Source organism: Zea mays, chromosome 5 (genome assembly GCF_902167145.1).
Source record: "Zea mays cultivar B73 chromosome 5, Zm-B73-REFERENCE-NAM-5.0, whole genome shotgun sequence".
In the NCBI taxonomy this organism is placed as follows: Eukaryota; Viridiplantae; Streptophyta; class Magnoliopsida; order Poales; family Poaceae; genus Zea; species Zea mays.
In genome coordinates this window covers 40,333,214-40,400,788 of record NC_050100.1, presented here as the reverse complement: position 1 = coordinate 40,400,788, position 67,575 = coordinate 40,333,214, and the positions used below count along the sequence as shown (strand labels likewise).

The following is a 67,575-nucleotide window of genomic DNA, read 5'->3' as shown; positions in this document are numbered from 1 at the left end:
GATAGGAAGATTGGCATCTCTCAATAGATTCATATCCAGATCAGCAGAGAGAAATTTACCATTCTTCGAAGTGCTGAAGTCAGCCGAAGTCTTTCAATGGGGATCAATCCAACAGAAGGCTTTTGAAGAATTAAAACAGTATTTAATAGATCTAACAACATTGACCCCACCAATGCCAGGGGCTCCTTTGTTATTATATGTGGCAGCTTCGCACTCAGCGGTAAGTGCAGCGCTTGTCCAGGAGAAGCTTGATGGTCAAGTCAAGAGGCAGGCCCCAATATATTTTGTATCCGAAGTTCTTAGTTTGTCAAAGAAAAATTATACAGAGCTGGAGAAGATACTGTATGCTGTCTTGATGGCCTCCAGGAAGCTTCGGCACTATTTCCAAGCTTACAACATAATTGTTCCTTCTTCGCAACCTCTGAAGGATATTATGAGGAACCGAGAAGCTACTGGAAGGATTGGAAAATGGGCTGCTGAGCTCAATGAATTTTGTATTGAATATGTTCATAGATCTTCGATTCAGTCACAGGCACTGGCAGACTTTATTGCTGATTGGACGCCAGGGGCTCAGGAGGAGGAAACAAATAAAGACAACGAAGCCTGGACAGTGTTTTGTGATGGATCTTGGGGAACCTTCGGAGCAGGAGCGGCTGCTGTGTTGGTTTCACCTTCCAAAGTCAAAACTTGTTATGCAGCAAAGCTTGATTTTAATTGCACAAACAACATTGCTGAGTACGAAGCATTGATTCTAGGTCTTCGAAAGTTAAAAGCAATGGGAATCAGAAGAGCCATACTTAAAACTGATTCCCAGGTTGTTTCGGGTCATATTGACAAAAGTTGCAAGGTTAAGGATCCGAAGCTTGAAAAATATCTGGATATGGTTCGAAGAGTTGAAGCTTCCTTCGAAGGGTTTTCTGTCAAAAATATCCCTAGAGGACAAAATGAGCATGCTGATTTGCTAGCTAAGTCAGCAGCACAGGGGCTGCCTTTACCTTCGGATGTATTTTTCGAAACAATAAAAGCACCTTCGGTGGAACTTCTTGAAAGAGCAGTTCTTAATATATCTCCTGTTTTTAGCGAAGATTGGAGAACCGAGATCATCTCTTACCTCCAGGGTAAGTTTCTTTCAGATGACGAAGCTTATAACAAGAGGATAGAAGCAAGAGCTCGCCCATATGTCATGATAGAAGGGGAGTTGTATAAACATGGAGTTTGTGCTCCGCTGCTTAAATGCTTATCTAGAACCGAAGGTATAGAGTTAATGAAAGAAATACATGCAGGCCTGTGTGGATCTCACATTGGATCTAGGCCGTTACTCGGAAAAATTTTCCGTCAAGGGTTTTATTGGCCGAAGGCAGCTTCGGATGCAGCAGAATTGGTTCAAAAGTGCGAAGGTTGTCAGAAATGTGCAAGAGATCAAAAACAACCTTCGTCCTTGACACAGCTCATACAACCCACTTGGCCATTGCAAAGGTGGGGCCTTGACTTGTTAGGTCCGTTACCACCAGCCCAAGGGAACCTGAGATATGTTGTGGTAGCTGTGGAATATTTTTCTAAATGGATTGAGGCGAAGCCTTTAGCCACAATAACTTCGGCTACCATCCAAAAATTTTTCTGGCAGAATATTGTTTGTCGTTTTGGGGTGCCAAAGGCTATCACTGTGGACAATGGAACACAGTTTGACTCCGAAGCTTTCAGGGATTTCTGTGACCAAATTGGTACGAAGATCCATTTCGCATCAGTCAGGCACCCGGAGTCAAATGGACTCGTTGAAAGAGCCAACGGCATTATAATGACAGGAATAATGAAGCTAATCTTCAATCAACCTAGAGGAAAATGGCCAGATCAGCTAACCAAAGTGGTGTGGAGCCACAACACGACAACATCAAGATCTACAGGCTTCACTCCATTCAAGTTGTTATTCGGTGACGAAGCAATAACTCCAGAAGAAGCTAAAGCCGGATCAATAAGGATAGTAGCTTCGGCAGAATCAGATTCCGAAGCTGCTTATTCTATAGAAAAAGATGCTTTAGAAGGGATCAGACTGCAAGCCGTGGAGAATATTAATAAATATCAAGCTGAAACAGTCAAATGGCGGGATAGAAAGGTTCGGCTAAAAAATATTGAGCCAGGGCACTTAGTGCTTCGGAGGGTGGCCAACCCGGAAACAGTGGGCAAATTGCAGCTGAAATGGGACGGGCCTTTCTTAGTAGCATCTTCGTCAAGGCCCGGTTCATACAGATTGAAAGACATGGACGGCAACGACATTCCTAGATCTTGGAATGCGGATGAGCTTCGGCGATATTATGTATAATTCGATGTAATTTTTCACATTTTTATTTTTCCTTTCATGACACCCTTTTCCTTTCCAAAGGGGGAGAAAGGTTTTTAATGGGGCCAGCATATGTAATTTCCTTTTTTAGTCTTATAAGAGCAAAATCCCCCAAAGAATGTAAATGTAAAAGCTGAGAGCGCACCATCGAGTGCCGAAAAGTAAAAGCGAAGAAGCTCCAAAGACGTTCCTAAGGGAATGCAGAGCTTATACCGCCTAAGTAAAAGGCGAAGAAGCTCCAAAGACGTTCCTAAGGGAATGCAGAGCTTATACCGCCTAAGTAAAAGGCGAAGAAGCTCCAAAGACGTTCCTAAGGGAATGCAGAGCTTACAGCGAAAAGTCAACGCTGATTCCGCCAAAAGTAAAGGCGAAGAAGCTCCAAAGTCGTTCCTAAGGGAATGCAGAGCTGAGGTGTGAATGTTTTTAAGAAAATAATGGCTATGAATATGGCTTCGGATACGTGTTTGGCCATTCATTTGCACAACACATTACATCATAGCATTTGCATTCATAAACATTCATCTAGGCATATGTAGGATAATCATCTTCATCACATAAAATGGTTGCTTCGGCAAGAAAAGGAAAAAGAAAGGGAAAAAAGAGCTTCGTACACAAAAAAGAAGGGAAACTGTTGTTTTTATGAAGGAGAGCTTCGGCAAAAAGGAAAATGTTGTTTTCTATGCTTCGTTGCGTACGAAAAGAAGGGAAGGTGTTTTTTTCGCCTTCGGCTCAAAAAAGGAGATTTCGTCCACATCAAAGCATTTCTCATACATCAGTCAAAAGGTTAAGGATATATTACAAGGTATGGATAGTATACATGGAAGTTTTGTTTACATTTACAAAAGTTCTCAAAAGTTTTTCAAGTACTGTCTGCAGTCTACTATCTAAACCACCAAGGAGCTTCGGTTTCGACGTTATTTTTGATCATCAGCTTCGGCTTCGTCATCCTACATGAATAGGGTCATTGGAAGTCAGAATCAAGTTCATAGGAAAAGGTAAGCACAAGGTATGATTTCTTACTGGATCAAGGTGGCTACGAGCTTCGTCTCCAGCTTTCTCTCGACCACCTTTTGTCCATATCATCTTTACAAATCGATTCGAGATGCTTCGGGCGAGATCAGGGATGTCATCCAGGATTGATGGTGACAAAGTAAAATTTGGCCTATTGACAATTTTCCCATGATCACAGCCAGCTTTCATGAAGGCTGCAGCGGTCCCTCGAGAAGCCACCCAGGCACAGAAGTCACCATGCCCAGCTATGACTTCGTCGAGCTCGTCAATTTCCCCCTCAATGTGTTCGAAGGTTTTTGGTAGGTCTTCAGCTGAGGGGGTAAACTTTTCGCTACTAGCTCCAACTGAATGAAAAATCTTTCTTAGTCGCTGAATGCACTTGTTGCTAAATTCTAGGCATTTTTCTTGAAGATTTGTCAGTAGTTTCCTCAAATCCGAATTTTGCTGAGCTTCGGCTTCAAGTTTTGCATTGAGATCTTGTTTTTCTTGTTCGAACTGCTCAGACTGGCGGAGAAGCTTCGTGTTCAGTTCTGATATTTTTGCTTCAGCTTCCGCCAGTAAACCTTCGGTTGCCTGGAGTTCAAAGTTCTTTTTCTCAAAAGCATCTGATTGCTCCTTTATTTTGTTTTCCAAATTTCCAATTATAACTTCATGCTTTTTATCTTCAAGATCTTGCTGCATTTGCAAGGCTTTGCTCAATAGCATACTCTACACAAACACAACCTTCGTCAGACATGTTTTTATTAGAAGCAATAAAAGTTAGGGGACAAGTCATTTACCTTGAAGTTGGAGTAAAACAAACTACCAACGACATGCTGTCGTCGGTAGCGGCTGATATCTGCTTCTAGCTTCGGAAATCCAATACTCTTGGACAGAGTACTAATAACTCTGGCCCCTGTTTGGTCCCGAATACACTCTAATTTCTCATCATCAACACCTCCGAAGAGGAGTGCCCCAGGTTTGTATCCGCAGGATTGGGCATACTCTTTAAGCTCTTCTATTTCAGCTTTTGTTAGATGTTCTCCAACTAAGTTTTGGAACGCGAAGGTTTCGTTTTTTGAAGCTTCGTCAGCAATTTCTTTTCCTTTCTTTGACGCTACGGTCACAGTTTCTCCGGCAGCAGTAGCAGCTTCTTCTGCAGCCATGTCTAGTAGCATTTGGTCAATATGTTCAATTGTGCTCTCTAAATTAAAATCTTCAGCTGAAGTAACTTCGGCGGCTGCGGCCTCCGAAGGTGCAATATCAATATCTGCTCCCTCTGCAGCCGCTCGTGTTTTTTGGGCCGAAGCTCTTGACGGCGTTTTGTCAATTACCTCTGTCACGGTAATGATTCTTTGTTTCTTTGCTTTGATTGTTTTCCTTGATTTCTCGGGCTCCTTGTCCTTCTGAAAAAACTTTGTCAGTTGAGGATCCAGTGGACTTAGCTTCGCAGGTAAGGATTCAGTCATTACCTTCAGAATTTCCTCAACAACAGCAGCAGAAGGCGATGCGGGAGTTTCTTCTGCTTCGGATATTTGTTGCTTCGGAGAAGAAGTTTTCTTTTTCTTTTGAATTTTCTTCTTTATTGGTTCTTTTTCACCTTCATCTAAGGCTTCAGTTGCCCTTTTCCTTTTTTGGCCCCTGGCACCTTTGTTCAGATCTTCGTAGTCTGGGTATTCGAAGCCCAGGGCGTCCAATACTCGATTCAGTCTTCGTTTTGGACGGCTGCCGAAGGCTGCAGTCATCAATTGATCTTCTTTCTTGGAATAATTACCAAGTATTTCGTTGCACATCACTTCAATCGTATCTAGCCACTCTTGGCAAGGAGTTTTAAAGAATTTCTTAAATTTGAAGTAGTAAGGCAAGCGTACAAGTTCACCCTTTTTCTTTTCCCCCTCCAGCTTCGGCATTTCCCACTCTTTTACACTAGGGAAAACTTTGAAAGCCAAGAATTCCTGGACCAGGTCTCTTGTACTGATATTTTCTGCAATTATTTTGAATTCATACATTGCTTTTTGAGTTGGACCCTCTGGCAACATGTGGCACTGGGGGCGGGTTTCTCCGAAGGTCAGTTCCAGTGGGCTTTGCACAAGTTTTTCTTTATCATCATCAACCTTAACATAGAACCATTCCGATTTCCACCCAGCTGCCCATTTGCTTCGGTAGCTGATCACAGGATACTTCGTAGTTTTCCGATAAGCAAAATTATAACAACCAAAGTTCTCATGTAAACCATCCTTTCTAGCCTTTGTCTGATAGTGCAGTTCGTGAACTCGGCAGAAGCTGTCAGCAAATGGTTCCATCGCCTGGCTTCGGAGTGCCCAAATGTAAACACTAAGCCTAACGATAGCGTTAGGGGTTAGCTGGTGAAAGTAGATTCCAAAATTCTTCAATATCTCTGCAATAATCCCATGAAGGGGGAATCTCAACCCAGCCTTTAAGAAGCTTTTAAAAATAACAATTTCATCTTTCTCCGGCTTTGGGGTAGTCTCTTCTCCTCCGAAGCGTAGTAGCTTCTTTTGATTTTCAGTAAAATAGCCTGACTTTACCATCTTGGACAAATCAGCCTTCGAAACAGTAGATTTCCCGAAGTCCAAATGGCTGGGTTTGCTTGGTGTGGCAAGGTGATAATCATCTTCGGAGTCTGTTTCCTCTGCTTCTTCTCCTTCTGCTTCAGCGATTGCTTGTTCTGCATCATCAATAGGAATCTTTTCCGAAATCACTAGCCCGGACCGTTGCATGGCTTCGGAGATAGGGACGGTCTCCGAAGCTTCAGTTTCCTCCCCCTCGCGTTCAACCCTAGCGGTAGAACGGACTCTTGCCATTTAGCTAAGAACTTGTGAAACTTTAATACTTTTTTCTCCGAAGCAGGTTTCAAGATGGAGCTTCGTTCAATTCTGACAAACAAGCTTCGGCGATGGTTACAAATTTTGGCAGCAAAACAGTGCAAATAGCAGTAAATGCTGTGGTAACTTCACACCTACTCGTCTGTTTATATAGTGCCGCAGGTAAGAAGGCGAAGCGCCAGAAGTTTTACACCAGGCGGACACCCGCTCGCACTCGCTGTACGGTGGGCCGCAAAGACTGAACAGTAATTCTGCACGGTGGGGCCGCCATGCGCAGGGAAATTGAATCGTTTCTCGACAACGAGCTCAGGGAAGGTGTTTTTTGAGACCTTCGGCGCTCCGAAGCTTAAGAAACTTTTTTCACGGATCAAGCTCGTTACGAAAAACGATCTAGCACCGCGAAAGGGGCTACTGTTGGGACCATGCTTCGTCGCCGAAGGTCTTATAGAGAGAAGCGATCCTCGGATGAAGCTGTTTGTATAAAATAGCCGAAGGTCCCTCTTCGTAAAGCTTCGGCATTGCGAACCGACTTAAAGATAGAATGACCTTTTAGTCCATAAAGGTCTGAGTCAATATTGTAAGTTTTTATAAGGGGCATACTTGTAATTCCTCACAGGCTGTGTCCTGTGCCTATAAATAGGTGAACAGTACCCCCGTACTGTTCACGTTGACTTGGCATTTGCTTTTGCGTCACACTTGTATTTTCATCTCCTTCCAAGCCGAAGGTACATTTATAATTCAATATTGTCTCTATTTCTCTATGATGAGTTAATAAAGTTAAATGAATAATGTTATATGATTATTTATGCTATCTTTTATGTTTCATATGCTTCGTCTTTTACTAATGTATGCTGTAATGATGAAGGTTAGTCCTTCATGACCTTCGTCCGGAGATCGTTATATCCTAAGGGAAATAATGCTTCAAAGGACGAAGGACCTTAATGTTTAACATTTTCTGTGTTGCCTTGTTCTTAACTCATAGCATTTGAGAACAAGTCTCCAACATGTACCCTACCGGTTATCCCGAGCACAAAATTAGGAGAATTCACTCTAGGAAGTCTCACTCTGGCTCTAATCATGCTTTTATGTATAAGAGTGAGGCATCTAGTTCTAGGCAATCAACCCGTGCTAAATTGCCTAAGAAGAAAACTCCTATTGCATCAAATGATCATAACATTTCATTTAAGACTTTTGATGCTTCCTATGTGCTAACTAACAAATCAGGCAAAATAGTTGCCAAATATGTTGGGGGCAAACACAAGGGATCAAAGACTTGTGTTTGGGTACCCAAGGTACTTGTTTCTAATGTGAAAGGACCCAAGACCGTTTGGGTACTAAGAACAAGGCCTAAACTTGTTTTGTAGGTTTATGCATCCGGGGGCTCAAGTTGGATCATCGATAGCGGGTGCACAAACACATGACAGGGGAGAAGAAGATGTTCTCCTCCTATGAGAAAAACCAAGATCCCCAACGAGCTATCACATTCGGGGATGGAAATCAAGGTTTGGTCAAAGGATTGGGTAAAATTGCTATATCTCCTGACCACTCTATTTCCAATGTTTTTCTTGTAGATTCTTTAGATTACAATTTGCTTTCTGTTTCTCAATTATGCAAAATGGGCTACAACTGTCTTTTTACGGATATAGGTGTTACTGTTTTTAGAAGAAGTGATGATTCAGTAGCATTTAAGGGAGTGTTAGAGGGTTAGCTATACTTAGTAGGTTTTGATAGAGCTGAACTCGACACTTGCTTAATTGCTAAGACTAACATGGGTTGGCTCTGGCACCGCCGACTAGCCCATGTTGGGATGAAGAATCTTCATAAACTTCTAAAGGGAGAGCACATTTTGGGACTAACCAATGTTCATTTTGAGAAAGACAGGGTTTGTAGCGTGTGTCAAGCAGGGAAGCAAATTGGAGCCCATCATCCACACAAGAACATCATGACGACTGACAGGCCACTGGAGCTACTCCACATGGATCTATTCGGCCCGATAGATTACATAAGCATCGGTGGGAGTAAGTACTGCCTAGTTATTGTGGATGATTATTCTCGCTTCACTTGAGTGTTCTTTTTGCAGGAAAAATCACAAACCCAAGAGACATTGAAGGGATTCTTGAGACGGGCTCAAAATGAGTTCGGCTTGAGGATCAAAAAGATTAGAAGCGACAACGGGACGGAGTTCAAGAACTCTCAAATTGAAGGCTTTCTTGAGGAGGAGGGCATCAAGCATGAGTTCTCTTCTCCCTACACGCCACAACAAAATGGTGTAGTGGAGAGGAAGAATAGAACTCTATTGGACATGGCAAGGACCATGCTTGATGAGTACAAGACTTCGGATCGGTTTTGGGCCGAGACAGTCAACACCGCTTGCTACGCCATCAATCGGTTATATCTTCACCGAATCCTCAAGAAGACATCGTAAGAACTCCTAACCGGTAAAAAGCCCAATGTTTCATATTTTAGAGTCTTTGGTAGCAAATGCTTTATTCTTGTTAAAAGAGGTAGAAAATCTAAATTTGCTCCTAAGGCTGTAGAAGGCTTTTTACTAGGATATGATTCAAACACAAGGGCATATAGAGTCTTTAACAAGTCCTCTGGACTAGTTGAAGTTTCTTGTGACATTGTGTTTGATGAGACTAACGGCTCTCAAGTAGAGCAAGTTGATCTTGATGAGCTAGATGATGAAGTGGCTCCATGCGTCGCACTAAGGAACATGTCCATTGGGGATGTGTGTCCTAAGGAATCCGAAGAGCCTCCACAAGCACAAGATCAACCATCTTCCACCAACTCAAGATGAGGATCAAGCTCAAGATGATGATAATGAAGATCAAGAGGAGCCACCTCAAGAGGAGGACAATGATCAAGGGGGAGATGCTAATGTTCAAGACAAGGAAGATGACGATGGTCCAAGACCGCCACACCCAAGAGTCCATCAAGCAATCTAACAAGATCACCCTGTGAACACCATCCTCGACGATATTCATAAGGGGGTAATCACTCGATCTCGTGTTGCTCATTTTTGTGAACATTACTCTTTTGTTTCCTCTATTGAGCCACACAGGGTAGAGGAAGCACTTCAAGATTCGGATTGGGTGCTGGCGATGCAAGAGGAGCTCAACAACTTCACGAGAAATGAGGTATGACATTTAGTTCCACGTCCTAACCAAAATGTTGTAGGAACCAAGTGGGTCTTCCACAATAAACAAGATGAGCATGGTGTGGTGACAAGGAACAAAACCCGACTTGTGGCCAAGAGTTTAGTAGGATCATGACTCAAAAATTCGAGATGTCTATGATGGGGAAGTTGAAGTATTTCTTAGGATTTCAAGTCAAGCAACTCCAAGAGGGCACCTTCATTTACCAAACGAAGTACATTCAAGACATTCTTGCAAAGTTTGGGATGAAGGATGCCAAGCCCATCAAGACACCCATGGGAACCAATGGGCATCTCGACCTCGACACGGGAGGTAAATCCGTAAATCAAAAGGAATACCGGTCGATGATAGGTTCTTTACTCTATTTATGTGCTTCACGACCGGATATTATGCTTTCCGTATGCATGTGTGCAAGATTCCAAGCCGATCCTAAGGAAGTTCACCTTAGGGCCGTAAAACGAATCTTGAGATATTTAGTTTATACTCCTAAGTTTGGCCTTTGGTACCCCAGGGGATCCACATTTGATTTAATTGGTTATTCTGATGCTGATTGGGCAGGGTGTAAAATTAATATAAAGAGCACATCAGGGACTTGCCAGTTCTTAGGAAGATCTCTGGAGTCTTGGGCTTCAAAGAAGCAAAATTCTGTGGCTCTTTCTACCGCCGAAGCCGAGTATATTGCCGCAGGCCATTGTTGCGCGCAATTGCTTTGGATGAGGCAAAACCTCAGGGACTATGGTTACAAATTAACCAAAGTTCCTCTTCTATGTGATAATGAGAGTGCCATCCGCATGGTGGATAATCCTGTTGAACATAGCCGCACTAAACACATAGCCATTCGGTATCACTTTTTAAGGGATCACCAACAAAAGGGGGTTATCGAGATTGCTTATGTTAACACCAAAGAACAATTAGCCGATATCTTTACCAAGCCATTAGATGAGCAAACTTTTACCAAACTTAGGCATGAGCTAAATATTCTTGATTCTAGGAATTTTGATTGATACTTTGCACACATTGCTCATCTATACCTTTGATCATCTCTTTCTTTGCTATGTGTCGGGGACCATAATTAGGGGTACCCTCAAGGCTCCTAATTCTCAGCTGGTAACCCCCATCAGCATAAAGCTGCAAAGGCCTGATGGGTGCGATTAAGTCAGGGATCAGTCCATTCGAGGGACTCGATCACGCCTCGCCCGAGCCTAGCCTCGGACAAGGGCAGCCGACCCCAGAGGATTTCCGTCTCGCCCGAGGCCCCCCTCCAAGTGGCGAATATATTTCCGGCTCGCCCGAGGCCCTGTCTTCGCTAAGAAGCAACCCTGACCAAATCGCCGCACCGACCGACCAAATCGCAGGAGCATTTAATGCAAAGGTGGCCTGACACCTTTATCCTGACGCTCGCCCCCCAGCCGGCAGAGCCGAAGTGACCGTCGTCACTTCGCCGCTCCACTGACCGGCCTGACAGAAGGACAGCGCCGCCTGCGCCACTCCGACTGCGGTGCCACTTGACAGAGTGAGACTGACAGACAGTCAGGCCCGGTCGAAGGCACCATAGGAAGCTCCGCTTCGCCCGACCCAGGACTCGGACTCGGGCAAAGTCCCGGAAGACGGCGAACTCCGCTCCGCCCGACCCAGGGCTCGGACTTGGGCTCAGCCCCAGAAGACGACGAACTCCGCTCCGCCCGACCCAGGGCTCGGACTCGGGCTAAGTCCCGGAAGACGGCGAACTCCGCTCCGCCCGACCCAGGGATCGGACTCGGGCTAAGTCCCGGAAGACGACGAACTCCGCTCTGCCCGACCCAGGGCTCGGACTTGGGCTCAGCCCCAGAAGACGACGAACTCCGCTCCGCCCGACCCCAGGGCTCGGACTCCGCCCTGGCCTCAGCCGACGGCCTCCGCCTCGCCCGACCCAGGGGCTCGGACTCGACCTCGGCCACGGAAGACAGACTCGACCTCGGCTTCGGAGGAGCTTCCACATCGCCCAACCTAGGGCGCAGACCAGCCACGTCAACAGGAGGCGCCATAATCACCCTACCTTGAGCTGACTCGGGCCGCAGGGAACAAGACCGGTGTCCCATCTGGCTTGCTCCGCCAGATAGGCAATGATGGCGCCCCGCATGCTCTATGACGACGGCGGCTCTCAGCCCCCTTACGGAAGCAAGAGGACGTCAGCAAGGACTCAACCGCTCCGACAGTTGTCACTCCGCCAGGCTCCATCGCTCCTTCGACGGCCACGACATCACACCGGCTGGGTGCCAAAATCTCTCCGGCTGCCACAACGGCATGTACTTAGGGCGCTAGCTCTCCTCCGCTAGACACGTAGCACTCTGCTACACCCCCCATTGTACACCTGGATCCTCTCCTTACGCCTATAAAAGGAAGGACCAGAGCCCTCTTAGAGAAGGTTGGCCGCGCGGGGACGAGGACGAGACAGGCGCTCGCTTGAAGCCGCTCACTCCCTCTCCCGCGTGGACGCTTGTAACCCCCTACTGCAAGCAGGGGCGGACCCACAGGGGGGTCCGGGTGGGCCCTGGCACACCCTAAGCCAGGCCCACCAGGGACCCCGCCCGGCCATCCTGTTCGCCCGAACATCCTGTTCGCCCGACGCTGGACGACCGTTCAACTTCTTGATCGTTCGGCATCCCAGACTCCCAGTTCCTGGTTCTTCAATTCCTGGCGGCTGGTGACTAGCGTCTGGCGACCTGGCCGGCAGCGGCGACACGCGACAGGGACACGCCAGTACACCACGCGCTGAGTCGCTGTCCGCTGACGCTCCCACGCCGGACCGGCGTCCCGCAAGGCCGCAAGGCTACAGTGCTGCTGCTGCAACGACATCTTGGCGACTTGCATCTTGCTCGGTCCGTCGGTCACTCGGTCCGCTCCGGAGGTCCTGCAAGCCTGCAAGGAGCAAGGCTGCAACGACATCTTGCTCTGCTCGGTCTACAACGGTTAACGACATCTTGCAAGTTGCAACTACATCCTGCAGGTTGCAATGCCTACGGCCTACCGCGTACAGGTGCGCACTGCGCAGGAACATCGCGCCCTTTCGCCCCTGCTGTTGATTTTTGTTTTATTGACTATTGATTTACTACCATTATTTTCGTAGTGATTAAAATATGAAGAACCAGAAAGATATTACTTTTATGGCGTTGAGTAAGCGCAGGCCAGATAAGTAGTATTATTGCAATCTTTATGTTTAATATATGCAATTTTCATGCTTATTTGTTGAGTGCCAAACTTTATATCTATATATCAAATTGTTTATCAAATTTACTATAAAAATTATGTATATTAGATAGAATTATACGTGAAAATTTTGTTGCGGCACACCCTATATAAAAATTCTAGGTCCGCCACTGACTGCAAGCGCACCCGACCTGGGCGCGGGACGAACACGAAGGTCGCAGGATTTCCACCTCTCTCACGCCGGTCTCCGGCCGCCTCGCTTCCCCCCTTCGCGCTCGCCCTCGCGCTCGACCCATCTGGGCTGGGGCACGCGGCGACATTCACTCGTCGGCTTAGGGACCCCCCCGTCTCGAAACGCTGACAGTTGGCGCGCCAGGTAGGGGCCTGCTGCGTGTTGACGAACAACTTCCCGTCAAGCTCCAGATGGGCAGTCTCCAGCGACCTCTCCAACCCAGGACGGTGCTCCGTTTCGGGAGCCTTGAGTTCGTGTCCCTCGACGGTAGCTACGACATGATACTCCTTCCACCGCCGTGCGACAACGACAATGGCGGCCGACAGCCCGCCTGCCGGCGGTGGAATCAACGACGTCTTCCCCGCGTGGTGGAAGAACGACATTCGAGCTCACCCCGTGCTCTCCCCCGTCGACGGAGGAGGAGGCGGAGCAACCAAGGCCAAGCAGGAGGCAGCGCCTCGTCGGCTGTCGAGCGAGTCGACGATGCCGGCACCCCAACGGGGGGGCGCACCGGACATCGACCTCGCGTTTGAGACGAGGACGAGCGCCGTCTCCCCGCAACGCGCTGATTCCGGGCAAACGGACGATGCCAGCGTGCTCGCGAAAGGCTTGCTGGGCGTCACCCTTGTACCTGAGACGACGGTGCAGTCAGTCCCCGACGTGACCTCATCGCCGCCCGTCGACCAAGAGGTACCGACCGATTCCCATCCCACGTCTTTCGGATTCAGCCTTGACCCGCCTAGCGGCTTCGCTTTGGTGGGTGCTCTCGTAGAGGCAAGTCCAAACCCTCTGGGGTTTCGTATGCGGTCACCTTGGGACCGGCTGACGGACGTCTCGACCTACGGGCCCTCTGGGTCTGAGGAAGACGACGAGCCCAGCATCTGTTGGGATTTCTCTGGACTTGGCAACCCCAGTGCCATGCGGGACTTCATGACCGCATGTGACTACTGCCTCTCCGACTGTTCCGACGATAGCCATAGCCTCGACGACGAGGACTGCGGCCCAAGTCGCGAATGCTTCCACGTCGATCTAGGGGGTCCCTCCGAAGGCAACCATCTCGGCATGCCAGAGGACGGTGATCTCCCTAGGCCGGTGCCTCGCGTTGACATCCCACGGGAGCTAGCTGTGGTCCTCGTTCAGGCGGGGGGCCATGACCCACAGCTCGAGCAAATCCGCGGGGTGCAGGCCAGGCTCGACGAGGGAGCAGGAGCGCTTGAGCCGATCCGCCGGGACGTCGGGCAGGCATGGGCGGGCCAGCCTCCGGCCGGAGAAATACGTCATCTACCCCAGGGCTTCCAGCACCGCATCGCCGACGACGTCAGGGTCAGGCCACCACCCGCATCTAGTGGGGTCGGCCAGAACCTGGCTGCAGCAGCAATGCTCCTCCACGCGATGCCAGAGCCATCAACCACCGAGGGGCGGCGAATCCAGGGAGAGCTCAAGAATCTCCTGGAAGGCGCCGCGGTCCGACGGGCCGAGAGCTCTGCCTCCCGAAGGCAGGGGTACCCCTCGGAACCTCATGCCGCGACTTCCCGATTCATGCTTGAAGCCTCGGTCTACACCGGGCGCACGCGCAACACCGCGCCTGCGGCCCCGGGTCGCCTCGGCAACGAGCACCATCACCGCGACCGTCGGGCCCACCTCGACGAGAGGGTGCGCCGAGGCTACCACCCCAGGCGTGGGGGACGCTACGACAACGGGGAGGATCGGAGTCCCTCGCCCGAACCACCCGGTCCGCAGGCCTTCAGCCGGGCCATCCGACGGGCGCCGTTCCCGACCCGGTTCCGACCCCCGACTACTATCACAAAGTACTCGGGGGAGATGAGACCGGAACTATGGCTCGCGGACTACCGTCTGGCCTGCCAACTGGGTGGAACGGACGATGACAACCTCATCATCCGCAACCTCCCCCTGTTCCTCTCCGACACCGCTCGCGCCTGGTTGGAGCACCTGCCTCCGGGGCAGATCTCCAACTGGGACGACCTAGTCCAAGCTTTCGCCGACAATTTCCAGGGCACGTACGTGCGCCCCGGGAATTCCTAGGACCTCCGAAGCTGCCGACAGCAGCCGGGAGAGTCCCTCCGGGACTACATCCGACGATTCTCGAAGCAGCACACCGAGCTGCCCAACATCACCGACTCGGATGTCATCGGCGCGTTCCTCGCTGGCACCACCTGCCGCGACCTGGTGAGCAAGCTGGGTCGCAAGACCCCCACCAGGGCGAGCGAGCTGATGGACATCGCCACCAAGTTCGCCTCCGGCCAGGAGGCGGTCGAGGCCATCTTCCGAAAGGACAAGCAGCCCCAGGGCCGCCCATCGGAAGATGCCCCCGAGGCGTCAACTCAGCACGGCGCCAAGAAGAAGGGCAAGAAGAAGTCGCAAGCGAAACGCGACGCCGCCGATGCGGACCTTGTCGCCGCTGCCTGAGAGCACCTAGAGGGGGGTGAATAGGTGATCCTGTGAAACTTAAACTTATAGCCACAAAAACTTGTTAAGTGTTAGCACAATAACCGCCAAGTGGCTAGAGAGGAGTCTCAACAAAACACAATACCACAAGAGATCAAACACAGAGATGACACAGTGGTTTATCCCGTGGTTCGGTCAAGACCAACGCTTGCCTACTCCACGTTGTGGCGTCCCAACGGACGAGGGTTGCAATCAACCCCTCTCAAGTGGTCCAAAGACCAACTTGAATACCACGGTGTTTTGCTTTGCCTTTCAATATCGCGTTTGCGAGGAATCTCCACAACTTGGAGCCTCTCGCCCTTACACTTGAGATTCACAAAGAAATACGGAGTAAGGGAGGAACTAGCAACGCACACAAATCCACAGCAAAATGCGCACTCAAAAGACTATCTCAAAGTTCTCACTAGAACGGAGCTCGAATCACTGAGAATGACAAACGAATGCGCAAAGACTGAGTGTGGATGATCAAGAATGCTCTAAGGTTGCTTGGTGTTCTCCTCCATGCGCCTAGGGGTCCCTTTTATAGCCCCAAGGCAGCTAGGAGCCGTTGAGAGCAAATCTGGAAGGCTGATCTTGCCTTCTGTCGACTGGTGCACTGGACAGTCCGGTGCACACCGGACACTGTCCGGTGCCCGATTTCTTTCCTTAAACGGCGCAGCCGACCGTTGGCCGCCAGAGAGCCGTTGGCGCACCGGACATGTCCGGTGCACACCGGACAGTCCGGTGCCCCTTCTAGCCGTTGGCTCGGCCACGTGTCCCGCGCAGATCGCGCGGCCGACCGTTGGCTCGGCCGACCGTTGGCTCACCGGACAGTCCGGTGCACACCGGACAGTCCGGTGAATTATAGTCGTACGTCGCCGGTAAATTCCCGAGAGCGGCTAGTTCGCCCGAGTCAGTCTGGCGCACCGGACACTGTCCGGTGCACCACCGGACAGTCCGGTGCTCCAGACCGAACAACCTTTTGGCTGTACACAGCCAACTTTTCTCTGACTCGATTTCTCCTGTTTCAAGCACTTAGACACAATACATTAGTCTTCAAAACAATGTACTAAGGCTTAGAAACATACCTTTACTCTTGATTTGCACTTTGTCCATCCATGGGTATAGATTCACATTTAAGCACTTGTGTTGGCACTCAATCACCAAAATACTTAGAAATGGCCCAAGGGCACATTTCCCTTTCAATCTCCCCCTTTTTGGTGATTTATGCCAACACAACATAAAGCAAACAGAACAAGTGCAATATCACTTCAAATAAAACTCAAATTTATTTTGATTCAATTTTGGCATATATGGATCATCCTTTGCCACCACTTGGTTTTTTTTTTGCAAATCAAAACTCAAATTTCTATCTCTAAGTCAAACACACATGTTAAGTCATAAAGAGAGTCATTTCAGGAGTATTTGATTCAGGATTCCAAAAACTCCCCCTTTTCCCATAATCAACATTTCTCCCCACAAGAAGCCAACTTTTGACAAGAGAGACAATAAAAGAGTTTTGACAAAACAAAAAACTCTATTCTACTATTTTCGAAATCTCTCAAGTGGTAGCTCTCAAGTGGTAGCTGATCCATTTATCACTTTGGCCTTTATTTTCTCCCCCTTTGGCATCAAGCACCAAAACGGGATCAATCTTGGCCCTTTAACCCCATTGCCTCACCAAAATCTTCAATTAAGAGCAAATAGGCAATAAGAGTTAAAAGATGAACTTGGAAAAGTTACTCTTTTCATCGGAGTGCAGTGGAAGTCTTGCATGGTCCAAGTCCACCTTTTCCCTTTTAATTCTCCTTTGAGACTAAAACAAGCAAACTCAAGCATATGGTTAGTCTCAAAGGGTCAAGTTGTAACACATCTCCCCCTAAAACTGTGCATCACTTTGCAACGGACTTGTGAGGTCCAGGGAGTGTTTGTACAACTTGAGCACCATAACTGAGCAGCAAAATGCATAAGGAACATGATCAAAGGCATAAACACATGTATGCTATAAATCAATCCAAGTTCCGCGAATCTAAGATATTGAGCTCACTACGCAACCTGCAAAAGGTCTTCTCATCTAGAGGCTTGGTAAAGATATCGGCTAGCTGGTTCTCGGTGCTAACATGAAACACTTCGATATCTCCCTTTTGTTGGTGGTCTCTCAAAAAGTGATGCCGGATGTCAATGTGCTTTGTGCGGCTGTGTTCAACAGGATTTTTCGCCATGAGGATGGCACTCTCATTATCACATAGGAGTGGGACTTTGCTCAGATTGTAGCCAAAGTCCCGGAGGGTTTGCCTCATCCAAAGTAGTTGCGCGCAACACTGTCCTGCGGCAACATACTCGGCCTCAGCGGTGGATAAGGCAACGGAAGTTTGTTTCTTAGAGTTCCACGACACCAGGGACCTTCCTAAGAATTGGCACGTCCCCGATGTACTCTTCCTATCGACCTTACATCCAGCATAGTCGGAATCTGAGTATCCAATTAAGTCAAAGTTAGACCCCTTAGGATACCAGATCCCGAAGCAAGGCGTAGCGACTAAATATCTAAGAATTCGCTTCACCGCCACTAAGTGACACTCCTTAGGATCGGATTGAAATCTAGCACACATGCATACGCTAAGCATAATATCCGGTCTACTAGCACATAAATAAAGCAAAGAACCTATCATGGACCGGTATGCTTTTTGATCAACGGACTTACCTCCTTTGTTGAGGTCGGTGTGTCCGTCGGTTCCCATCGGAGTCTTTGCGGGCTTGGCGTCCTTCATCCCAAACCGCTTTAGCAAGTCTTGCGTGTACTTTGTTTGGGAGATGAAGGTGCCATCCTTGAGTTGCTTCACTTGGAACCCAAGGAAGTAGTTCAACTCGCCCATCATTGACATCTCGAATTTCTGCGTCATTACCCTGCTAAACTCTTCACAAGACTTTTGATTAGTAGAACCAAATATTATGTCATCGACATAAATTTGGCACACAAAAAGATCACCATCGCAAGTCTTAGTGAAAAGAGTTGGATCGGCTTTCCCAACCTTGAAAGCATTAGTAATTAAAAAGTCTCTAAGGCATTCATACCATGCTCTTGGGGCTTGCTTAAGTCCATAGAGCGCCTTAGAGAGCTTACACACGTGGTCGGGGTACCGTTCATCCTCGAAGCCAGGGGGTTGCTCCACGTACACCTCCTCCTTGATCGGCCCATTGAGGAAAGCGCTCTTCACATCCATTTGATACAACCTGAAAGAATGGTGAGCGGCATATGCTAGCAAGATACGAATGGACTCTAGCCTAGCCACAGGAGCAAAAGTCTCCTCAAAGTCCAAACCTGCGACTTGGGCATAACCTTTTGCCACAAGTCGAGCCTTGTTCCTCGTCACCACTCCGTGCTCGTCTTGTTTGTTGCGAAACACCCACTTGGTTCCCACAACATTTTGCTTAGGACGAGGCACCAGTGACCAAACTTCATTCCTTTTGAAGTTGTTGAGCTCCTCCTGCATGGCCAACACCCAGTCCGGTTCTAGCAAGGCCTCTTCTACCCTGAAAGGCTCAATAGAAGAGACAAAGGAGTAATGCTCACAAAAATTAACTAATCGAGATCGAGTAGTTACTCCCTTGCTAATATCACCCAGAATTTGGTCGACGGGATGATCCCTTTGAATCATCGCTCGAACTTGGGTTGGAGGTGCCAGTTGCGCTTCTTCCTCCATCACTTGATCATCTTGTGCTCCCCCTTGATCAAGCGCCTCCACTTGAGGTACCTGTTCGTCATCTTGGGTTGGGGGATGCACCATAGTTGAGGAAGACGGTTGATCTTGCTCCAAATGTTCTTGAGGCCGTACATCTCCAATCGCCATGGTGCGTATCGCGGCCGTTGGAACGTCTTCTTCATCTACATCATCAAGATCAACAACTTGCTCTCTTGGAGAGCCATTAGTCTCATCAAATACAACGTCGCTAGAGACTTCAACCAAACCTGATGATTTGTTGAAGACCCTATACGCCTTTGTATTTGAATCATAACCTAATAAAAACCCTTCTACGGCTTTGGGAGCAAATTTGGAATTCCTACCCTTCTTCACTAGAATGTAGCATTTACTCCCAAAAACACGAAAATACGATACATTAGGTTTGTTACCGGTTAGCAGCTCATACGACGTCTTCTTGAGGAGGCGGTGAAGGTAGACCCTGTTGATGGCGTGGCAAGCCGTGTTCACGGCTTCCGACCAAAAGCACTCGGGGGTCTTGAATTCTCCAAGCATAGTCCTCGCCATATCTATGAGCGTCCTGTTCTTCCTCTCTACCACACCATTTTGTTGAGGTGTGTAGGGAGCGGAGAACTCGTGCTTGATCCCCTCCTCCTCAAGGAACTCTTCCACTTGAAGGTTCTTGAATTCGGACCCGTTGTCGCTCCTTATCTTCTTCACCTTGAGCTCAAACTCATTTTGAGCTCTCCTTAGGAAGCGCTTGAGGGTCCCTTGGGTTTCAGACTTATCCTGCAAAAAGAACACCCAAGTGAAGCGGGAAAAGTCATCAACAATAACTAGACCATACTTACTTCCTCCTATGCTCAGATAGGCGACGGGTCCGAAGAGGTCCATATGTAGCAGCTCCAGGGGTCTTGATGTTGTCATCACATTTTTGGTGTGATGAGAGCCTCCCACCTGTTTCCCTGCTTGACAAGCTGCACAAGGTCTATCTTTTTCGAAATGAACATTGGTTAGACCTATCACGTGTTCTCCCTTTAGAAGCTTGTGGAGGTTCTTCATCCCCACATGTGCTAAGCGGCGATGCCACAGCCAGCCCATGCAAGTCTTAGCCATTAAGCATGCATCTAGACCGGCCTCTTCTTTTGCAAAATCAACTAAGTAAAGCTTGCCGTCTAGTACACCCTTAAAAGCTAGTGAACCATCACATCTTCTAAAGACAGACACATCTACATTTGTAAACAAACAGTTATATCCCATATTGCATAACTGACTAACAGATAGCAAATTATATCCAAGAGACTCTACTAAAAACACATTAGAGATAGAGTGCTCATTTGAGATTGCAATTTTACCTAACCCTTTTACCTTGCCTTGATTCCCATCACCGAATATTATTGAATCTTGGGAATCTTTGTTTTTGACGTAGGAGGTGAACATCTTCTTCTTCCCCGTCATATGGTTTGTGCATCCGCTGTCAATAATCCAGCTTGAACCCCCGGATGCATAAACCTGCAAGGCAAATTTAGGCTTGGGTCTTAGGTACCCAACTCATGTTGGGTCCTGCAAGGTTAGCACAAATATCCTTAGGGACCCAAATGCAAGTTTTGTCTCCCTTGCATCTTGCCCCTAATTTTCTAGCAACTATCTTCCTATCCTTTCTACAAATAGCAAAAGAAGCATTTAAAGCATGATATATTGTAGAAGGTTCATTTACTTTCCTAACAACATTTCTCCTAGGCAAATTGTGAACAGCATTTCTCCTACCAACATTTCTATCATGCACATAAGAAGAACTAGAAGCAAACATGGCATGAGAATCAAAGGCATTATATGCATTACAACTCCTATAAGCATTTCTAGATTGTCTCCTATCATGGTACATAAAAGCATGGTTCTTTTGCACACTACTAGCCATAGGGGCCTTTCCTTTCTCCTTGGCGGAGATGGGGGCCTTATGGCTTGTCAAGTTCTTGGCTTCCCTCTTGTAGCCAAGTCCATCCTTAATTGAGGGGTGTCTACCAATCGTGTAGGCATCCCTTGCAAATTTTAGCTTGTCAAATTCATTCTTGCTAGTCTTAAGTTGGGCATTAAGACTAGCTAATTCCTCATTTAATTTAGAGATTGAAACTAAATGATCACTACAAGCATCAATGTCAAAATCTTTACACCTATTACAAGTTTCAACAATTTCTACACAAGAATTAGATTTACTAGCTACTTCTAGTTTAGCATTTAAATCATCATTAAAACTTTTTAACTTAGCAATAGTTTCATGACAAGAAGATAATTCACTAGAGAGCATTTCATTCCTCTTAATTTCTAGAGCAAGAGATTTCTGAGCTTCTACAAATTTATCATGTTCTTCATACAACAAATCCTCTTGCTTTTCTAACAGTATATTCCTATCATTCAAGGCATCAATCAGTTCATTAATTTTGTCTACCTTAGTTCTATCTAATCCCTTGAATAAGCATGAGTAATCTATCTCATCATCATCACTAGACTCATCCTCACTTGAAGAAGCATAAGTACTAGTATTAGGAGTGCTTACTTTCTTCTCCCTTGCCATGAGGCAAGTGTGACGCTCGTTGGGGAAGAGGGATGACTTGTTGAAGGCAGTGGCGGCGAGTCCCTCATTGTCGGAGTCGGACGAGGAGCAGTCTGAATCCCACTCCTTGCCAAGATGAGCCTCGCCCTTTGCCTTCTTATAGTTCTTTTTTTTCTCCCTCTTATTCCCTTGATCCTGGTCACTATCATTGTCGGGACAGTTAGCAATAAAATGACCAAGCTTACCGCATTTGAAGCATGAGCGCTTCCCCTTGGCTTTGGTCTTGCTTGGCTGTCCCTTGCGACCTTTAAGCACCGTCTTGAATCTTTTGATGATGAGAGCCATCTCTTCATCATTAAGTCCGGCCGCCTCAATCTGTGCCACCTTGCTTCGTGTTGCCTTGAGAGCAAGGGGTTGCGGCTCGTTGATCGGACAATTCAAGGCGTCGTCCACGTACCTCGCCTCCTTGATCATCATTCGCCCGCTAACGAATTTCCCAAGAACTTCTTCGAGCGACATCTTGGTGTACCTGGGATTTTCACGTATATTGTTCACCAAATGAGGATCAAGAACGGTAAATGACCTTAGCATTAGGCGGACGACGTCGTGATCCGTCCATCGCGTGCTCCCGTAGCTCCTTATTTTGTTGATAAGGGTCTTGAGCCGGTTGTATGTTTGTGTCGGCTCCTCGCCCCTTATCATCGCGAACCGTCCAAGCTCACCCTCCACCAACTCCATTTTGGTGAGCAAGGTGACGTCGTTTCCCTCATGAGAGATCTTGAGGGTGTCCCAGATCTGCTTGGCATTGTCCAAGCCGCTCACCTTGTGATACTCGTCCCTGCACAAAGAGGCTAGCAACACAGTAGTAGCTTGTGCATTTTTATGAATCTGTTCATTAATAAACACAGGGCTATCCGAGCTATCAAATCTCATTCCACTTTCCACAATCTCCCAAATGCTTGGATGGAGAGAAAACAGGTGAGTACGCATTTTGTGGCTCCAAAATCCGTAATCCTCTCCATCAAAGTGAGGGGGCTTGCCAAGTGGAATGGGGAGCAATTTAGCATTTGAACTATGCGGGATGCGCGAATAATCGAAAGAAAAGTTTGAGTTAACCGTCTTTCGTCTATCGTGGTCGTCGTCGTCCTTTTGGGAGGAGGAAGATTCGTCGCTGTCGTAGTAGACAATTTCCTTGATGCGCCTTGTCTTCTTCTTCCTCCCGTCTTTTCTTTTGTGGCCCGAGCCTGAGTCGGTGGGCTTGTCATCATTGAGCTCATTGACGAAGGTCTCCTTCTCCTTGTCGTTGATCACCATCCCCTTGCCCTTAGGATCCATCTCTTCGGGCGGTTAGTCCCTTTCTTGAAGAGAACGGCTCTGATACCAATTGAGAGCACCTAGAGGGGGGGTGAATAGGTGATCCTGTGAAACTTAAACTTATAGCCACAAAAACTTGTTAAGTGTTAGCACAATAACCGCCAAGTGGCTAGAGAGGAGTCTCAACAAAACACAATACCACAAGAGATCAAACATAGAGATGACACAGTGGTTTATCCCGTGGTTCGGTCAAGACCAACGCTTGCCTACTCCACGTTGTGGCGTCCCAACGGACGAGGGTTGCAATCAACCCCTCTCAAGTGGTCCAAAGACCAACTTGAATACCACGGTGTTTTGCTTTGCCTTTCAATATCCCGTTTGCGAGGAATCTCCACAACTTGGAGCCTCTCGCCCTTACACTTGAGATTCACAAAGAAATACGGAGTAAGGGAGGAACTAGCAACGCACACAAATCCACAGCAAAATGCGCACACACACGGCCAAGAGTCGAGCTCAAAAGACTATCTCAAAGTTCTCACTAGAACGGAGCTCGAATCACTGAGAATGACAAACGAATGCGCAAAGACTGAGTGTGGATGATCAAGAATGCTCTAAGGTTGCTTGGTGTTCTCCTCCATGCGCCTAGGGGTCCCTTTTATAGCCCCAAGGCAGCTAGGAGCCGTTGAGAGCAAATCTGGAAGGCTGATCTTGCCTTCTGTCGACTGGTGCACCGGACACTGTCCGGTGCCCGATTTCTTTCCTTAAACGGCGCAGCCGACCGTTGGCCGCCAGAGAGCCGTTGGCGCACTGGACAGTCCAGTGCCCCCTTCTAGCCGTTGGCTCGGCCACGTGTCCCGCGCAGATCACGCGGCCGACCGTTGGCCCGGCCGACCGTTGGCTCACCGGACAGTCCGGTGCACACCGGACAGTCCGGTGAATTATAGCCGTACGTCGCCGGTAAATTCCCGAGAGCGGCTAGTTCACCCAAGTCAGTCTGGCGCACCGGACACTGTCCGGTGCACCACCGGACAATCCGGTGCTCCAGACCGAACAACCTTTTGGCTGTACACAGCCAACTTTTCTCTGACTCAATTTCTCCTGTTTCAAGCACTTAGACACAATACATTAGTCTTCAAAACAATGTACTAAGGCTTAGAAACATACCTTTACTCTTGATTTGCACTTTGTCCATCCATGGGTATAGATTCACATTTAAGCACTTGTGTTGGCACTCAATCACCAAAATACTTAGAAATGGCCCAAGGGCACATTTCCCTTTCACCGCCGAGTACAAAAACCCTCGGAAACCCCCCGGAGGTGCCAACCTCCTCGACAAGATGCTCAAGGAGTCGTGCCCCTATCACTAGGGGCCCGTCAAGCACACCCTTGAGGAGTGCGTCATGCTTCGGCGCCACTTCCACAGGGTCGGGCCACCCGCGGAGGGTGGCAGGGCCCACGACGCTGATAAGAAGGAAGATCACCAAGCAGGAGAGTTCCCCGAGGTCCGCGACTGCTTCATGATCTACGGTGGGAAAGCAGCGAATGCCTCGGCTCGGCACCGCAAGCAAGAGCGCCGGGAGGTCTGCTCGGTGAAGGTGGCGGCGCCAGTCTATCTAGACTGGTCCGACAAGCCCATCACTTTCGACCGAGTCGACCACCCCGACCATGTGCCGAGCCCGGGGAAATACCCGCTCGTCGTCGACCCCGTCATCGACGATGTCAGGCTCACCAAAGTCCTCATGGACGGAGGCAGCAGCCTCAACATCATCTACGCCGAGACCCTCGGGCTCCTGTGTGTCGATCTGTCCTCCGTCCGGACAGGCGCTGCGCCCTTCCATGGGATCATTCCTGGAAAGCGCGTCCAGCCCCTCGGACAACTCGACCTTCCCGTCTGCTTCGGAACACCCTCCAACTTCCGAAGGGAGACCCTGACGTTCGAGGTGGTCGGGTTCCGAGGAACCTACCACGCGGTACTGGGAAGACCATGCTACGCGAAGTTCATGGCCGTCCCCAACTACACCTACCTGAAGCTCAAGATGCCGGGCCCCAACGGGGTCATCACCGTCGGCCCCACGTACAAACACGCGTTCGAATGCGACATGGAGTGCGTGGAGTACGCCGAGGCCCTCGCCGAGTCCGAGGCCCTCATCGCCGACCTGGAGAGCCTCTCGAAGGAGGTGCCAGACGTGAAGCGTCATGCCAGCAACTTTGAGCCAGCGGAGACGGTTAAGTCTGTCCCCCTCGACTCTAGCGGCGACGCCTCCAAGCAGATCCGGATCGGCTCCGGGCTCGATCCCAAATAGGAAGCAGTGCTCGTCGACTTTCTCCGCGCGAACGCCGACGTCTTCGCGTGGAGCCCCTCGGACATGCCCGGCATACCGAGGGATGTCGCCGAGCACTCGCTGGACATCCGAGCTGGAGCCCGACCCGTCAAGCAGCCTCTACGCGGATTCGACGAGGAGAAGCGCAGAGCCATAGGCGAGGAGATCCACAAGCTAATGGCGGCAGGGTTCATCAAAGAGGTATTCCATCCCGAATGGCTTGCCAACCCTGTGCTTGTGAGAAAGAAAGGGGGGAAATGGCGGATGTGTGTAGACTACACTGGTCTAAACAAAGCATGTCCGAAGGTTCCCTACCCTCTGCCTCGCATCGATCAAATCGTGGATTCCACTGCTGGGTGCGAAACCCTGTCTTTCCTCGATGCCTACTCAGGGTATCATCAAATCAGGATGAAAGAGTCCGACCAGCTCGCGACTTCTTTCATCACACCCTTCGGCATGTACTGCTATGTCCCCATGCCGTTCGGCTTGAGGAATGCGGGCGCGACGTACCAGCGGTGCATGAACCATGTGTTCGGCGAACACATTGGCCGCACGGTCGAGGCCTACGTCGATGACATCGTAGTCAAGACGAGGAAAGCCTCCGACCTCCTTTCCGACCTTGAAGTGACATTCCGATGTCTCAAGGCGAAAGGCGTCAAGCTCAATCCCGAGAAGTGTGTCTTCGGGGTGCCCCGAGGCTTGCTCTTGGGGTTCATCGTCTCCGAGCGGGGCATCGAAGCCAACCCGGAGAAGATCGCAGCCATCACCAGCATGGGGCCCATCAAGGACTTGAAAGGCATACAGAGGGTCATGGGATGTCTCGCGGCTCTGAGCCGCTTCATCTCATGTCTCGGCGAAAGAGGTCTACCTATGTACCGCCTCTTGAGGAAGGCCGAGTGCTTCACTTGGACCCCTGAGGCCGAGGAAGCCCTCGGGAACCTGAAGGCGCTCCTCACAAAGGCGCCTATCTTGGTGCCCCCAGCTTCCGGAGAAGCCCTCTTGGTCTACGTCGCCGCAACCACTCAGGTGGTTAGCGCCGCGATTGCGGTCGAGAGGCAAGAAGAGGGGCATGCATTGCCCATTCAGAGGCCAGTTTACTTCGTCAGCGAGGTACTGTCCGAAACCAAGATCCGCTACCCACAAGTTCAGAAGCTGCTGTATGCGGTGATCCTGACACGGCGGAAGTTACGACACTACTTCGAGTCTCATCCGGTAACTATGGTGTCATCCTTCCCCCTGGGGGAGATCATCCAGTGCCGAGAGGCCTCGGGTAGGATTGCAAAGTGGGCGGTGGAAATCATGGGCGAGACAATCTCGTTCGCCCCTCGGAAGGCCATCAAGTCCCAGGTCTTGGCGGACTTCGTGGCCGAATGGGTTGACACCCAGCTACCGATGGCTCCGATCCAACCGGAGCTCTGGACCATGTTTTTCGACGGGTCGTTGATGAAGACGGGAGCCGGCGTAGGCCTACTCTTCATCTCGCCCCTCGGGAAGCACATACGCTATGTGCTACGCCTCCATTTCCCGGCATCCAACAATGTGGCTGAGTACGAAGCTCTGGTCAACGGATTGCGGATCGCCATCGAGCTAGGGGTCCGACGCCTCGACGCTCGCGGTGACCCGTAGCTCGTCATCGACCAAGTCATGAAGAACTCCCACTGTCGCGACCCGAAGATGGAGGCCTACTGCGATGAGGTTCGGCGCCTGGAAGACAAGTTCTACGGGCTCGAGCTCAACCACATCGCTCGGCGCTACAACGAGACTGCGGACGAGCTGGCTAAAATAGCCTCGGGGCGAACAACGGTTCCCCCGGACGTCTTCTCTCGGGATCTGCATCAACCCTCCGTCAAGATCGACGACACGCCCGAGCCTGAGGCACCCTCGGCCCGGCTCGAGGTACCCTCGGCCCGGCCCGAGGTACCCTCGGCATAGCCCGAGGCACCCTCGGCACAGCCCGAGGCACCCTCGGTTCAGCCCGGGGTACCCTCGGCCCCTGAGGACAAGACGCTGCACGTCGAGGGGGAGCAAAGCGGGGTCACACCTGATCAAAACTGGCAGACCCCGTACCTGCAATATCTCCACCGAGGAGAGCTACCCCTCGACCGAGCCGAGGCTCGGCGGGTGGCCCGGCGCGCCAAGTCGTTCGTCTTGCTGGGTGATGAGAAGGAGCTCTACCACCGCAGCCCCTCTGGCGTCCTCCAGCGATGCATCTCCATCGCCGAAGGTCAGGAACTCCTGCGAGAGATACACTCGGGGGCTTGTGGCCATCACGCAGCGCCTCGAGCCCTTGTCGGGAATGCTTTCCGACAAGGCTTCTACTGGCCCACGGCGGTGGCCGACGCTACCAGAATTGTCCACACCTGCGAAGGGTGTCAATTCTACGCAAGGCAGACCCACCTGCCCGCTCAGGCTCTGCAGACGATACCCATCACCTGGCTTTTTGCTGTGTGGGGTCTGGATCTCGTTGGCCCTTTGCAGAAGGCACCCGGGGGCTACACGCACCTGCTGGTCGCCATCGACAAATTCTCCAAGTGGATCGAGGTCCGACCCCTAAACAACATCAGGTCCGAGCAGGCGGTGGCGTTCTTCACCAACATCATCCATCATTTCGGGTCCCGAACTCCATCATCACCGACAACGGCACCCAATTCACCGGCAGAAAGTTCTTGGACTTCTGCGAGGATCACCACATCCGGGTGGACTGGGCCGCCGTAGCTCACCCCATGTCAAATGGGCAAGTAGAGCGTGCCAACGACATGATTCTACAAGGGCTCAAGCCTTGGATCTACAACGACCTCAACAAGTTCGGCAAGTGATGGATGAAGGAACTCCCCTCGGTGGTCTGGAGTCTGAGGACAACGCCGAGCCGAGCCACGGGCTTCACGCCGTTCTTCCTAGTCTACGGGGCCGAAGTCGTCTTGCCCACAGACCTGGAATACGGCTCCCCGAGGACGAGGGCCTACACCGACCAAAGCAACCAAGCTAGCCGAGAAGACTCGCTGGACCAGCTGGAGGAGGCTCGCCTCTGGCAGGAGAAGCAGGCGACGCTTCGCCTTCGCCATAATGACCACGTCAGTAAAGGTACGCCGCGTCGTTCGATTTCGTATCCTTTTCCTTTTTTCCTCTTTCTCTCTCTTGCAACAGGGATCGGGAAAGGGGATACCCCGAAAAGGATCCTTCCCCGTGAAGGAACCAGGCTCTGAGCCTCCCTACTGATCAGAGGTTCGAAGGCTGGCCCCTCGGAAGGGTTCGACAGCCGCCTCAGATCACGTGGGCCCTACACCCACTACTGGTCAGAGGTTCGAAGGCCGGTCCCTCGGAAGGGTTCAACGACCGCCTCAGGCTACTCGGGCTCCGCGCCCACTACTGATCAGGGGTTCGAAGGCTGGCCCCCGAAGGGTTCACAGCCGCCTCAGACACAGAGCGAGGGATGACCATGGGTACGTTCGATACATAACCAAGGCTCGGGCTGCGCTCCCGAGGTACCCTAGGACATTTCCGAGACCAGCGGGAACGATCTTGTAACGGAATCCCATCAGAGGGAGGCATCGAGCCCTCGGACCCCGTCGCCAGGGGACCGGGTCCGGCAGATCACCCGCATGTACTTTTGGGCATGCCTCCGGGCCCCTAGCCGACCCCTAACGAACGGGGCACGGACGTCCACTCGGATTACCCGCTTGCAGCTCACCGGAGACACCATGTTCGGCGCCCATCGAGGGCAACATGGCGCTTTCCCCCCTCCTCCTTGCGGAAAGGCGACACAGGGGCGTATGTAAAAAAGCCGAGTCTGTCCCTGATCACCCTCTCGCCCCGTGCAGAGGCTCGGGGGCTGCTCTCGCAAACCCGGCTCCGGCCGAACCGTTGACAGCGTCAACATACTAGCCCAAGAACTTGGGACCCGACCGTACACCCGGGCTACGACCAGCTCGCATGAGGGAACAACCAGACCAGCCGAAGCATTACGCGAGGCATTAAGACCTCGAAGGAGTGAAACCACTCCTCCGAGGCCTCGGGGGCTACACCCGGCGGGTGCGCTCGCGCGCACCCACCGGAACAAAACGCAACCGAGAAAGGCTGGTCCCCTTGCAAAAAAGTGCGACGAAAGCCTCCAAGCGAGTGCTAACACTCCCTTCGAAGCTCGGGGGCTACTGTCGGGGACCATAATTAGGGGTACCCTCAAGGCTCCTAATTCTCAGCTGGTAACCCCCATCAGCATAAAGCTACAAAGGCCTGATGGGTGCGATTAAGTCAGGGATCAGTCCATTCGAGGGACTCGATCACGCCTCGCCCGAGCCTAGCCTCGGACAAGGGCAGCCGACCCCGGAGGATTTCCGTCTCGCCTGAGGCCCCCCTCCAAGTGGCGAATATATTTCCGGCTTGCCCGAGGCCCTGTCTTCGCCAAGAAGCAACCCTGACCAAATCGCCGCACCGACCGACCAAATCGCAGGAGCATTTAATGCAAAGGTGGCCTGACACCTTTATCCTGACGCACGCCCCCCAACCGGTAGAGCCGAAGTGACCGCTGTCACTTCGCCGCTCCACTGACCGGCCTGACAGAAGGACAGCGCCGCCTGCGCCACTCCGACTGCGGTGCCACTTGACAGAGTGAGACTCACAGGCAGTCAGGCCCGGTCGAAGGCACCATAGGAAGCTCAGCTTCGTCCGACCCAGGACTCGGACTCGGGCAAAGTCCCGGAAGACGGCGAACTCCGCTTCACCCGACCCAAGGCTCGGACTTGGGCTCAGCCCCAGAAGACGACGAACTCCGCTCCGCCCGACCCAGGGCTCGGACTCGGGCTAAGTCCCGGAAGACGGCGAACTCCGCTCCGCCCGACCCAGGGCTCGGACTCGGGCTAAGTCCCGGAAGACGACGAACTCCGCTCTGCCCGACCCAGGGCTCGGACTTGGGCTCAGCCCCAGAAGACGACGAACTCCGCTCCGCCCGACCCCAGGGCTCGGACTCCGCCCTGGCCTCAGCCGACGGCCTGCGCCTCGCCCGACCCAGGGGCTCGGACTCGACCTCGGCCACGGAAGACAGACTCGACCTCGGCTTCGGAGGAGCTTCCACATCGCCCAACCTAGGGCGCAGACCAGCCACGTCAACAGGAGGCGCCATCATCACCCTACCCCGAGCTGACTCGGACCGCAGGGAACAAGACCGGCGTCCCATCTGGCTCGCTCCGCCAGATAGGCAATGATGGCGCCCCGCATGCTCTGTGACGACGGCGGCTCTCAGCCCCCTTACGGAAGCAAGAGGACGTCAGCAAGGACTCAACCGCTCCGACAGCTGTCACTCCGCCAGGCTCCATCACTCCTCCGACGGCCACGACATCACACCAGCTGGGTGCCAAAATCTCTCCGGCTTGCACAACGGCATGTACTTAGGGCGCTAGCTCTCCTCCGCTAGACACGTAGCACTCTGCTACACCCCCCATTGTACACCTAGATCCTCTCCTTACGCCTATAAAAGGAAGGACCAGGGCCCTCTTAGAGAAGGTTGGCCGCGCGGGGACGAGGACGAGACAGGCGCTCGCTTGAAGCCGCTCGCTCCCTCTCCCGCGTGGACGCTTGTAACCCCCTACTGCAAGCGCACCCGACCTGGGCGCGGGACGAACACGAAGGCCGCGGGATTTCCACCTCTCTCACGCCGGTCTCCGGCCGCCTCGCTTCCCCCCTTCGCGCTCGCCCTCGCGCTCGACCCATCTGGGCTGGGGCACGCGGCGACATTCACTCGTCGGCTTAGGGACCCCCCGTCTCGAAACGCCGACACTATGACTAATGTGTTTGTCAAGTAAATTTCATACCAAGTCATAGATTGAAAGGGAAATGGAGTCTTCGGCGAAGACAAGGCTTCCACTCCACTCCATCGAATTATTCATCCTTCGCCGTCGCTCCACACCGCTCTCCAAATTTGGTATAATCTTCACTCATATATTATTTACCATAGGGGGAGAAAGTTAAGGGCTTATATTTCACTCATAAGTATCCATTTTTGGCGATTCATGCCAAAGGGGGAGAAAGTATTAGCCCAAAGCAAAAGGACCGCACCACCACCAATTTCAAAAATTTAGTCTTTCAACTTGTATTTAAAGAAGTGTTTTTCAAATTGGTATCTTATTTGTGATATAATTTCAAATTGGTATACCCTCTTCAAAATTAATATCTAAAACCCTCTTGAACACTAAAAGGAGGATTTCATTAAGGGGGAGTTTTGTTTAGTCAAGGGAAAAGCATTTGAAACAGGGGGAGAAAATTTCAAATCTTGAAAATACTTCTCAAAATCTTATTCATATACCTTTGACTATTTGCAAAAGATTTTTGAAAAAGAATTTCCAAAACATTGCAAAACAAAACAAGTGGTGCAAGCGTGGTCCAAAATTTTAAATTAGAAGAAAGCCATCCATGCATATCTAGTAAAAATAATTATTGGTTTCATTCCAAGCAACCTTTGCACTTACATTATGCAAACTAGTTCAATTCTGCACTTTTATATTTGCTTTTGTTTGTGTTGGCATCAATCACCAAAAAGGGGGAGATTGAAAGGGAAATAGGCTTACACCTTTTCCTAATTGATTTTGGTGGTTGAATTGCCCAACACAAATAATTGGACTAACTAGTTTGCTCTAGATTATAAGTTCTACAGGTGCCAAAGGTTCACAACAAACCAATAAAAAGACCAAGAAAGGATTCAAATAAAGAGAGCAAAAGACAACCGAAGTGTGCCCTGGTCTGGCGCATCGGACTGTCCGGTGCACCACCGGACAGTGTTCGGTGCACCAGGGAAACAAACTCCAAACTGCTCACCTTCGGAAATTCTGGAAGCCGCTCCGCTATAATTTACCGGACTGTCCGGTGTAGCACCGGACTGTTCGATGCGCCAGCGGAGCAACAACTACTTCGCGCCAACGGTCGTCTGCAGAGAGCAGTTAATGCGCTACAGTGCGCGCAGAAGTCAGAGCAGAGCCAGAAGGTGCACCAGACAGTCTATAGGACCTATCCGGTGCACCACCGGACTGTCCGATGACCCAAATGTCAGAAGCTCCAACGGTCAGAATCCAACGGCCGGGTGACGTGGCTGGCGCACCGGACTGTCCGGTGCGCCATGCGACAGAAGCCCTCACCAACGGTTCTTTTGGTGGTTGGGGCTATAAATACCCCCCAACCACCACACTTCAATGCATCCAAGTTTTCAGCCTTAAAACACCTTACAAGAGCTATAACATTCAATACAAGACACAATCAAAGAGATCAAATCCTCTCCCAAGTCCAAAGATCATTCCAATCAAATAGTGACTAGTGAGAGAGAGACTTGTGTTCGTTTGAGCTCTTGCGCTTGGATTGCTTTTCTTCTTCATTCTTTCTTGATTCCAACTCAATTGTAACCAAGGCAAGAGACACCAATTGTGTAGTGCTCCTTGTGGGGACTTAGTGTCCCGTTTGATTGAGAAGAGAAGCTCACTCGGTCTAAGTGACCGTTTGTGAGAGAGAAAGGGTTGAAAGAGACCCGATCTTTGTGACCACCTCAACGGGAGTAGGTTTGCAAGAACCGAACCTCGGTAAAACAAATCACTGTGTCATCCACCTTATTTGCTTGTGATTTGTTTTCACCCTCTCTTTCGGACTCGTTTATATTTCTAACGCTAACCCCGGCTTGTAGTTGTGCTTAAAGTTTGTAGATTTCAGATTCGCCCTATTCACCCCCCTCTAGGCGACTTTCAGTCACCACTATTCATAGCAATACATACAAGTAAATAAGAAGTACATAAAAATAACAGTACACCAAACATGAGAACAAACAATGTAAAAATATTCTACACGCTGCTACGAGAGTGTAGGTTTAAGAACCAGTAAAATCGGAGTTACGGTAAGATATGATTTGCGGAAGATTTTAGTGATTAAATAGTTAACAACTATATTTTATGTTGATTAATGTAAATCATCTAAGAAAAGATTTAAAGAAACAATAAATTCAAATTTAATATAAGTTTTCACTTGATTAGAGACCATTTGCTAATCAAATCATATTTATAGTGAGATTACTTTGCTAAAAAGATTACCCTACTATGTGTAGTGTAAATAACTATCTATCTATAAAAGTATGTGACATGACAAAATAAATTTTGTTCCTGTGTAGTAAATCTTATTGTGAAACTAATGCAATTTAAACTGCTTAAATCAGGGTTAAAATGAATAAGTTATGGAGTTTCTAATGTTTTTGATTTATTTTTATATTGAAAATTAGTTTTCCAATTTTATTTACATAACCTGTTGGCTTCAGTACTGCTGATGCTATTTTCCAAAAGATCAGTGGCTCAAACATAAATAAAAGGACCTAAATCTTATGTCCCCATAACGGTACAGGACCACAGGTTCTTTTCGGTAAATTCCAAGGGCTCTTATGCTAATTTGCCACAGCTAAGGGGTATGAATGTTTCTCTGCCATCGGATTAAAACCAACAGTCACGATTAGATCCATCCGTGCCTAAACCGGTACAAGACCCAGACCCTTGGATTCGAGATCATCGCCCGAGATCCGACCACGCCCGAGCCATCCCTCAGCCCTCGGATCGTCGATTGGACGGTCCCAGTTTAATAAAGCGCGACGGTGTAAGCGTTCCTAATCTCACACGTCAGCTCAAGATCCAACGGTTGTCGATCACCCAGACGAACCGGTACCCAGACAACCTAATCCCGATCCTGGCGGGTCGATCGACGGTCACCTAGGTTTCACCCTCCACCAGACGCAGCCACAGCGACACCAGCACCAGAACGGCAGTGTCCCCGCCGAAGCAGCCCAAATCGGGATTCTGCCCCCGATTACCGCTAAAAATGGTGCTACGAGCTTACTACGATATGATGTCTTCAACAGTGGAGGACTCACCGGTGTTGTTGCCATGGAGAGGTCTTACCCATGGAGGATAGCGGATCTGCGGTGGAGGCAAGCACCGACGACGAATTCCGGCCTGTATAGGCCGAGTTCTTGGCCGATGTTGCCACGCCCATATTCCTTGATCGATGGCGAAGCTCCAGGTCCAAAATCAACAAGCTTAGTACGCCGATGCGCTTGAGTTTCATGTGCGACAGCCATGGCGGCCCCAGATTTTATAATGGCTAGGGCGAAGTTCGTATGGGGCGCTCGGCCGGGACAAACCCGCATCCACCTTGTGGTTGTTGCGATTCTATTGCGCCAGCAATAATGGGGGTAGAGGAGGCCCGGATTTCCCACCCGGATTCCGCGCGATTTCCGTCAACAGCAAACTGTTGAGGTCCACGACGAACCAAGGAGGTAGAAGACCGACTAGCGGTCCCACACGTCAGAGATAAATAGCGCACACACGATGACTGGTGAGTGGCCCTGATCTGCTAGCGAAGACGGGTCCAGTGGCGTTGCGCGGCCGAACAACTGATTGTGGGACCCATTTGGAAGTGAGGCCACCCCGACGCACGCATACGGTGAGACTGCCCATAGGGGCCCACCAGTCGGTGCCAAGGCGCAATGCAGGTGTGCGGAGTGGGCTGCGCGGTGAGTTGGAGAAGTGGGCCAAAAGGTGTAGGGGCGGTCCATCAGTGGCTTTTGTTTTTTTTTTCTTCTTTTCTATTTCAAATTTCAATTATTTAAACCAAATTCCAATTTCTGTTTTAAATTTCAGATGTCCAAGCTCAAATATAATCCAAATGTGAATATAAATCCTACTATTTGCAATATTATTATTTATTCTCCTTCCTATTATTTAATTCTAGCAATAAATGACTTTATTACAAAGTTCTTTTCTCATTTTTCTATTTTGGATTTCAAATTTGAACATCTTCCTAAATTTCAAATTTATGTTGGGGATTTCACACCTTAATCAAGTGCATCAATAAAAGTATCGACACAAAGGAATATATTTATTCATGTATATTTTTCTTTATAGTGTATGTTCTTTTCCTTCTCTTCCCTTTTTTCCCATTCCATAATTCCCAAAACACTAACATCTAAATATATATATATATATATTATTTTTCTCTTATATCAATTTTGGGCTTTACATAGTGCCACTATATTGCTCCCTCATGGCGAGACGATCCAACTCACTGGTTATATGATCAGTTGCTTCGTTGTCACTATACCAATTAGGATCAACCTGATAGGAGGATGTTGCAGCAACCACAACTGATGGAGAGTCATGTCCATAAGATTTGTCCATGCGATACCAACATTTGATAGCTGTGTGACCCAACTTGCCACAGATTTGACATGGGTCACAGCCAGCAGAACTAGTACATCCGTGTCCATGAGCAGTATTCCGGCCACACGAATAACCACGACCGCAGCCACTATTTGGAGATCCACCGCACCCAGCATAGTTGGCCATAGTGCCAACATTGAGACGTGTCTCCGCTTGATGTTGGAGCTGACGTGCTTCATAGGACAAAAAATGAGCATAAATATCATCAAAAGTTAGAGCCTCACCTTTAGTGATCATGGCTGTGACGAAGGAGTCGTATTCTGGTCCAAGACTGACAAGAAGGTAGGCCACTTTTTCATCTTCACGAAGAGGCGCAGCAGCAACTGCCAGATCAGACACATAACTCTTTATCTTACGAAAATAATCAGCAGCAGAAAGGTCCCGCTTCTTGATAGTAGCGAGATCCATCCGGATCTGAACAATGCAAGCCCGCGAGGCAGAAGAAAACATGTTATTTAGAATATCCCAGGCTTCTTTAGAAGAGGACACAATCATTACGTCACTGAGAACATCTTCAGTCATGGAAGAAAGAAGTCCAGTAAGGATCTGCTGATCCTGATTGAACTACCTGTCATATGTAGGGTTAGGGATGACCCTAGCATTTGCATCAGTAGATGAGGCATTCTCCTTTGCCGGTGCCGAAGTAGAGCCATCCAGAAAACCCAGCAGTTGTGCACCACGGAGATGAGGGGGAAGTTGAGCACGCTAGAGAAGAAAGTTTGTTTTGGTGAGATGAATGGTGACTGCTTGATGGATGGGAATATGAGCAGCAAAAGAAGATGAATTTGCCATAGTTGAGGAGGTGGTGGTGGTGGTGGAGGAATTTGTGGGAGAAGATATTAGAACCTTGTCTCTGTTACCATGTTGAATAGGCGTAATGCCCTGCCTATCATGGTGATGTGCTTCTCTTATATATACCGGTTACATGCATACAAAACTGACAAGCGAAATCACAAGCGAAATCATGGGAAATCATGGGGACGCAACCCACTAGCTAAGGAAAGAATGCATGCAAGCATTCTATGTATAGATGATTTACTTCTATCTTTAACAGGACTTCACCTAGAATTTTTTATATTTTCAAATTCAAAGCTTCAAATTGAATAGATGAATCAGACGCAAATCTGTGTACAAACGATGTGCGATACTGACTGAATCTAGTCGGTTCCAACTGCGGCTCCACACACTGGTTCGATAACGATCGCACAGGCTTCAACACAGGTGGTATCGTCCAACGAAATTTCTATTATCTATACTAACTATTAAGGCATTAGTGTAGACTGTCCCTGCCTCCCCCACTTCACGCGTGCCTCCCTCTCCCTCCCCGCGAAATTCGACGTCAACCTGCATCGCGAAACCTCCGCACACCATCCACGCGTGCCCCCGCCCTGCCCAACTGCTACCTCCGCGAAATCCCAACTGCTATCAGAATTCAGAAAGCGGGCGCGTACAACGTAAATATATGCGTGACGGCAACTCGTACGACACGAAAGGTAGCTGCCTTCCTCGCTACGCCTACCCCACCCTTGGTCCCTACCGCTAACCCTCAGCAGCCGCGTGACACGGTCACTCGTGCAACCCATTCTGCACTTTGGCCCTTCCCATGGCAACGCCCGCCTCCGCGCTGGCCCCACCAAACCCTAACCAGTCTACGGCGACCCGCCGTCGCTGCTGCTACAGCAGCAGCAGGAGGAAGAGGTGCCAGAGTTGGTCCCGGAGACGGTGCCGACGCCCCTCACCACCCCGATCGACCCCACCCCTCCGGCGGCGAGGAGAGCGAGAGCGATGACTCCTCGTCCGTCTGGTCGGCGCCCTCCTCCACGCCCACACCCATCCCCGCCCCGCCCCCGTGGCGCCCTCCCCCGCGGCCAAGGACATCCTCCACATCTCCTTCAACCAGGACTACGGCTGCTTCGCAGCGGGCACCAAGTCGGGCTTCCGCATCTACAACTGCGACCCCTTCCGAGAGATCTTCCGCCGGGACCTCGCCGTCGAGGGCGGAGTCGGCGGCGGGGGAGGGGGTATCGGTGTCGTCGAGATGCTGTTCCGCTGCAACATACTCGCGCTCGTCGGCGGCGGAGATAACCCCCATTACCCTCCCAACAAAGTCATGATCTAGGGCGATCATTCGGGGATCTCTCCTTTCGCTCCCCCGTCCGGGGCGTTCGTCTCCGTCGCGAGCGCATCATCGTGGTGCTCGAGAACAAAATCTTTGTCTACAACTTCGCGGATCTTAAAGCTGTTGCATCAGATCGACACTTTGAGCAACCCCAAGGGCCTCTGCGTCGTGTCACAGCAGCCCGGGTCCATTGTGCTTGTTTGCCCTGGTGCCTAGAAGGGGCAGGTTAGGGTGGAACACTATAAGGCAAGGAAGACCAAGTTTATCAATGCACACACTTCCCGCATCGCGTGCTTTGCGTTGTCGCAGGATGGGAGGCTCATTGCGACTGCTAGCACCAAGGGAACTCTTGTTAGAATCTACAATGCAGCTGAAGGCAATCTCCTGCAGTAAGTAAGCTTTCTTTCACGCGCTCGTAGCTGTATTGTATACATGTACATTCTGTTGGGTGACGTTGCAACTAATAAAAACTGATTTTGTCTAGTATGACGCAATCAAATGTCTTATTATTTTGTTTTGATAAAGAATTAATGATTGTATCATGCCAGACTACCAGCTCACATGTTTGGCTTTCGAGCACACTTTCTCCAGACCCCAAGGAAATATAAGATCCGATTAGATATATGTCGATACTCATCCCAGCGTATTTCCGTTGCAACGCACGGGCACATACCTAGTATAGAAATAAGGATTCTAACCATGATTACACTTACCTAGACAATAAAATATATACATGTTTTTCTGTTTTATATTTTATGGCGAATATAAATGGAAAGGTAGCAAAGTAGGAGCGCTTTGGTAGTAAATAATAACCCATGCTCAAGGGAAAGTGGGAAACGCTCGAAGAGGGGAGAGGAGACAGCGGTCCTATGTCCGTGTGGTCGTGCGGACTGCGGACTTCTCTTCCTCATTCCATCCCCGCTGCCCCATCCGGCCATCCCACAGCGAATCTCCCAAACCCCGGCTCCCTCGATTCCCAATCCCACCCCTGCCACGAAGAGATCAGATGACGGCGAGCTGCTGCTGATCGAGTGCAGTGGAATCGGAGGCGATGCGGGCTAGCCGGCCGGCGGTGCACCCTGTGGAAGCGGCCCCTCCGCCGCCGGCCGCGGCGGCGGAGGGGCCGGAGGCCCAGGTGGAGGGTGCCGCGCACCCGCGCGGGGTGCGGATGAAGGATCCGCCTGGGGCACCAGGGACACCTGCGGGGCTTGGTCTACGCCTTGCGCAGGCCTTCTTCGCAGCCGCTGCGCTCGCCGTCATGGCGTCCACCAACGACTTCCCGTCCGTCTCTGCCTTCAGGTCCAACAAATACCTTTTCTTGTGGATACCATCTTTTTTAAAATCTGAACCGACTTATTTGGGTTCTTTGTATGCCTGGATTAGAAATCGAAGTATTCTGGAGTCTTTCGCGTGAACTTTTAGAGTAGCAGTTGTATTTGCGGTATATTGAAGCTATTTGTGTAGGGGCTAGGCGATAGCGTGATGTGGTTTAGGGTTCTCCTTGTATTAGTCGAGTCGTCTCTTGTATTGGTCTTCTTAAGACCACCCCTTTTTATATAACGGGGCATAGTTCTTCTGCTTAATATATAACGGGGCATAGTTCTCATACGTTTTTGAGAGAAAAAGATGGCGTGATGTGGTCGAGTGAAGTCTATGTGGAGCTTACGTGGGATGACTGGAGAATGCATATTTATGTGTGCAAAAAATAAGTATTCTATAATATAATTATTTTTGAAGGATAGCTAAATCTCACTTCAGCTTATATACTTACCATCTTGATTAGCGGTGTGCCAATGTGGTAGTTGTAATCCCCCTATTGACTAAGAGCAACTCCAAGAGTCTCCTAAAAATTTATTCCTAAAAACTCCTAAAAATTTATTCCTAAAAACTATGTATTGGGGGCTCCACTAAAAAATATTTTGCCAAAATCTTATCTCCACACAGTAGATCCCTAATAATTAACTCCCCAATAGTTTAAGCATTTGACACGTCAGCCGGACATGGACACTGGCGGGGACAACATGCAGCTCCTGCTCAATGCAGCTCCTGCTCAATGCGCTGATGCACGACATGGCTGCCGAGTCTGACTCCTTCTCCGACGACATGGAGGTAGCCTCCTCTGAGTCCTCGTCCTCCGCCTCCTATTGCGGGCTCTCCTGTCCTGGTGCTCAAGCTCCGCCACTCCATATGCAAGCGCCGCCACTCCATATGCAAGCGCTCCCCGAATAAGAACAAGAAGCATCAGCAACAGGTGGCCATGGCCACTGCACCACAACAGTCGTAGCCACATGTGCCCCATCGGAGTTGTGGAGCTGGAGGACCTGGGCGTCGATTATCCTCCAACGTCCGGCATAAGAATCCCAGACGGAAAAAGTGCGCCAAAGATGGAGGAAATAGCACGCTGTAGGAGATTGGGGTGGCAGCTCGTTCACGAATATTTGGGGGAGGTTGAGCTCCATATACATGGCCGTGAAAAAATTGGGAAGAGAAAGGGGAATTGTTGGAGTTGAAGACGTCCGGAGATGACTTTTTACCTTAAAAACACTTTTAAGGTTGATTTCGGTGATTTGTTGAAGTTGCTCTAATGCTGATTTAAATAGCTATTTAGCTAATTTTATCATGTTTAACTCTGATCTATTTAGAACGGTTATATGGTTTTTAATAAAGGGATGATCCAGTGCCAGAGGCTCAGGTTTCTTCGAACCGTGACCTGGTGACTCAGTGAGAGCTCTCACCACTGCATCAGGCCTGCCCTTCATGGTTTTTAATGATGCAATTATTTAATTCCCTGTTAGGGCCTAAGCTACACGGGTGGCCTTCATTTACCGTTTAAATGTTGTTTAAATGAACTAAAATGCTGTTTAGGTGAACATGCTTGCACCTAACAACATGCAAAGATGTAATATGATTTTTGTCAGAAAGTTCACATTTTAATTAGTCGTGAAACTGATGGGTTGCTTCTGTGTTTTTTGTTCTCTCCCCCCCACCCCCACCCCCGACTATCCTGGAGTACAGTGTATGATTATATTAAGAAAATGGGGCAATACAAAGCCACCCACACCATTCAAGTCCTCACGTGGACATTCACACCTATTACAACTGTCAGCTTAACCACAATCTATAATTAACTCGCATTTAGCACAATGGCAAGGAGGTATCAACACCTCATGCCCTGGCCAAACGCCAAAAATATAAATTCTTGCTAGTAAACAACAAGTCTCCTAGCTATATGTGATGCCCCATAAAAAACGCACCTTTTCCAATGGATCCACAAGGTCCAACCACCTAGAACAATCAGAATAATTCTTTCCCACCAATCATTAAAATATTTCTCCTCTGCTAGCGGACTGAGATGCTGCAGGCCTAGTCTACGCAGGAGGTTGAACTAAAATTCGTGAGCAAAGACACAAGAAACCAGAAGGTGTTCAGATTAGTGGTCTCTTCAGCTTGGTCATGCTCAGTGCTTCTCTCTGGGTGTGGGAGCCCTCATCTTTCCAGTCGATCGGGCCATCCAACACCTGTTTCGAGTGACTAACCACATGAAGGAACTACACTTGCCTGGTGCCCAAATCTTCCATATCTCCCATGGTCTAGAACTAATAGTACCCTGGAAAAAATCAGCATATGTGGATTTTGATGAGTATGCCCCATCCCCAGAAAGCTGTCAAAAATGGGAGTCTGATACATTCATGCATCCGGTTGCAGAATCACCTGTCACCTCTGAAGAAAATGTCCCAAGTGCAAGGTATTCAGTGATAACACCTGCTGTCAAAGTACCTTGGATGTCGAAGACCCAGGCATTGCTCAGTGAGGCATAGAAAAAAATCCTCTTGTTTGTTCTTCTCTTGTCACTGAAACAAAACTTGTCATGCAAGATAAGCTATCCACTGGTCATGAATCTACTTGTCAAGCAAAAATAAGGTGCCAGCCCCAGCACCATTGCACACTGGCCATGGAGAAGGAAGTGTGGATAGATTTGTGAACTTGAATATGGAACATAGACCAAGGTCAGCTTGGATCAATTTCTTTTAGCCACAACCATCTCATTGTAAGAGACCAGCTAAGGGTTTGAGCATAGAAATCCCAAGAACCCTGAGTTCTCTAGGGAGGCACACTTAGTTCAGGTGACCAAATAGTGACCACCTTTTGCACCCTTCTTACCCCTCCATGAGGAACCCTTCCTGATTTTATCAGATGCCTTAATGGCCCATGGAGGGAAATCAATGGAGGTGAGCACAAACTTTACCAATATCCTCCAAGCCAATCGGCAAGATGATTAATAGCTGGTTTTGTGTTTACAACCAATATCTATGAATGGTGGTGAGTGTTCATGGATGTGTTGCTCATTGCAAGAACTCGGTCAACATGTTTCCTTCAGTTTGAAAGACTGAGTAGCACATCACCATTTTATTTATAGTGTGTGTATACAGACATACAAACACACAAGATTAGCAGACTAATAAAACAATGACGAATCATGTAATCTATCACTTTTTTTCTAATGGAACGGTTCTCAATCCTTTGGTTTCAACTCTGAGTAGATAACTCATTATTTACAATGTATTAATGCTATCTTGTGCAAGCATTTGGGTGATGGCATGCTGTTTTTTTATTGAATTATATCCACGCTTACCCTTGTGGTAGCCAGGGTAACAATTGCAATTTCTGTTTCATCATGGAACAACAAATTACCCTTCTCTAATCTTGCACCATGGCCTAGATTGCTTCCAACAAATTGCATGGTATGATTTTTAGAATGGTAAGATTGGTCAGTAAGCTAGCTTTCAACCTGTCTTTAAACTTTGTGAACTACATTTTGACTTCTGATTATAACTGGAAGTGAAGACTGTGGTGTCTCATGTGTTGCTCCTTATGCTCATCCATTCTGGATAGTTTCTATTTGCTTCAAAAATATAGAAGAGTTTGACAACATCCCACTACTCACAAGACTAATAGAGCAATGAGGGAATTCTTGTCTCCCTCAAAAACCTTGCCCTGGAACCATAGTTATTAAGGCGGTAAGGCGACCGACCCTCTTTTTACCTTTTAGACAGTAAAGCCTATGGTGAGGCGATGCCTTACTCAAACTCAAATCAACAACAACAACAAAGCCTTTTGTCCCAAGCACGTTGGGGTAGGCTAGAGATGAAACCCCGTATGAAAACCTCAGAGCTCAACCCCCAAAGAAAACAGGGGAAACAAAGGCAAAGGAGAACCGAAAACGACGAAACGGGGGAACACATAAAAGAGATAAAACCCACAAGAACCAGCAAGGTCTAAATGGGCACAAGAAAAGGTCAAACGATTAAGGAGGAAAAGCGGAACTATAAATCAAGGTTCTGGCACGTGAATTGCACACTTCCACCCCTTCCTATCCACGACGAGCTCTTTATCAATATTCCACTCCTTCAGGTCCCTCTTCACTGCCTCTGTCCACGTCAAGGTTGGTTGACCTCTATCTCTCTTCACATTCTCGGGACGCCTAATTATTCCGATATGCACTGGTGCCTCTTCAGGTCTTCGTTGGATATGTCCAAACCATCTCAAACGATGTTGCATAAGCTTCTCCTCAATTGGCGCCACTCCTACTCTCTCTCGTATGTCATCATTCCGGACTCGGTCTCTCCTTGTGTGGCCACATATCCAGCGCAACATACGCATCTCTGCCACACACAGTTGTTGGACATGTCGTCTTTTAGTGGGCCAATATTCTGCTCCATACAACATAGCCGGCCGGATTGCTGTCCTGTAGAATTTGCCTTTTAGTTTGTGTGGCACCCGGGGGTCGCATAAGACACCCGCCGCTTGCCGCCACTTCAACCATCCAGCTTTAATTCTATGACTGACATCCTCATCGATGTCTCCATCCTTCTGAAGCATTGATCCTAAGTAACGAAAAGTGTCTTTCTTGGGTACCACTTGCCCATCAAGACTAACATCGCCATCTTCATACCCCATGGCACTGAAATCACACTTCATATACTCCGTTTTAGACCTACTAAGCCTAAAACCTTTTGCTTCCAGCGTCTGTCTCCACAATTCCAACTTTTGCGAAACACCACTCCTACTCTCCTCAATAAGTACCACATCATCGGCAAAAAGCATACACCACGGTATATCTCCTTGTATGTCCCTTGTGACCTCATCTATCACCAACGCGAAAAGATAAGGGCTCAAAGCCGACCCTTGATGTAGTCCTATGTTAATTGGAAAGTCATCGGTGTCCCCATCACTTGTTCGGACACTTGTCACAACATTAGTGTACATATCTTTAATAAGATTAATGTACTTTGTTGCTACTTTGTGTTTTTCCAAGGCCCACCACATTACACTCCTGGGTACTTTGTCATAAGCCTTCTCCAAGTCTATGAAGACCATATGCAGGTCTTTCTTTTGTTCTCTGAATCTCTCCATAAGTTGTCTTAGTAAGAAAATGGCCTCCATAGTTGATCTCCCGGGCATGAAACCAAACTGATTTTGGGTCACGCTCGTCAGCTTTCGCAGGCGGTGTTCAATGACTCTCTCCCATAGCGTCATTGTATGGCTCATGAGTTTAATTCCACGGTAATTAGTACAACTTTGAACATCTCCTTTGTTCTTGAAGATTGGTACTAATGTACTCCGCCGCCACTCGTCGGGCATTCTGTTTGTCCGAAAGATGGTGTTGAAAAGCTTAGTCAGCCATACTATCGCTATGTCTCCAAGGCATCTCCATACCTCGATAGGGATACCATCAGGGCCCATCGCCTTTCCTACCTTCATCCTTTTTAGCGCCTCCTTAACTTCATATTCTTGTATCCTTCGCACAAAACCCCTGTTGTTGTCATCGAATGGTTCGTCCAATTCTATTGTAGAACTCTCATTCCCTCCATTGAACAATTTGTTGAAGTACTCCTTCCATCTATTCTTGATCTCTTCATTCTTCACTAATAGTTGGTTTGCTTCATCCTTGATGCATTTGACTTGGTTGACATCCCTTGTCTTCCTTTCACGAATCTTGGCCATCCTATAGATATCCTTTTCTCCCTGCTTTGTGTCCAACCGTTGATAAAGGTTGTCAAAGGCTTGACCCCGGGCTCTACTAACCGCTCGCTTTGCAGACTTCTTCGCTATCCTATACTTCTCTATGTTTTGTGCACACTTGTCATGATGTAAGCGTTTGTAGCAATCTTTCTTCTCCTTGATAGCCTTTTGGACATCTTCGTTCCACCACCAAGTGTCTTTAACTTCCCTTCTGTTTCCTTGACTTAGCCCAAACTCTTCTGAAGCTATCTTTCGGATGCACATCGCCATCTTCCTCCACATGATATTTGAGTCTCCCTCTTCTGCCCAAGGGCCCTCCTCGATAACTCTCTCCTTGAAAGTTTGGGCCACATCCCCTTTAAGCTTCCACCACTTTGTTCTAGTGACCTTGTTATGCTTATTCCGTTGTAAACGAATCTTAAAACGGAAGTCAGCTACGACAAGCTTATGTTGGGTTACCACACACTCTCCAGGTATAACCTTGCAATCTAAGCAGGCATGCCTGTCCTCTTTTCTCAAGAGGACGAAATCAATCTGGCTAGTGTGTTGGCCACTACTGAAGGTCACCAGGTGGGATGTCCTCTTCCTAAAGAAAGTGTTTGCTATAAACATGTCATAGGCTAGGGCAAAGTTCAGGATTTCCTCTCCTTCTTGATTCCTAGTCCCAAAGCCGAAGCCTCCATGCACACCCTCGGAACTGGTGCTAGATGTACCCACATGGCCATTGAGATCTCCTCCTATGAAGAGCTTCTCGCCAACTGGCACACTACTAACCATGTCCTCCAGGCCTTCCCAGAACTCCCTCTTTGAGTTCTCATTAAGGCCTACTTGAGGAGCATACGCGCTGATAACATTGAGAACCAAGTCCCCAATGACCAGCTTGACTAGGATGATTCTATCTCCTACCCTCTTAACATCTACTACTCCATCTTTAAGGCTCTTATCGATCAAGACGCCTACTCCATTCTTGTTTGTTGCAGTCCCCGTGTACCACAACTTGAAGCCTGTACCTTCCACTTCCTTCGCCTTCTGTCCTTTCCACTTGGTCTCTTGAACGCATAAAATATTTACTCGTCTCCTCACCGCAACGTCAACTATTTCTCGTAACTTACCTGTTAAGGAACCTACGTTCCAACTACCTACACGGACCCTAGTTGGCTCGACTAACTTCCTTACCCTTCGCACCCGCCGAGGAAGATGCAAAGACCCTTGCTCATTTTCCACTACACCCGGGCGTCGATGTAGCGCGCCACTAAGGATGCGACGACCCGATCCTTGCTCATTTATCACCGGCTCCAGATCAAGAGACGGCGCGTCACTTAAGGGGTGACGGCCCGGCCCTTGCTCATTTAACACCATACCCGGGTTCCGATATGGCGCGTCGCTAAGAGGGTTACGCCCCAACGATTTTCTTTGTGGTTTCATCTCCATAAGATTTGGCTGGTTTTTACGTTGGTTTGCCGGACCTAACACAACCCTCCTTTACCGGGCTTGGGACCGGCTATATTGAAACGACTCAAACTCAAATAGTAATATAAAATGTTAGACTAAATATTGTTTATATATCACATTTGAAGCCGCAAGCAACACCCCCCCCTCGGCAGCTCTCCTTCCTCTGACTCTGTCGAAGCTTGGGGATCTCGCTGGCCGGCCAGGGCTGTGCGCCGCATCTTGCGCGACGTCGCTGCCTCCTCCTCTGTCTCTCGTGTGCCAGGATGCCTTGCATGGCCATGCTCGCTTTAGCGATGCCTTAATAACCTCTTGCCTGGAACCAATCACAGGGTCCTGTATCCGCAGGGACAAGACCATGATTGGCTACAATTTTCTTTGACAACTTTTGTTTTGATAGATCTAGTGTCAGATAAAATCTGGTATTACTGTTGACCATGTTCCTGTCTTGGGCATCCCTTGGAATTCTCACTATATGAAAATAGGTCACAAAGACGTGAAGAGCCTCAAGCCTCAGTGAGAGGCCTTTTTAATGATAGATGTAGTGGAATGTTTTCTAGAATACAATGATCATTACACTAGCCTAATCACCCAAAGAGAAAATTTGATAGTTAAGTGCAAGGGAAAAGGGCCTCTAGTTGAGTTGGTTAGGTGATTCTAGTAGCATCCCCAAGCAGCGCGAATTTCGGGTTGGGTTGAAAATCTTCTTGTCTATCCCACACTAAAGCAAAGTACCGTGGTCGTTCTCATATGGGTTACAGTACTGCTCTGTATGGTGGGGCAGGGATTTGGTGGTTCAGGACTGTAGATGACATTGTTTATAGGGTGGAGTTTGAAATAGAGGATGAGATAGCAGATCTGCTGGAGATGGCCTTAATATGGTACATATAATCATGTATTATATTTGTTTTGCATTTTGAATGTTAACATGTCAATGAAAACAGAAGATAATTTGTGCATGCTTCTTTCTAAGGCATTCAGTGAACTGTTCTCTTGTTACACATTGTTTAATATTATATGGACTCCTTTGGTTATACCATTACAGAATTCGAACACTGACATTAAAATAGCAGTTATATTTATGCTTGAGATTTGAGAAATACATTCCACAGTATATAATATGCATTGGAACATACAATGAAACACTTCAATTTCGTTTATCATTTGTTTTATGTTCTTAACTAGCATAACGATCGGGAATGTCACTGTTAGAAAACTGACCTTTTTCTAATGAATTGTTCAAACCTTAACTGTAGTAGCAAAAGTAAAATTTTCACCCTCTAATCTGAATAGAACCATAAAACAGATACCAATCCAGGTTAATGTGCCAATGCCATGAACCACTCCATTTTAGATTGGTGTGGGATCCCTGTCCCACATAGCAGATTAGCTTATGAATTGGAGTGGTGTGTGATGATTCAAGTTTGTGGGTGTCATGAGAGATTTTGATTTTGTGAATGGTTAGTGGCTAACTATTTAAAATTTGGGTGATATTTGCCAGCATGGCAACAGCACCTTGAAATTAATCCCTTCAGTCACAAATATTTGATATTTTGGACATTGGAAGTCTCCAAAGTCCAAAATGCAACTTCTTCACTACTATTCTTTGTTGTAATATGTTCGCAAAACATAACAAAAGCACAGATTTAGTACTATGAAATTACTCATGGAAACTTGCTCATCTTTTTTCAAATATCAAAACTCTATGCACAAATAGAATATGTGTTGGGGTGAAGGCGTAACGTCCCCCTCGCTTGAAAGGCCCGCGCCCGAGGATTCAAGACTGAAGACCACGAAGGCCTAAAGATTGAGCCACACTGCGAAGTGCTTAGGGGACAACACACGTGCGAAGACTCAGGCGCTACCTTCGCCCGGACAGGCCAGGGTGAAGACCATCAAGGACTCTGGAGATCGAACAATCAGGACTACAAAGACCATGAGTTGTAATCTTCCACATTGTAAAAGGAGGCCCGTGTATAGTCGGCCCATGTCACAGGGTCCCGACCATAGGCCGCCACGCTGGCAGGGCTGATAGAGGGTTGGCCCATGTCTTTAATTGATTACGCTGTAATGACCCGCCATAACCCCCCAAGGGGGAATATTCCGGGGATAACGTAGGTAACTGAGGGTGTAATTGTCTTTGGCGAGGCAAGGCCGACCCTCAGTTACCTATAAATACCCCCGTACTGTACCATTGCGGGGGACGGAAAAAAACACTGTTGCCCTAATACCTTGCGTTTACTGGCATCAAACCGTTCCCTATTCTCCCACCGTTTGAGCTTGGCTGACCACGAGTTAGCAAGTTCCAACAAATATGTACTAGCAAGAACTGAATGGCAATGCACAAACTGAAATTTTCGATTACATACAATCAAAAAGTCACTTATTCGCGACTGAAGCGGCAATTTGTTAATGACTTATATGATAATCATTACTTCAGGGCTGAGTAATGGAAACTCTGCATGTTGGCTCTCACTGTTCTATATTTGTGTTTCTAAGCTTCTAGTTGATCTTCCATAGTTTAAATATCCAATCTGCCATTTGGACAACTATTAAAACTGTTGAAAACTAAGCGTGTGTTTTGTTTAGAGACAAATTGGGATAGGATGGACCCATCCCCGATTTTGGGGATGGAACCTTCCCAATTCTGTGTTTGGTTAGGAGGATAGGTTCATTCCAATTTTTTTGTTTGGTTGGATGAGTGTAGAGGGATAGGATGACATAGATGTTTACCAGTGTTACCAACTGTTATTAGGACCCACCTATCATATTCGGACCCTAGTTATCAATCCTCCTTTACGTATCTTTCTCCCTTTTTCTGTCTTGTCTTCTACACCCGCATCAGATTTGCCTCTGTGTCTTCCCTTGGTCCTGCAGCTTGCACTAGCGCCACCCAGCGACGTCTGCTTAGTGTGGCTTGCGCTAGCGCTACCCAGCACTGCTGCCTATTTCTTTCCCTGCGTCGTAGTGCTGCTCCTTTTTCCTCTCCCCTCTCTTCCCCTACACCCGACTACCCGAGCACTACCTGCCAAGCCATGGATCAGGACAATGAGGTCGGCTAAGACTTCTCAATGTTCCTCATCCGCTACAAGAGTGGCCGATGATCGTGTGCGCTGCCTCAGGGTGGATGTCATCTCAGGTGTCCTCTCCAGGGACATCGCCATGGACGCCTCGTGGCTGTCTCCCAGCAGCATCCTCTGCGTTTCCAGGAAGCTGCCCCTCCTTTTCTGCATCCACGGAGGAGTGCTGAGGAAGAGAGGAAGTCTGGTCATGGAAGAGAAGAGCTGAGCCTATGCGGGACAAAGGAGACGGACGACGACAGCGTCGATGAAGGATGAGGCTGTCCTCTTGAAATAAGTCTGGTCATGGAAGAGAAGACCTGAATATTGGCAGAATATTCCCCTGGGGTGATCCTGTCCTCAGTTGGTTCCACAACCAAACACCAACAAATTGGGGATTATCTCATCCCCGATGGTCCTTCGAACCAAACACACGCTAAGGATCAGATCAGTCCTGGTTCAGCCCTAATACCATTGTATGGGGTCAAAATAGATCCTTAGGAGTAGAGTGGTGATGCCTGCTTTTTTTTGTTAATTAGTGATTTATATGTATTTCTCTATGTATTCGTCTACACAATGAACTGATGGTTTTCTTTTGATCAGCTACCTTGTCGCAGCAGCCATTTTGCAGTGCTTGTGGAGCCTTTTGCTAGCCTTTGTCGACATTTATGCACTTCTTGTCAAGCGATCGTTGAGAAATGCCCGAGCTGTATGTATATTTACTATCGGAGATGGGGTGAGTAATATCATTTCATTCTACCCTGTAAAAAAACTCTGTTTTGTAAAATATATAACACTGTTGTACTTTTTTTCACTCATTTGACTATTCGTCTATTCTATGAATATTTGTACTTGCACAAATAGACAGACATACAAGCCATACTTTTGATGACAGATGTCGTGGTAGTCTTTTCACTTTACTTAATTAGTAATTGATTAAATATTGTTGGTCAAGTTTGTGCAAAAAAAATATGTCATGTATTTAAAAACTTAAAAACGGATGGGTTAATTATCTATAATTTGTTGTACATTGAAGAGTTGTAAACATATCAATAGATGATAAAAGTTATGGTCGTGTAGATTTGTTTCTTGATTAAAGGAATCATCTTCTATGAACTATCTTGTGAATGACCTTTTAAGTTTATTTGTAGATCACAGGTACAATAACCTTGGGCGCGGCATGTGCTTCAGCAGGAATCACTGTTCTCATCGGTAATGATCTCAACATATGTGCAGAGAATCACTGTGCAAGTTTCGAGACCGCCACAGCATTGGCTTTTATAAGCTGGTTTGCGCTGGCGCCATCCTGTATCTTGAATTTCTGGTCGATGGCCTCCAGATGATAAATATAGGATGTTATAAAACATAGTATTTTTGAATGGTTTCTGGACAAGGTCGCTGCTTATGGTAGCAGCAAAGCAACGCGGTGCCGTAAAGCTAATTGTAATACCCAGAAATTGTTGAATGGCTGTGGAATGTAGCACGTGGTCGAATTGTCTGTACAAAATACGGAGAGGCCTTCTTTGGATCTGAAAAAGGCTTCTGAATCTTGCCAGTCCTTCCTTTTTACGTTAACATGTTTCTCCTGTGTGGTTTGTTGTATTGTACGATGGCATGCCTAAATGGCTCGAGATGATTGTTTTTATGAGTTGTTGGTATCACGCATATAAGTTTATTTAACCCTTGTAATTGCTTGTCCATTTCATCCCTTCACTTATAAAATTAGACATTTCACCTTTGAAGTATTGAAAGACATCTATATCACTTGTGGCAGTTTCAAGAATCTCTAAAAGCGAAGGGGCATCTAGCTCCGGGGGGTTTTAGTAGTACTTCTCAGGTTCTAGATTTGACTTCCTGTTGGAGTGAATTTTAGACTGTGCTTAAAATTATCATCTCGTCTGTTTTATGTCAAAGCATATGTGTAAGACTTTCGGGGCCTTGATCATTGTTCCCCTGTCGTCAATGGCGAAGTTGAAACTTCCAAAACGGGTGGTCGTTCCTAGGGCCCAAACTATGTCATTGGTGTTGCTGGGCATCCCGAGCCTGGAGAGTTCATCGAGAACGCGCAAGGCCCTATCCGACGCTCCAACTATCGGTGTTTCAAACATAGCTTCGACAAGTAAATTTGTTTGTGTGCGTTCTAGGTTCTGGATGGTGTGCTAAGAGGGTGCGAGGTTTATACTGGTTTGGACAGAACATCTATATATCTAGTCTTTGGTGGCTTGGCATCGTTGTTGCTCAATGCTCATAGTAGAGATTACAAGTGGGCGAGAGAAGGAAGAAGAGCTCCCAAGTCTCTTTTGTGTGGCTAAACATAAGGACTACGAGATTAAAGCTCTCTACTAAGCTTTAGGCGGTGGTTAGCTCCTTGCCTCCTGCCTCTTGGTCCTCTAGGTGTTCTGGTTCGTTTGTCCCTTGTGTGTTGTGTCTCTCGTGTGGCCTCTGTTGTGTCCATCTTTGACCCTCCCTTTTTATAGACCAAGGCGAGGGTCGGCTGCCAGCTCCTCTTAGAAGGAGCTACCGGGCCATGGTAAAACAAGGTGTTCTACCCTCGTAAATCATGATTGTCGCCTTGCACCCTGGTCGTTTAGGCTTCCATGGCTGTGTCATTTATGGCAGGCGGTATGGGCAGCGTGGTGCCATTTTTACTGCCTCTACGCCACACCGACCCGGGCCTTTGTAGCCTAGGACTCGACGTGGCTTGTCGTATTGTAGGTCCTGTTGCTAGCCTACACACTTAGGCCTAGGATTAATAGGTCATGAGTGCACCGCACGTCGAGGGGCTCATAGGTCATGAGTGCACCGCAGGCTAAGGGGCTCATAGGTCATTAGTGGGAGGCGGACCGGCTCTCCTACTGTGGCTCGGTGCCAGGCATAGTTAATGCGATCGGTCATTTATGGCTGGTAATTCTTGGGCCAAGCGAGGAATCCACTCGAGTGGCTTCCTCTCTGTTCGTCTGGCGCCCCTTTCTATCTCTGCCTTGCCCGACTCCGGGCTCGGTGCCTCAGGGTTTATCAGGTGGCAGGTGCTTCCAGGTTAGACGGTTCCCTTATCCTCCTGCTGACTAGTGGACCTTGGTAACCCGGAGACCTTTTCCCCAATACTTTCTCTGATTGGTGGGCCCGTGGATCTTTTCCTCGACACTGTTGTTTCTGATAGGGATGCTAAGTTGTTTAGCCATTTTTAGGGAATTTTTTGGTTTCAATTGGGGACAAAATTGCTATTTTCTACACTTGTCATTCCTAAACTGATGGGCAAACATAGGTTGTTAATCGCACTTTATCTACTATGTTGCTAGCTATTTTGAAAGATAATTTGAGGTTGTGGGAGGAATGTTTGCCACATATTGAGTTTGCTTATAATAGGTCCATTCATTTCACAACCAAGCTTAGTTCGTTTATGATAATGTATGGGTTTAATCGTCGTGCTCCAATTGATTTACTACCTTCACCACCTTTTGAAATTTTGAACTTGGATGCTACACACTGATCTAAATTTATTCATAAGTTGCATGAAACAACTAAGTTGCAAATTGAAAAGTATCGCATTGCTGCCAATAAAGTTGGGAAGTAAAATTGGTACCTAGTGATTTGTTATGGGTACAATTGATAAAATATAGGTTCCTTGATTTGAGAAAGTCTAAACTCATGACACCTTACAAAGTTCTTGCTATGATAATGCATATACACTTGAGTTGCCTCCCGAATTTGGCGTTAGTCCCACTTTTAACATTTCATATTTAAAGCCATATGTGGGTGAGGAAGATGAGCTTGAGTTAAGGACGACTCCAATTCAAGAGGGGGAGGATGATAAGGACAACACTCCTATAAATACAATGCATGGACCAATAACACAAGCACGTGCACGATGGTTGATTCTCCATGTTCGTTCTAACTTAGTCAATTGTGTTTTAGAGCTTACGCTTGGGGCCATGCATGTTTTGATGATTAGGAACCTTAGAGAGGACAAACAAGGACCTGGGAAAGGCCAATGTGTCAAGTGGGAGAAGCTAGGGAGTCCACAACAAGATTGAGTTGAAGTCAACCTAGACTGTGATTCCACCTCGGGGTCCAGGTCTAGCTTGCACTAAAATGGATACTAGGATGCATACCGACTCTATTTGTGTCATTCTTTATATGGATGGAAAGCTAAGGGGATAATCTTTCCAACCCAACTAGTCTCGACTTAAAATCCTTTCGGAGTCAATGGGAATCGTCAAAATTAGTCAGCGTCTAGATTCTGTTCCGGTGCTATGACATCGTCCTTTGGGCTGTTGGCCCGTGTATCATGTTGGAGGCCATTAGGGGCATGTCTTGGATTCTTGCATGCCCCTAAACCCTATTTTATTAGTAGCCACCACCACCATTAGGGTTGGCTTTTGATTAGATTCATTATGTCATCGAACAGTGTCGCCATTCATTGGTTTGTGAGACCCCACCTCGTGATCAATATTATTTGTTCTTGCTTGTGTTCTTGATTGCACTTGGAGGGATAAGCCTTCTTGGCGAGGTCATTCATGTGCCATGGGTGATAACCAACGGAGCAGTGGTGTAGTGATTGTGAGGAGCCATTCGCCCGAAGCTTTGGATAATCAACGTCGAGATATCCACCCAATCAAGTTATCCCACCTCAGGGAAGATCAGGCATCATATTCTATCACAAACACTCCAAAAATGCAAATGACCCAACCTTATTTCTCATATAAGTTTAAAGAGAAATGGAGCAATGATACTTGGTAATACATATTGGAGTTTGTTAGGCTAGAACTATTTACTTAACAATAAATTCTAGAATAAATCTCAAATGTACATTCATGAATTTGACTTTATTGTGTAAGAAAAGTTTGGAACTGAATCCATCAGTGGAGATCATAATCGAGTCATTTTCTAACTTTGCCTTGCATGACCAGTTTGGAATTGAATCCATTAGATCTAGAGACCGTAACCAAGTCAGTTTTAGTTGCCTATCCTTTTGCACGTGGTTATCTAGTTCCCCTATATAATAGAGAGGATATTCTCATAGAAAAATGAGAAATAACCAAACTACTACGGGTTATGGTTTTAGACAAGGGAGTCTTCGATGCAGCGTGATCTCAAGTTCATCTATCCTCGACGTCGACATGATGATAATAATGAAAAGAGTTGTCTCTGAAACCACGCTCCACTGAAGAACATGCACGAGTTGGAGCGAATTAGGTTTTTGGGTAGCAATCACATGACGTCTCATTGAGTTGACCTACACTGCGACGTCTATAGACTTCAACAATATTGCAAACTCATCTTCGATCAGGCTTGAGCAATCTCCGCTATGAGTAATGATGAGTTCATCACTCTTATTTCTACTAGATACGTTCAAAATAGATTTAATCTACTACATGCACATGTTTTATTTGCTATGTGGGGTTTATCCATTGTTTATGTAGTGAATGGTTGATGAATTAATTTAATCTTAAAAATGGACAATTAACCAACAACCCAGTAACTTGTTAAGCACTTTAAAATGGGTAATAGTTTTGCTGATGCGATGAAATCTAAGAAGCTTGGTGGATTGGACTTTGAGAGATGATCCACAAAACTTGATTTATGGCTCACTCCTATGGACAAATCTTAGGTTGTGAAGCTTTGTAAATGTCCTCTAACCATTGAAAAATAGGTGGAGTTCGACAAGGATAATGTGATAGCAGCAGGCCACATCTTAAGTGTGTTATTTGACAAACTCTATGATGTGTAAATGAACATAAAGAGGCTCTTATAGTCTATTGAGCATATGTATGATGCCTCTAATGTTGGACATGAGTTGTATATCATTAAGCGTTATCATGACTACAAGATCATTTGTGACTGCTCTGTGGTTGAGCAATCTCATGAGATACATATTATTGTTGGTGAGCTCTAGCAACCTGGATGCATCTTGCCTAATGCATTTATGATAGGGGAATCATTGCTAAATTACCTCTAACTTAGAGGAATTTCGACATGGCCTTGAAACATAGGAGGGAAAACATATCTTTTGAGAATGTGTTAGCCTCTCTTGATGTTGAAGAAATGACTCAAGCAAAGGATGGTGCATCCAAGGCATATGAGGCACATTCCAATACTAAGAGCATACACCATTCTAGAAGAAAAAGGAAAAGCCAAACATCATACAGACTACAAACTTTAAGGAGACAAACATGAAAAAAAATTGTCTCCTATGTCTATGGAAATACTAGGCACTTCACCAAGAAATGCCATGATAGGAATGGCAACAAAAAGAGTATGCAAGGGTATGATAATTTTTTCAACATGGTTGTGAGCGATGCTAGAGAAACATGGTATGATAATACTTATACTGTTGTTTTGGCATGTCAATCTACTAAATAGTAGGTTGATACAAGACCTAACATTCATGTTTGTGCTAATTTATCTCTACTTTCTTCTTACCAGCCACAAAATTGTGCCTCTATCTTGATGGGGAATGACTCACATGCTTCTGTTCATGGTGTTGATACGGTCGAGCTAGAGATTACTTCGGGGAACATCGTGCAACAACAAAACATGCAGCATGCACCAACAATAAACAAGAACCTTGTTAGTGGTTCTTTGCTTTTTCAAGATGGTTTACGTTGGTTTTTGAGTTTGATAAAGTAATAATGTCTCAATTTATACTATTTGTTGATAAAGGCTATAAACATATAGGCTTGTCCCACGTTTTCTTTCAGTTTTTAATAATTTAGTTGTAAACCATGCTGATCATTTGGGTAATAATAACGAGCTTAATGCGTGGCACTCTCATTTTTCATGTTAATTATCAAAGCATCTCTAAGCTATCTACTATGTGTTTAATTCCTAAACTGTTTATGGTCAAAGGTTCGAAGAGCTTGTGTGCAAGCTAAGCAACTAAGAAAACCTCACTTTGGTGTGGAGGAAAAGGATTCGAGACTTTTAGAACTCATACATTTTGATCTTTATGAAATGAATGGAGTATTGAATAAAGGAGGAAAGAAGTACATGGTAACTTCTATTGATGATGCCACTAGATATTATCACGTGTACTTACTCAAAACAAAAGATGAAGCATTACATTACTTTAGAATCAATAAGACTGAGTTCGAGAATCAATTAGGTAAGAGAATTTAAAAGCTTAAAGTCAGATCGAGGTGGAGATTCACATGGGGTTGCTGAAAGTCGCCTGGAGGGGGGTGAATAGGCAAATCTGAAATTTATAAACTTTAAGCATGATCTACAAGACGGGTTAGCGTTAGAAATAAAGGCGAGTACGAAAGAGAGGGCGAAAACAAATCAACCAAAGAAATAGAACAGATGACACGGTGATTTGTTTTACCGAGGTTCGGTTCTTGCAAACCTACTCCCCGTTGAGGTGGTCACAAAGACCTGGTCTCTTTCAACCCTTTCCCTCTCTCAAACGGTCACCTAGATCGAGTGAGCTTTTCTCCTTAATCAACGGGTCACTTAGACCCCTTATAAGGACCACCACAACTTGGTGTCTCTTGCTTGATTATAAGTTGCTTGAGAACAAGAATGGAGGAAGAAGAAAAGCAATCCAAGCGACAAGAACTCAAATGAACACAAATATCTCTCTCTCACTAGTCATTAATTGTTTGGAGTGATTCCGGACTTGGGAGAGGATTTGATCTCTTGTTTTGTGTCTTGGAGTGAAGTCTAGAGCTCTTGTAATGAATGCAATGGCTGAAAACTTGGATACCTTGAAGTGTGGTGGTTGGGGGATATTTATAGCCCCAACCACCAAAATGGCCGTTGGGGAGGCTGTCTGTCGATGGGCGCATCGGACAGTCCGGTGCGCCAGCCACGTCACCCAACCGTTAGGGTTCGACCATTGGAGCTCTGACAGCTGGGACCACCGGACAGTCCGGTGGTGCATGGGACAGTCTCTGATCACTGTCCGGTGCGCCTTCTGGCGCCTGCTCTGCCTCTATGCGAACTGTCCGCGCACTGTAGCTGTGTCAGTCGACCGTTGAACTCGACCGTTGCGCTGGCGACCGTTGCTCCGCTTGGCACACCGGACAGTTCGGTGCTACACCGGACAATCCAGTGAATTATAGTGGAGTGGCTCTCCAAAAACCCGAAGCTGAGCAGTTTAGAGTTGATCTCCCTGGTGCATCGGACACTGTCCGGTGGCACACCGGACAGTCCGGTGCGCCAGACCAGGGCAGCCTTCGGTTGGTTTTGCTCCTTTCTTTTTGAACCCTATCTTGGACTTTTTATTGGTTTGTGTTGAACCTTTGGCACCTGTAGAACTTATAATCTAGAGCAAACTAGTTAGTCCAATTGTTTGTGTTGGGCAATTCAACCACCAAAATCATATATGAAAAGGTTTGACCCTATTTCCCTTTCAGTTGCTAAAAGGAAGATTCACATTATTACTGACCTACTTAATGCTATGCTGGATAATATGGGTTTATCTAAGGCATGGTCGAGGGAGGCTATTCTAATGGTGAATCATGTATTAAATAGAGTTCCTATGAAGAATAGTGAGAAAACTATATGAAGGGTGGAAGTGGAGAAAATAATCTCTTTCATATTTGTGTACATGGGGTTGTTTTGTGAAAGGCATATAACAAAAATAAAAAACACAAACTTGGAAAAAAAAATTTGACCGTGTTTTTCTAGGTTATGCTTATCCTAACGTCACCTATATATTTCTAGTTGTCAAATCTAAATCACTTTATGTGCTTGTTGATACAATAATTAAATCTAGAGATGCTACACTTTTAAGAATATATTTCCTATGAAAGATACACATAATACTTCAAATCAAGAAAATGAGTCACCTTATTCCAATCTATTCTAAAGAGGTTGAGAACGATCAAACAACTTTAAAAAGAGAAAGAGATAAATGATTCCAAACTCCTTTAGTGATGATTTCACTGTATACCTCGTGGATGATACACCCAAGTCTATTCTAAAAGCATATGCATCTCCTAATGAATACAATTGGAAAGAAGTGGTCCATAGTGAGATGGAGTCCATCATGATTAACATAACTTGGGAAATTGTAGATCGCCCATTTGGTTGCAAACCAGTTGGGTTCAAGTGGGTCTTCAAGAAAAAGCTCAGCATGATGGTACTATTAACAAGTATAAGGCTAGGCATGTGGCTACGGGGTATACACAAAAAAGCAAAGACTTCTTTGATACATACTTACCAGTTTGTAGAATGACTATTGTTGGGGCCTACTCTGCCGAACGTCCTCATTTAACCGTCACTAATGTTGATGAACGAAGATAGATTGCGAACAAAGTTTTGTCAAGAAAAGGCGAATTAGCATATAAAGAAGCTTCATCTGCTACACGAAGGCAGTGAAGGTGTAGACCAAAGTCGATAACCATGACATGAAGAAAGCTTCGAATGCAAAGTAACGAGGGAGAAGAAATCTAAGCATTGTACAACAAGAACGAAAGAGAAAAGATAGGAATGTCCTTACTCTATCTATAAATCATGTGTGTAAAGTTTATTAGCGTTCTTGTAATTTCATACAAAGCTATACCTCTCTCCTATAAATAGGTGAATAGTGCCCTGCATAAAGTCACCATTTGAAGGGCCATAGCTTCATGTTGCTTAGCCTTCGAAGAACCTCTGTGCCACCTTACACTAAGGAGCCAAAGGTATGTTTGTGAACTTATTTGATATAAAAGAAGATGGAATGTGAAGGAAACATGTGACGCCTAAGAGGGGGGTGAATTGGGACTTATAGAACTTTCTCTAAACTAGGCCACAAATAAATCCCTAGAGCAAAACCTATGCAAATAATCAAACTAGAATGTGCAAACTAGATTTTGTCTATGTGTTGCTATCTCTACCGCAATAGCTAAGTTTCAATCCTAAACATTATAAGTATAAAGACAAGATTGAAACTTAAATGTTTAATATAAATGTGGAAGCTAAAGAGCAAGGTAGAGATGCAAACTCTCGTGGATGATGCCGGTATTTTTACCGAGGTATCCGAAACCACGTAAGGTCCTAACTAATTCTCGTTGGTGCCCCTACACAAAGGGAAGCCCACACGAGGGCCAAGCGCCAGGGTCGAGTAACTCCGTAGAGAGCCGCGGCCTCCTCCACGCTCAAGTGGTGCTCCATTTCTAGCTCCTCTCGGACGCTCCCGGCCGTCTCCACTATCGAGCTTCCAGCTGAAAACGTCGTGGGCCTCGTTCCCTCCGGTACACGGTGGCGGCCGTGACACAAACGCGGTTGTCACGGTTCTCGCAAGACTCTCGCCCCACTCTGTACAATTACAATGGCTCGCGCAAGAGCCGAGGGGTTGGTGGTTTGTCTAAACTCACTCAACTAACTAGGATTCACCTAGAGCAAGCGCTAAAGCGGCCTAACTAACCTAAGCACTTTGCAAAGCACCTACGCTAATCACCGAGTGATTCTATTAAGCACTTGGGTGTATGAGCACATGGAAATGTCAACTATATGCCTTGGTATGTTGCTTGGGCACACACACCTTGAAATGGCCGGTTAGGGGTGTATTTATAGCCCCCAACACAAAACTAGTAGTTGGAGAAAAGTTGCTGCTCTCTGCGGTACACTGGACAGTACGGTGGTGCACCAGACAGTCCGGTGTCCCTGTCCGGTGCGCCTAGCCGTTGATCTGACACCGCAAGTGACCATTGGCGCTGCAGGCTTTTCACACCGAACAGTCCGCGTATCACACCGGACAGTCCGGTTCCTTCTCTCCACCAGTGCCACCTAGAACTAGCCGTTGGGTTACAGTTCCCTGGTGCACCAGACAGTCCGGTGTGTGGCACCGGACAGTCTGGTGCTCTAGACCAGACAGTCCGCCTATGGCAAAAGTTGTCTTTATTTCTTGGACTTTGCTTGATCTTCATAATGTCTTCTTTTGAGGTGTTTCTTTCCTAAATGCCTTGGTCCAAGTAACTTTAGCATCCTGTGAACTACAAACACAAACACTAGCAAACACATTAGTCCACATGTTATGTTGATCATCAAACACCAAAACCTATTGAGCCAAATGAACTGGGGTCCATTTTCCTTACAGAATGAAAATGCTCAGGCATGTGAGATGAGTTTCTAACTCTGTTGTTTATTGTCAATTCATTCCATATTGTCCCGTTCGTATCTCCGTTTTGAAGAACTTCGTCCTTCGTGCTAACACTTCGAAGAAGTGTCAAAAACAAAGACAAAGGTTTACATATTTAACTTGTGTTGCCTTGGGTTTCGATACCTTTAGGGGATTGAAATCAAGTATTCAAGATTAGCACCCACCTCTGGTGATTCCATGACCACAACTACATACATCATGCCGCCGAAGAAGGCAGCGACAACTATTTCTGTCCTCAGGACCTTGGACACCAACCAAGGGGATGAGCTTCTCCTTAGGGAGGGAAGAAACAAAAAGAGAAAGGCCGTCAACCCGGAGCCACAAGATGAGTAACTCGAAGAAGAGATCAATAACCTCAAAGCAATCCACCAGCAGATAGAGAAGCAAAGAGAGAAGGTGTTTTGTCTTTCTGAGCTTCAGAGAAAGATTGATGAATCAGTTGAAGAGATGCAAAATATTGGAGCACATGATCAACACAATTACAAGGACCAGAACTATGAACATCATAATCACAACAATCTTCATCAAGAGTAATTCAACTTCCAAGATTTGCTCTATGACGAAGTTTCCCCATTGACACCAGAGTTGCAGGCAACACCTTGGACACCAATGTACATACCTCCTACATTGCCAATGTATAATGGTTTAACTGACCCAAAGCAATTCCTCATGAGTTACGAAGCTACCATATCTTCATATGGTGGTAACTCAACAGTCATGGCAAAATCCTTCGTCATGGCGGTCAGAAATGTGGCTCAGACCTGGTATTCGTCACTTCGGCCAAGGACTATCACGTCGTAGCAAAAGCCAAAAGAAATGCTACTCACCATCTTCCAAGGCTTCTAGTCAAAGCCTGTTACCGCCGAAGCTCTGTTACAGTGTACCCAAGATCTAGACAATACCTTCAGTCGTTTGTCCAAAGGTTCCTTCGTCTTCGAGCTCAAGCACCAGTAGTTCAAGATAACATTGTTATTGAAGCCATGGTCAAGGGGCTCGGGCTAGGACTAGTAGCCCAATACTTCGCAAGGCAGCCCCCACACTCTCTGGAGGAATTACTACATAAGACGGATGAATAAATAAGGGCCGACAATGACTTCTGCCAAAGAAAGGAGGAATTGCATAGATACACCAAAGTCGCCAAGGGCTTCGAGGGAAGATTTCACCCAAGGCATGTGTGGAGCATTCACAACCCAATGCAAGGTGAAGAAAAGGTGATTCAATCTTAGGCTCAATCAAGCTAGCAATAGGCAAACTCTTAGCAACAGTCTTCTCATGGCACGACTCGTCCTCTGGTACTGAGAGGAGGACGAGCAGGTCGAAGCTTCGGTGCCAGGACCATCGCACCTCCAAGAAAACCATTCTACTTATTTTGTGGTGAAGATAAGGCCACACTACAAGAACTTGCCACCATACCATCAACAAGTAGAAAGAGATTGCTTTGGCAACATCTCAGTCTTCCCAACCCAAGGAGGTGAATAGTACATCTTCGTACTTCTCGCTGTATGTTCCACAGTATGTACATCCTCAATCATAGGACCCAAGGCTGTTTCAACCCTTGGCCTCAAATGTCCTGAGTAACCCGGTGATGAGCGCATGGATGCCTTCAGCTACCATCATCCCAGGACCACCCCTAATGACCAAGTCCCTGCTGGCCAACCCAAGTTTCCAGTGCAAGCCATGCAACAGAGGGACAAAAGGGGAACCTCCAAAGCTCCTACTATCAACAGCACGGTCCCAGAGGCCAAGCACATATACTAAGGATCCCTAAGGGGCTTGGTAAAGAAGACCCGAAGCTACTAAGAAGAAGCTATTTCGCATTTACATTTATGTGCCAAACTCTTTTTTATTTTGCAATTCAATGTAATAAAGTGAGTTGGCACCTTTGAGTGCAATGATGAAACGATTTATTCACCTAAGTAACGGTGAAAAACCTCCGAAGTCGTTCCTAAGGGAATGCAGAGCTACGATTTATTCACCTAATTGACGGTGAAAAATCTCTGAAGTCGTTACTAAGGGAATGCAGAGCTACGATTTATTCACCTAAGTAACATTGAAAAAGCTCTGAAGTTGTTCCTAAGGGAATGCAGAGCTACAATTTATTCACCTAAGTAATGGTGAAAAATCACCGAAGTCGTTCCTAACAGAATGTAGAGCTACAATTTATTCACCTAAGTAACGGTGGAAAAGCTCCAAAGTCGTTCCTAAGGGAATGCGGAACTACTATTTATTCACCTAAGTAACGATGAAAAAGCTCCAAACTCATTCCTAAGGGAGTGAAGGGATAAATTTAGTTTACCCCGAAGCTATCTCTACAAAGAGCATTCCTTTGTAATGTGTGAAAAGAAGGGAAGTTGTTTTTTGCCTTCGGCTAAAAAACGTGTGTTAAGTAAACTTTCACACATCACAGAAGAATGTAAATTAGTAAAAACGAAGCAAAAAAGTACAAATATATTACAAGTCACTAGAAAGCTTTGAGTGTTCGAACGCCTCAAACCAACAAAATATTATAATAAAAATCATTGTTACCTACATCATTTCATCAATTTTCTTTGTGACCCTGCATCATCTCATCATAGATCTGCTCACAGATTTTAAGAACAACATAATATGTGGCATTCTTTGCAGCCCTGGCAGCTACCGCTTCGGCTTCAATAGCAGCATCCTCAGCTTTGGATTCAATATGTTTTACTTCAATGATTACATATGAAGTAGAAACTTCTCAGCAAAGGTTAGAAGACAAATGTCAACAAGAATGCAATGAAATCTAGCAAAGGCAGAAAAGGTCAAGTACCTTCAGCTTTCTTGCCTTGAGGATTCTTTCTAATGTTTGCAACTTTTTCAGCTGCTTGTTGTGCCTACAAAAAGTTTGAATGATACAGTGTGTGTAAACTTCACACAAATAAGACGAAGGTAATCAAATACAAACCTTCTCCTCGTTCTTCATTGATTCTTCAATGCTGATTTCCTTTCCACCTTTATTCCATATATCGTATAATTAGTTTTTGGACCACTTCGAAGCCTTGACAGTCGATCATCAGATTCTATCGGCGTAAACCTTGAAGTCTGGATCAGTGCAAGTTTTCACATGATTACACCTAGCCTTCAATAGAACCGAAGTAGTGTTTCGGGTGCCTATCCATGCACAATAGTCTTCTCGAGCTGAGAGAACGCTTTTGTAAGCATGAGTTTCGCTAAGTATCCATCACATTATCCCCTTCAAGTTGCCATTCGCAAAATTTTTCTCTCGATATTTGGCTCCGACAGAGGAGAAGGTCTTCATCAACTCGTTACAGCACCTGTTGCCTAGAGTATAACAGTTGGTCATCAGAATTCGATAGTTTTCACTAAGCTGCCTCGTATGATTTACTTCATTGTTAAGGTCTCCTATTTTCAGTTAAGCAGCGCTAAGGTTAACAGCCGCTTTGGTGAAAGCTTGCCTTAATCTAGTAGTTTCAGCCTCATACTCTTTCCTTGCTTGCTTTAGCTCAGCTTCGAGTAATGCGATGCACTTATCCTTCTCAACATCTTAAGCTTCAAGCTCTAGTATTTTCTTTCCCATCGTTTCCTTAAGTTTGTTTTTCTTTTCAGAAATAGCTTGAACTTTGGTTCGACTTTCAATAAAATCTTTTTCCAAGATTTTAAAAGATTTCTCCTCTCTGCAATCAAACTGAAGCTTAGAAACTTCGGACCTCAGCTTAACTATTTTCCTTAGGGCAGCTTTGCCCTCAACATTTCTCTTGTTCTTCAAAGCCTTGCTCAAGAACAAGCCCTTTAAGAAGTAAAAAATTAACCAAGTTTTGTAACAAATTGACTCGAAGTTTAGAAAAAAATTAATAGAAGTTACCTTCAGATGGGTGTAAGCAAGGCCGTCCGAGAAATCTTTGGAGGACATGGTTGAAAGCATGGCCTCTAACTTAGGAAAACCAATATTGTCCGCCATATGGTGGCACACTTCTGTCTCCAGGTTATCTGGGTAGCAATATAGATAATGGTCCGGTCCTCCCCTAAAGATGTTTGACCTCGAAGGGTATCCAAGTTGTTCAGCATAGCCAATGGCTTCGGCTAGCTGCTTTTCTCCCATAATCTTCCTAGCAGCATGGTGAACTCTATACCTTCGACCCCCTAGCTCTTGATCAAAAGGCCCCACACCAAGGGGTGTACCATCTTCAATAGCCTTTTTGGACTCTTCACTTTTTGCAGGCCCTTTACCTTTATCCTCCGCCAGCATAGGTTTTGAAGAAACTACTTTCTCCTCGGTCATTATAATTGACTAAGGTGTCACAACTGATAGTCGCCTAGAGGGGGGGGGGGGTGAATAAGGCGAAACTGAAATTTACAACTTTAAACACAACTACAAGCCGGGTTAGCGTTAGAAATATAAATGAGTCCGCGAGAGAGGGTGGAAAACAAATCGTAAGCAAATAAGAGGTGTGACACGCGGATTTGTTTTACCGAGGTTCGGTTTTCGCAAACCTACTCCCCGTTGAGGAGGCCACAAAGGCCGGGTCTCTTTCAACCCTTCCCTCTCTCAAACGATCCCACGGATCGAGTGAGCTTTCTCTTCTCAATCACTTGGAACACAAAGTTCCCACAAGGACCACCACAAGTTTGGTGTCTCTTGCCTCAATTACAAGTGAGTTGATCGCAATGAAAGAATCAAGAGAGAAGAAAGCAATCCAAGCGCAAGAGCTCGAAAGAACACAAGCAAATCACTCTCTCTAGTCACTATGGCGTTGTGTGGAATTTGGAGAGGATTTGATCTCTTTGGTGTGTCTAGAATTGAATGCTAGAGCTCTTGTAGTAGTTGGGAAGTGGAAAACTTGGATGCAATGAATGGTGGGGTGGTTGGGGTATTTATAGCCCCAATCACCAAAAGTGGCCGTTGGGAGGCTGTCTGTTCGATGGCGCACCGGACATGTCCGGTGCCCCCGCCACGTCATCACTGCCGTTGGATTCTGACCGTTGGAGCTTCTGACTTGTGGGCCCGCCTGGATGTCCGGTGCACACCGGACATGTACTGTTCCTTGTCCGGTGTGCCAGTATGGGCGTGCCTGACTTTTGCGTGCGCAGAGCGCGCATTTAATGCTTCGCAGGTAGCCGTTGGCGTCGAATAGCCGTTGCTCCGGAGTTGCACCGGACAGTCCGGTGTACACCGGACATGTCCGGTGAATTATAGCGGACTAACCGTTGGAGTTTCCCGAAGCCGGCGAGTTCCTGAGGCCGCTCCTCCTTGGCGCACCGGACACTGTCCGGTGTACACCGGACAGTCCGGTGAATTATAGCGCGAGTGCCTCTGGAAATTCCCGAAGGTGGCGAGTTCGAGTTGGAGTCCTCTGGTGCACCGGACATGTCCGGTGGTGCACCGGACACTGTCCGGTGGCACACCGGACAGTCCGGTGCGCCAGACCAGAGGTGCCTTCGGTTGGCCCTTTGCTCCTTTGTTGAATCCAAAACTTGATCTTTTTATTGACTGAGTGTGAACCTTTTACACCTGTATAGTCTATACACTTGGGCAAACTAGTTAGTCCAATTATTTGTGTTGGGCAATTCAACCACCAAAATTATTTAGGAACTAGGTGTAAGCCTAATTCCCTTTCAATCTCCCCCTTTTTGGTGATTGATGCCAACACAAACCAAAGCAAATATAGAAGTGCATAATAGAGCTAGTTTGCATAATGTAAGTGTAAAGGTTGCTTGGAATTGAGCCAATATTATACTTACAAGATATGCATGGATCGTTTCTTTCTTATTTAACATTTTGGACCACACTTGCACCACATGTTTTGTTTTTGCAAACTCTTTTGTAAATCCTTTTCAAAGTTCTTTTGCAAATAGTCAAAGGCAAATGAATAAGATTTTGAGTAGCATTTTCAAGATTTGAAATTTTCTCCCCCTGTTTCAAATGCTTCTCCTTTGACTAAACAAAACTCCCCCTAAATGAGATCCTCCTCTTAGTGTTCAAGAGGGTTTTGATATATCATTTTTGAAATACTATTTTCTCTCCCTTTTGAACACAATAGGAAAACCAATTGATAATATTCTTGGAAACACGAAGTTTTTGAAATTGGTGGTGGTGCGGTCCTTTTGCTTTGGGCTCTTACTTTCTCCCCCTTTGGCATGAATCGCCAAAAACGGAATCATTAGAGCCCTAGAAGTGCTTTCTTCCCCTTTGGTCATAAATGAATGAGTTAAGATTATACCAAAGACGAAGTCCGGTCCTTTTGCCTTGGGCTCTTACTTTCTCCCCCAAAGTCGAAGTCCTTTTCTTTGATGCTCATCCCTTTTCTCCCCCAAGAATGGAGAGTTGCTTGGAGTGACGGCGAAGGATGAGTTACGTAGTGGAAGCCTTTTTCTTTGCCGAAGACTCCAATTCCTTTTCAATACACCTATGACTTGGTTTGAAATAGACTTGAAAACACATTAGTCATAGCATATAAAGGAGATATGATCAAAGGTATATAAATGAGCTATGTGTGCAATCTAGCAAAAGAAATTGCGCGAATCAAGAATATTGAGCTCATGCCTAAGTTTGTTAAACGTTTGTTCATCAAGAGGCTTGGTAAAGATATCGGCTAATTGATCTTTAGTATTAATGTATGAAATCTCGATATCTCCCTTTTGTTGGTGATCCCTAAGAAAATGATACCGAATGGCTATGTGTTTAGTGCGACTATGCTCGACGGGATTATCCGCCATCTTGATTGCACTCTCATTATCACATAGCAAAGGGACTTTGGTTAATTTGTAACCGTAGTCCCGCAGGGTTTGCCTCATCCAAAGCAATTGCGCGCAACAATGGCCTGCGGCAATGTACTCGGCTTCGGCGGTGGAAAGAGCGACCGAATTTTGCTTCTTTGAAGCCCAAGACACCAAGGATCTTCCCAAGAACTGGCAAGTCCCCGATGTGCTCTTCCTATTGATTTTGCACCCCGCCCAATCGGCATCCGAATAACCAATCAAATCAAATGTGGATCCCCTAGGATACCAAAGCCCAAACTTAGGAGTATTAGCCAAATATCTCAAGATTCGTTTCACGGCCGTAAGGTGAGCTTCCTTAGGGTCGGCTTGGAATCTTGCACACATGCATACGGAAAGCATAATGTCCGGTCGAGATGCACATAAGTATAGCAAGGAACCTATCATCGACCGGTATACCTTTTGATCCACGGACTTACCTCCCGTGTCGAGGTCGAGATGCCCATTAGTTCCCATGGGTGTCTTGATGGGCTTGGCATCCTTCATCCCAAACTTGTTGAGAATGTCTTGTGTATACTTTGATTGGCTAATGAAGGTGCCCTCTTGGAGTTGCTTCACTTGAAATCCTAAGAAGTACTTCAACTCCCCCATCATAGACATCTCGAACTTTTGTGTCATGATCCTACTAAACTCTTCACATGTAGACTCGTTAGTAGACCCAAATATAATATCATCAACATAAATTTGGCATACAAACAAGTCATTTTCAAGAGTTTTAGTAAAGAGTGTAGGATCGGCCTTTCCGACTTTGAAGCCATTAGAAATAAGGAAATCTCTA

General features: G+C 47.1%; 1 protein-coding gene and 1 pseudogene across 2 annotated transcripts; both read left to right on the top strand.

Moving 5' to 3' along the window:
* Positions 1 to 36,908: 36,908 nt before the first annotated feature.
* On the top strand, positions 36,909 to 37,817 carry LOC103626262 (autophagy-related protein 18a-like; annotated as a pseudogene).
* Positions 37,818 to 38,235: 418 nt separating this feature from the next.
* On the top strand, positions 38,236 to 50,629 carry LOC100276927 (CASP-like protein 15). 2 transcript variants are annotated; one of them, XM_008683435.4, is made up of 4 exons: positions 38,236 to 38,723; positions 46,721 to 46,777; positions 49,559 to 49,691; positions 50,107 to 50,629. In XM_008683435.4, the coding sequence occupies exons 1-4, from the start codon at positions 38,476 to 38,478 to the stop codon at positions 50,296 to 50,298; spliced, it is 630 nt and encodes a 209-aa protein (XP_008681657.1). In that variant the 5' UTR covers positions 38,236 to 38,475; the 3' UTR covers positions 50,299 to 50,629.
* Positions 50,630 to 67,575: the final 16,946 nt, after the last annotated feature.

Bases quoted from the DNA above. Each gene is read 5' to 3' on its own strand.
- LOC100276927 (XM_008683435.4), top strand. From the start codon at position 38,476: ATGCGGGCTAGCCGGCCGGCGGTGCACCCTGTGGAAGCGGCCCCTCCG. The intron at 38,724-46,720 runs GTCCAACAAATA...CATTGTTTATAG, and splicing joins CCGTCCGTCTCTGCCTTCAG to GGTGGAGTTTGAAATAGAGG. The intron at 46,778-49,558 runs GTACATATAATC...TCTTTTGATCAG, and splicing joins CTGGAGATGGCCTTAATATG to CTACCTTGTCGCAGCAGCCA.